The sequence below is a fragment of the Euprymna scolopes genome, chromosome 32 (assembly GCF_053919585.1).
Source record: "Euprymna scolopes isolate OS-2025 chromosome 32, ASM5391958v1, whole genome shotgun sequence".
Taxonomy (NCBI): Eukaryota; Metazoa; Mollusca; class Cephalopoda; order Sepiida; family Sepiolidae; genus Euprymna; species Euprymna scolopes.
The window spans coordinates 15,875,196-15,947,284 of NC_136513.1; positions in this window are offsets into that span (position 1 = coordinate 15,875,196).

Below are 72,089 nucleotides of genomic sequence, written 5' to 3' on the forward strand. Positions count from 1 at the left end.
ATATATATATATATATATATATATATATTTATATATATATATATATATATATATAAATTTTTATATTTATATATATATAGAAGCAAATAGTTAATAAAAGATAGTAAAACACTTTGAAAAAGAGTTAAAACAATATTTAATCTGAAAAGGAAACACTTAATAAGTGGATAGTCCTTATCCGCGGAGTTTCGAAGAAGTAATTTCCTTCACATAAGAGGGTAGGAATTAGCAAAATGCGGGATCAGATTTTGCATACAAAATATTTGATGAAACTGCAAGTAAGTCAAAGATCTTACTTGATAACAAAAAGTGAAGCAGAGGGAATATGGTGAAGAAAAAGGTGATTTCACGTGAATGGATACTCTGATGAAAATTAAGCTACGCAGAATATTCCGCATTTCATTCCCGCTAGGATTCATCAAGCTTATGCGGAAATTTTGTGGTTGTCTCGAGTTTTTATATACGCACATTCTGTTGATTTTTTAGTTAGCAAATCAGCTTTCTATTTTCCACCGCACCCTTAAAAATTTCTGACGTGAAATTGTTAAATTTCAAATCAAATGAGTTTAGTTATTCTCTGTAAGACAAAGAATACATTTTACATATTATAACTTCTTATACTATAGTACTTGGATGTCTACCATCTCTTCAGAGGAGAAAATATTAGCAAAATAATTACAATGGTGTATAATGGGTTTCCCCTCTGGAGAGATATTAGACATCGAAATCCTATAGGATAAGGAGTTATAATTTTTCAAATGTATTCTTTGTCTTGCATAGAATAATTAAAATCTTTTGATTTGAAATGTAACCATTTCACCTCATAAATTGTTTAATCTGATTTATTTGCTTTATCTTGTATATCAAGCAATGTTTTTAGATGGGATAGTCCTTATAGAATAGTGCTGCCAATAATATTGTGTAAGATCTATAATCACAGGTTTCCATACCAGTTGATTGTTAGAAACTGTTATTCTGAAGCATATATGTATATATATATATATATATATATATATATATATATATATATATATATGTCTGTGTGTGTGTGTGTGTTTGTGTATGTATGTATGGATGTATGTATGTATGTATGTATGTATATGTAAATTCACCCTTGTCCGGCCGCCTTTTCGTCCGTTCGGCTGTTCGTCCGTTCGGTTGTCCGCACTTTTCTCGATAACAACGCCTTGTTTTTTTTTTTTTTAATTTTGAACAAACATTAAGCATGCTATGAGTAAAAAACTAACAGAACGTATTATCCGTGAAAACACCGGTTGCCCATCCTGAGGCGTCTTTTGGTTTAAAATGGCTAAAATTGACATGCTTATTAAAAAAAAGTTAACACCTTGGATTTTTATAAAACTTTCAGAAAAGTTGTAACTAATTGTTATACAATTTTGTTTGTCTATACTTCTTGATAACTCTTTGGTGCGCCCCATGTTTTTTTTAAGGGCTAATGAAAACACTCGATGTGGGGGACTATTTTACCACATTTATCCAAAATTGTCTGTGTATATCTATTTATCAAATTTTCATGATGCTGAACTGAAAGTTGAATATGTTTACGCGTTGTGGACGTTTGTGGCTTAATGGGTGGATGATGGACTTAGTCATTTTTTTTTGCATGGTGCAGAACTAAAATTTACATATGTTAAGGCATAAAACTGCACCGTTGTTCATTTTCACTAGGATGTAACATCCACTGGGACTTTGGATGCTAAATGCATGGGGCGGCAAATGATAAACTTTGCCATTTTTCAGGCCTCGTAAACTGTGCAGTCACTGGGTACCATGCATTCTTCACTTGTTTTTATATGATTTATTAGTTCGTATTTCCTTTATAGATATCTTTTTCGCGTATTTGAAATATTAACTCATATGCTTTAAATTAGAATCCATGATTCGCACAAAATATTTACTAATCTTGTCTTTATTATTGTTAATGACACAATTATTAATTCTTTTCTAAATTTCCGATTCTGACATAAGTAGATTTTTGGATTATATTTTTTCAAACATCTCAACATTTAGATATAGTTTTTGCAACAAACATTTTTTAGAGTTGTTATTTTTTGTTTCGGATTAGAGTGAAATCTTATATAATATATCCATATATTTTCGCAAATGTAAAAATGCATTTGCGGAGGTTGATTTTTTTTTAATTCTAGTTTTACTGGTAATTTAATGTCAATGAATATTTATCATTTTATCATTAACTCCAGCATGGGAAAAGTACGTTTTAAATAAAAACAAGCACACCGAAACGATTAAACGAATCGATGTTGGCATCCAAAATAGCACATGTTGTAACTTAGTCATTACAGCTCAACTCTCAGGATCCACACGTGGTACGTAGACGGTCGCGATGGAAATGAGAACGAGAAAAAAAAAAACAACTCGACTCCTTATTTTTAAGTTAAACACCAGACATTTATTTACAGGTACTTCCAACATAACACCTTGACTTTTGCTCAAATTTCTTCTCGTACTCCAATGTGTTAAACATAAGTATGCTTTGTCACACACGTTCTACTCTATTTTGTTTCTTTTCTCCACATTCGACAAACACGACGCGGGTGTTTAATTCTGTCCCGTTTGGAGGCATTATATATTGGTACTCTGGTTTGCCAGATTATTTAAGACGCGTCTTTTCCTGTCACTTTTCGCTCATGTAATATTCTCCCTCAAACCTCAAATAGCCAAGTTTTTCTTTCTTTATAATCTCCTTCTTTCTCCTTCCTCGCTGCGATGCCACCTCCCACACGACTCAGTTATTTGCGTACGTTGGTTCTTGCTGATGTACGCGCGTCTGCGCTCGGGTACAATATTCCGATAGTCAAACCAGATCCGTTTTCCGATTTCCGATTTGGAGTAATGGTTTCAACACTAGTTGGAAAATTCACAAAGATCCATCCGTTGTAAACACAACACTTTATCAAGGAAACATTCCAAAGTTGAGAAAGTAACCGTCAAAGTGTGGAATTGTAATGCGAAACTCGAAACCTATAGAGAAGTTTGGAACTACATGATTAAATAACACCGACGATATGAACCATGTCTGTGAATAACAATAGTAAAATCATGAATTAAATAGATTTCACAAATGAAATAAATATATTTTAGAATTATTTTTCTTCAAGAAGGTAATGTAGTTTTCTTGAAGCAATGTTGAATTTGTATATAAAAAAATATTTTATTCGCATATAGAAACACAGTACCCGTATTATTTTTCAAAGTTGTGCCTATGTTCTGATGTAAAAAACGAGTCAGGCAATTAGGTTTTATTTGATTTTCTTAAAAACAAAATATTCCACTGCTCGTAGAAATAATATAATAATGTTTATTAATGCTAAACAACCAGTAAAACTAACATCCATAGATTCCCCCATCGTACAAGTCTATGTTTATGTTTTAGAAAATATACATTTACAGTTTTGCGGAGGGCGGGGAAACAAATACAACTTTATTGTTTAAATATTTTTAAAAGATGGGAATCGGTAATTATAATGAACTCGAAAATTTAATATGGACCCGGTATTGTATAGGAATCGAGAAATATAATGGAATCGTACTAAAACTAATATATACCTTCTGAAAATTCCCAACTCCATTTTTACTAGCTTGGTGGCAAAATTGTCGAATTTTATATTTTTATTTCGAAGCCGAGGACCTGACCATAATTTCAGAAGTCCTACCCTATATAAATAAATAAAATAGTACATTTATTCGTGTGTGTCTGTCTGTCTCTCTGTGTAAATATTTAACCGATCAACTCTTGAACTGCTTTTCACATAACGTTGAAAGTAACAGAAAATAGTAATTATATACCAAGGATATCTTCTTGCGAGTAAAAACTTTGTTTGGATTGATGAAAAGCGCGCGCAGAAACATATCAGCTAGTTTAAACTATTAATTTCAACTTGCCGACATATTTATTCATTCATTTATTGCAAACTTTTATTCTCATCTTCTAAGTTTTGTTTCCCAACTTTTCGATCAATTATTTCTCGGGCCTTCGTCATGTGATTTACCGCGACGAGATAGGAACACCGAATTTCCTACCTGCATCCTCAGCAATTACTGCTTTCCATAGCTGCTAACGAACGCCAGATATTAGTTGGCCGAAACGTCGAGAAACAACATAAAAAAATATAAGGATAATAGTCCGGAATAAATAAATAGATAAATAATAAAAATTTCCTATCTCAATAACAATTCAATTTTATTAAATAATTTGCCGACATATATGCATTATACAAACTGAAATATTATTTCTTCTGAGGAATACTCATACCCCTTAATAAAGCAGGCAATATTTTTTTGTGTGTGATGGCCTTATAACAAGAGAACCTTTAATTCTTAGCACTTGAAATAACTTTAAATAGAGTATAAAGTTTGGCTTTAAACAAGAGGCAGATCACTCTCTAAACATATCAACTTCAGCAACCAAATTTACTTTTTTTTTTTTTAATTTTGAAAGCACAAGCAATAAATACTCGGCGTTGCCATGGAAAAACATATTGTTTGGAATGAGGATTTACTTACATACAATTTCAGATACACTAAGTTCTTACGATTTCCGTGAAGTAGACCATATTTTTAGATTTTTGGAAGCATAAAACGTTGTCATCTTCATCTACGGAATTTAAACTGAGAAATAAAATCGCATAGCTTAAAGGGAAATAACCTCTATGGTAAATGAAATGTAAATTAAATTAAACATCAATTAAATAAAAATACTATATACATAACTTTGAAATAGAATATTTAACACAATTCTATTACGAATTTCCATAGATAATTAGAGCTTAGTATTTAAACAGATGTTCTTTAATGTTATATGCAAATAAGATAATCACTTAAATCTTGATTGGTTTTTAATAAATAGTGCTATAGACATCGTGTAAATGAAAGTATATGAAGGTTTGCTATTTAGTTAGGAGGCCCTATTATCAAGTCCCGATGGCTACTCGAGGATTAGGGTTTATGAATGTAAGGTTGAATACTAATCATTTTGGGAGTAAATTCGGTGGAATTTGATTATCATGAAGACCATTTTACAGCCACATGTAAACATTAGATTTGAAGTCTACCGTGTTGTATTCAACCGGGAAACATGCCAGGAGAACAGTGTCCAGTAGGTGAGAAGTTCTGGGAAAGAAGATTTGTTCATAGGATCAACGTTTACATTTTGGCACCGATAGAAATATGGAAACTCGTATATAATGGTTGTAGCTAGTAAAGTGTTTCTTTAAAAGTTTTGCAAGAGGGAGGACTATTGATTAGATTTCAGTCGCGGATTTTCCATGAAAAAAGCGATAAACCTGAGAGAGGCTCTCGATGAAAGTCTATGAAACAGTGTACCCTTTGTATATATAAACCATATTTTTGGCATACAAACATAAAAACAGATATGCATACGACTTTAACATAACAGATAAAGCGGATTATCTAATATTATTTTGTTATATATTATTGCTCTTTGAGGAAAAAGTGTGCCAAATTAATATCAATATTAATTCATCGTGTTTATACTATCAAACACCTGAAATAATTTCGAATAGCGCAGGTGTTTTTGTATGAAATGAACCATGACATGGCCAGTGACAATTCATCGTGAACAAAAAGACTAATCCATATTAATTGTTTGAGATGTACTTGTACATGAGATGCCAAAACGAAAGAAAAATGAAGATGTTCAATAAAAACAAGTTTAGGATTCTTGTTCTTCTAATGTGTTTATTGTTCGATTGCATTCAGTGTGGAATGAAATATAATATTCTTTTGAATTTCAAGTAGGTACTTTACGGTCTCTCGGTTTTGCCGGGAAATTTTCAAGTGTTGTGATACACACACGTACGCGAGCATGGCTATTGATTTTTTTTTTTATTTATAGAAAAGTTTTACATCTAAATTCGTACTCTCTCATTTAATTCCGTGAAAGTAAATTACGAAACAAGGATAAATCAATTTAATTAGCATTTCTTATATATATATATATATATATATATATATATATATATATATATATATATATATATATATATATATATACAGTGATGATCATATTTATTGGCACGGTAAAATAAAAGTTAAATTTTGTCTAATAAATTCTAAAAAAGGGATTACATTAAAGAAAATAACAAAGTATATTATGTATTTTTAACTGGCCTTTCCGATGCAGCAATCGGATTTTAGAAAAAAATAAATAACAAAGGAACAACACACATAATTGCAAAAAACCCTTGTTCAAAATTATTGGCACGGCTTTGTTTTTCTTTTAGTATCAGTATAATATCAATCAATTTCCGGTTTACGTGCTTTCTGAACTTTTTTATAGCCATATTATGCTTGTTTAACGCTAATTCAGTGAATAATTTTTTTCAGATAATTTTTAGATAGCGATTTATTTAAACTATTATGTGTATTAGTGAATAAATTATAATTTTCAATCGCCATGGTTAAAACTAAGGAACACAGCGAAGACGTCAGGAAGCTTGTTGTAGCATGCCATACCAATGGGGAGGGCTATGATAAGATTTCAAAGAAGCTAAACCTTCCCAAATCCACTGTTAGAGCCATAATAAACAAGTTCAAATCGCAAGGCCACGTTATGAGTTTAGAGGGTAGAGGGAGAAAAAGGATTCTTTCCCCAAGAGATGAACGGAAAATTGTTCGACAAGTAAAACAAAACCCAAGGATCTCTGTTGGGGAGATTGTTGATGAACAGAGCACCTCTGGAGTGAATGTATCTCGACATACAGTTGGTAGAGTTTTGAAGAGAGCTGGTTTAAAAGCATGTCGTCCGAGAAAGACTCCCTTATTGAAGCCTATGCACCTGAAAGCAAGGCTAGCCTTTGCAAAACGCCATATTGATAAAGATGTTGCATTCTGGAAACGTGTTCTATGGACTGACGAAACGAAAATAGAGTTATTTGGCCATAATAAAGTGTCTTATATTTACAGAAAATCTGGCGAAGCTTTCCTGTCTAAGAACACCATACCCACAGTGAAGCACGGTGGAGGCAGTTTGATGTTTTGGGGATCCTTTGCTGCCTCTGGATCAGGGCGACTTGTTAAGGTCACAGGTAGCATAAAAAAGGAAGTTTATGTTGAAATATTGGATGAAAACCTGAAAGACTCTGCTAAAGAGCTCTCACTTGGTCGTCGTTGGTGGTTCATGCAAGATAATGACCCAAAGCATTCGGCTAAACTGACTAAGAAATGGCTTGAGGACAATCATATTAATGTTTTGGAGTGGCCATCACAAAGCCCAGACCTTAATCCAATTGAAAATTTATGGAGAACATTAAAATTGAGGGTAATGCAAAGGAAGCCTAAGAATCTTATTCAATTGGAGGATTATTGTCAGGAAGAGTGGGCTAAAATTACTACTGAAGAGTGCAACAACTTGGGTGTAAACTATGAAAAGCGACTGAGGAAGGTAATCAAGGCCAAAGGCTATACAATTGATTATTAAATAAATCGTGCCAATAATTTTGAACAAGGGTTTTTTGCAATTATGTTTGTTGTTCCTTTGTTATTTATTTTTTCTAAAATCCGATTGCTGCATCGGAAAGGCCAGTTAAAAATACATAACATACTTTGTTATTTTCTTTAATTTAATCCCTTTTTTAGAATTTATTAGACAAAATTTAACTTTTATTTTACCGTGCCAATAAATATGATCATCACTGTATATATATATATATATATATATATATATATATATATATATATATATATATATATATATATATATATATATATATATATATATATATATATATATATATATATATATATATATATATTCAATTGACATCTTCGCATTTCAACATCGATTTCATTGAAAGAAAAACCGTTGGAAATTCACAATATGGTAGCATAGCATTGTCAAAGAAAGTAAGGGGTTTAAGAGTTTATTTTTGACATTTTTAACAGATAGTTCTCCTCATTAAAACATTGGAAACCGCAACAAGTCTCCATTGTTTTATGGGTGAGTTTTATTCGTTTTGAATAAACACTTACAGGGAAAACAATGGCCGCATATAAATGTTCATGTCTGAAGACCAAAACCCCTGGGAAGTAGTCAAAAACATTTTTTTAAATATATACGTACACATAAATATATATCGAAAGAGTTTTGTGTATACTGTAATGTTTTACGCAGATATTACGATGTATAAATTATGTAAAATATCTGCATTAAAATAATTACATGAAATAGTTAATTAAAGTTGATCATTCCATAAGAAAATTTAAGCAACCAATAGGGAATTAATTAAACTCAATGTTTAAAAGAATATAAAATCAGCTATATCTTTTGTTAGTGAATGCAACTCCACGAGCCATATATAACAAAGTTGTATTTTCCTATTAAATAAATAGAAGAAAATGTTCTCATTATGAATATCACTACACAGAAAACTAAATTTGTTGGGATATATATATATATATATATATATATATATATATATATATATTCTTTTTTTCTCTGTTTGGCTGTGGAATTTATTATATATATATATATATATATATATATATATATATATATATATATATATATATATATATATATATATATATACTAGCTGTACCCTGCCACGCGTTGGTGTGGCTCAATTTGGTGTAATGGGAAATTCTAATAAAAAGAGAAAATGCATGTTTCTTATATTCTTAGTGTAGCAATCCATTCTAAAAAGGAAAATAAAAAAGGCGAAAATGAAAAAAAAAATGGTACTCTTGCAGAATTGGATCCTGATCCTCGGGATTACCGTCAATCATGGCTTGGGCTCGACCAACAATCAGTGGATAAAGCTGAACGTAGAAAAAATGTTTAAACGCTAAATGTTTTTTTTTTTTCTGTATACAAAAATGTGAGTTAGTAATTAGTATTTGAGTCATTGGTGGGGGGAGGGGTTATTATACACAGATTCGAAAAAGTTTACCAGAAACAAAAAAATGAAAGCAAAGGTAAGATAAGTTATGTTTTTACCTAACTGGATAATTGTTTAGTGTTTTTATGTAATGTAAAATATTTAATCGGCTCGAAAAACAGAAATGGTTGCAGACTCTGTTGAATACGTTAAGCTTGGGAAAGTAAGTTGAAAACTAAAAACTATAAAATACAGTGTCAAAACCCAACCGAATATATGTTACCATGATATAGGCTGAGATAATCGGTGGGTTTGTGACAGTAATTTGTATAGTTTTTTAGATTTTACTCACTTTCTCAAACTTAACGTAATCAACAGTGTCAGCCACTATTTGTATCTTTCAAATACACGATAAACACTGTTTTTGAGCCGACTAAACGTTACATTAAATGAAACGGGTTTGTATTACTAAACACAGATACAAAGAAATTGTCAAAAAATAAATATATAACAAATGAATGTTATCAAAGGCGAGAAAAGTAAATGTTGTACCTAACTGGATAAGATTGTAGTTTTTTTTTATGTAATGAATAATGTTTAATCGGTTCAAAAGCATGCAGTGTTTATCGGTATATTTGAGAAATATAAATGGCGGCAGACTGTATCGCACACGTTAAGTTTGGGGAAATTTTGGGAAAATGAGTTTGAACTAAAAAACTATACAAAATACTGTTAGGAAATCACTTAATATATGTTAATGTGACGTAGGCTGATATATAATCAGTGGTTTAAAGAGTCCTTTTTAGTGATTAACTGGTTTGAGGATATTTGTACAACTAAACGGCAAATCAGCCCCAAAAATCCGGTATTATTTTACTTTAAGGCCCGTCTAATGTTCGTATATAACGAAATATTTTATTGTAGATTTCAGTGTACTAAAAACGAATCTGCAAACCGTTTCCATCGCAAAAAGAAAGTTTTCATTATATGAAGAAATTACTTTTTCGAAAAGTGGGTGATCATTTTTCAATGTAAATTTAGCTAAGAATGAGCACCCATTTCTGACCACCTGAGGGAGGGGCATTTTTCTGTGTGTTTCTTTGCTAAATTTTTTTTTTGTTTGATTTCTTTTGCATTGTAAGAACCCCTGGACTCTGGGACTATTTCCCATTTTACAATCTTAGCCTTCGTTTATGCTGCGCGCGAGCATAAACTAAAGCTGTTTAGCCAATAAACATGGGAAAAAATCCCCCCTACTCTCAGGTGGCTTGAAAGGTGTTTATTTTAAGTTAAATTTATATGGAAAAGTGATCGCCAACTTTTCGAAAAAGTAATTTCTTCATATCATAAAAACTATTTTATTTTGCGACGGAAACGGTTTGCAGATTCATTTTTAGCACACCGAATCTTTTAAATAATTGTTTGTTATATACGAACGTGAGATGCACGGCCCTTTATAGAGAATTTTATCAAAAATCTGGGATGAAAATAGTTCTCAATAAAAACAGCAAATGAATTCGATAGAAAAAAATGGATGCTATTTTTATACATTTGTCTGTGTGTTTCTTGCCTAAAAGGTTTTGTTTGATTTCTTTTGCATTTTGAAATTTAAACAGGTAATTTTAAAGGATTTTCCAATGGTAGAAAGAAAGTCCCCCCCCCCCCAAAATAATCGTGGCCACAAAGCCGGTGATCATTTTACGTTAAATTATTATGGAAAAGTGATCCTCAAATTTTTAAACTAACATTTCTCCATATTTTTGAAACTACTCGTTTGCCTTAATTATAAACGTTTTTTTCGTTTTGAGCGGCCCCGAAAACATATACAAGTGGTAATTTGAAAGGGTTTTTTTCGAAATAACATAACATTAGACAAATTTATTTTAGGTAGGCTTTTAAAAATAAAAAAAATTAAGATAAGCAAATGGTGCTAGTGCACTTACCGATCCGCGCATTTTTTAAATCGTATTTCCAAGTTTAATTAAAGTTTTATAGTGTGCTTTTTTTATTCAATTGTAAGGTTAAATTACAGATATATATATATATATATATATATATATATATATATATATATATATATATATATATATATATATATATAATTTGAAAATACGGAATATTTTTTACCCATCTATTAATTAGATAGTTAAATGTTGTAATTCGAAAGTCGTCAACCACGTGAAAGGCTCATTTCTACCGGAAATGAAATATGGCGGACAGTCTCGCAGTTACGAAAAATATATTTTATTTTATTTAATATATTTTTATAATTTGCGATCTTAACGATCTTAATTTATTTTAATAACATGCAAACATTCCTTGCCTTTACACATGTATTTTCTGAAAATTTCAATTAAATTGGTAATGTAGAAATATAGTTTTATGGACTTTGAACGAACCAAGATTTACATCTATATATATATATATATATATATATATATATATATATATATATATATATATATATACGTTTTATTTTTTATTACCGCAGTATAGACGTCGCAGTTAAGAGAGACTAGATAATCAGACCAAAAAGGGAACGTTATTGATACGAATATAAAGTTTACATTTGTTGTTTTTTAAATAGATTCGGGCGTAGTTGAGCCCTGAAAGGTTGTATAGTTTGGGAGAGTGTGGTCCGTAGATGAATTTGGAGGTGGGTTTTGTAAAGAAGAGTAGTATGGGCGAGAGGAGTTGAAGGAGTCAGTGGAAGTACGAGAGAAAATTAAATACTCTAACTAGAGGGTTTAATTAAACGGAATGTTCTATCAATATAGACACATATATGCTATTATATTCTCATGCATATAGTTCCGAAGCCTTTCTCCATAACAAAGCATATAAATTTATAAAATGCATTTATATTCTAGCATCGAGGATAAGATTAAAAACCCCAAATAAAAGAATGGCAACCATCGAAATAGGTTTATATATTATAAAACCGTTGCTTGTGTAACTACTTAAAACATGGCGTTAGAGTAAAATAAATAATTCCCAGTATATCACCTTTATGATATAAATAAATGATTCTGTATATCTATTCACTGGCCGTTAATTGTGTCATGTGGATGTAGAATTTACTTCTAAATAATTAAACAAATGAATAGATGAATAAATAAAAAAAACGGAGCAGAATAAACGAATAAAAATTCAGGTATAAAATAAATAGAGCTGATCAATTACATAGATCGATAGATAGTCACAACCGGAATTGAACAGATCATCCATAAAAAAATTAAGATAGGGAAGAAACAACCATGTTGTTATAATATTGTTACAAATAAAAGGAAAAAAAACGTAAGCCAATACATAACTGATGAATTAAAATGACAGAAACACTTTTTCCGCTGCGACAACTGGACCACACGGCATCGTACTCCAACCCTATACACCGACACAATAAACCCTACTACCTTTATTCACCACACACCGCTCAAACTCCTCTATTGACGATCGTTAGAGGACCCTCCTCCAAAATCCTATACTGAACATATTCCCAAACTTTACCCCTCCTTCATTTCACAGTTTAAACCACAACCGAATATATTTTATAAAATGTAAAGGCACTTTGATTCTCGTTTCGATAACACCATCCTTTTTTGGTCTGATGAGGTGAGCTCTTTTAATTAAGATTCCACTAAAACATGTATACACATATGTTATCAATAATGCGTGAGATCATATATATATATATATATATATATATATATATATATATATATATATATATATATATACTCTGTTCCCATTTGAGATTTTCTTTTTAATGGCAGTATCTTTGCCACGTACTTGTGTTTATGTTTATCAATACATCGTCGGTTTCGCCGTGTCAGATCATATTTAATGGGGTGAGAAAAAAGCTGTGAATTCAGTTCTACATCGAGTGCCCTTTGCTCCCTTCATAGACAAGAACTCTTATAGAAACCTATTTTTCTCTGAACTAATGCTCAACGGATCAGTCCATATAATTTAAATTTTACATAAAGGTTATTCAGATATGCAGCCAGCTTTTTAATGAGTTTTTTTTTGGGGGGGGTCAAAAGTTTGGCTGCCAACAGATCAAAGCTGAAAAAGTGTACGTTTGCAAACTCTATTGAAGTCCTCCGCTCATTTTGGGGCTTAACACTTGAAATTAATATGTAGGTTTCTTGGACAGGAGTCAAACATTTTATTTCCATTTGTGTCCAGAACAATAAATGTTAAGGGGCAAAAATTTGGGTCCAAGTTAAGGAAAACATTATCTCTGCGGTGTCTAACAAATGTTATCTACGGTAGTTAAGGAAGCATATTATATAGAAATGCATTACTGAATATATGCACACTTTTTAATATATACATATGCACGTGAAGTCATGCTCACACACATACACACACGCACACACACACACATATATATATATATATAAGCATTGTAGACTGCGATTACTAGAGGTAACTTTGTATTAAATTTACGTCGAAACTATCCTAACCAATTTAAGTACCTTTCCTTTGTTATGCAAGTTATTAATGCAGAAGGTAAGAAAGGTGATTTTATTTTAGAAGTTAACTTATCACATAACTTATTATAAGGAATGTTGTTTGCAGAAAATTACGAGAATTTGTTCGAATTCCCTGCTGTGTTTTTATATTAGTTTGAAAGTGCACATTGCGAGTCATTATAATTCCTTACTTATTAAATTACTCGTATAGTAATATATATATATATATATATATATATATATATATATATATATATATATATATATATATTGTAATTTATGAAATATATATGGTGATTAAGCTACACAGAATATTCCGCCTTCCATCCACCCTAGGATTCTTCAGGCTTATATATATATACAGGGTGAGCAAAAAAAGAAACAGAGAACATTCAATTGTATATTTACGTGAGTGTGTGTGCGTGTGTGTGTGTGTATGTGTATGTGTGTATGTGTGTCTGAAGTAAAATAAACTGATCACTATTAATTTGGGAAGGGTATGTAAAACGCTAGTGGATCAAATATGCGCAACCTTTTATGGTATTAACATTTCTTGCGAACGGGGTACAGAGGTGATGCTACACTTTTAAAATTCGTATACCTTGAATGTTTTTTTTCAAATTTGTACAATAGTTTTAAGATAGAACATAATTAATTGATGAGGCCTTTGCAAAAGGACCATAAAACAAGGCGCGCACAGCCGGTTTAGGTAGGAAAAATATAGTGTATTATAACATGAAATACAAAGAAAAGTCTGCAGTACTTTTATACTAGAAACTTAGAAAATCTGTAGTTTCACGTCTGCTTTTGAATTTTCCTGCTAGAGTAGACTTCGTCTGGCTTTGACAAATGTATAAACGAATGGTTGTTGGAGAAGGTTGGATCATGCCGAAGATTGATTGACAAAATTAATGACAGAAAATTACGATTTTTGTGACATGTGGCCAGAACATTCGGCCTAAAAAAATTATATAGTTTGATCTTTATCTTCATGAGGACATTTTACTATTTCTGGGACGGAATTCACTATTGGCCATCTCCCTCCCTCTTTCTTTCTCTGTCTGTCTATTTTTCTTGCACCTCTTCCCATTTAGTCCCTTTATGACGCTGAAAATAGCTGAGTATATATATATGTATATATGCATATATATTTTATATATATATATATATATATATATACACGCTTGTATATCATTGTCAATGTTGTTTTATTTCCATTACAGTATTATTTGTGTTTTGTCTGTTTCGATAACTTGGCTGTGGGAAAACATATATTCGACACATAGAGGACACCACAGTTATCTCTGACGTTTTATATTGTCACATTTTTTACAGTAATCGCATAACCATTTGTAGGTTTTATGTCACACTTTCATAGCCACTTTCAGGAATGCACTTGACATTTTGAAGTACTTCCATTACTTCGCTCTATAAATTTAAAATCGAAATAAACCTTTAGACATGTAGATTCTGTAATATTTCCTTCTGTGAGGAATTGATAGGATATCCACCTCGACGTAATATTCGACAGAAGATACAAGCAGCAAAATCACACCTTTCAGTTATGCAGCCTTTAGATACGGAAATCCTTCTATTCTTATAGCTTTTTACACGTGAACTGTTAACCTTTGGAATTCCCTCCGTTGCTTGCTTCTCTCACTATACTAAGATACCTGATCTAAAGCGTAATTTAGTTTTAAGTTGGTTCTATTATAATAACTACATTAGCGGTGTTTGTACGTATTTATATGACACATCGATTCACTACCGGCATATGTGATATACATTTAGTTAAATAGGATATACTTGAAATTTTAACAGTGTTTCCTGCTATATACCTCACCAAGTTGTGAAAGCATTTAAGACTTTATTTTATTCCAACATATTTTAATATGTATATATGTATATTTTACGTGTATATATATATATATATATATATATGGAGAGAGAGAATAAATGGCAAATTTATGTACTTACAAGTGCATTATTTTGACCATCTTACAAGTTCCTCTTTTATTCAGTTGACCTTTACAATTCTTAACAGTAATTTTCCTAGCACAAACTTATTCACTTAATATGTTCTGTAATTACAACGAGATTTGTAAGTAAGGATTAGTTTATATAAAATAGAAAATATGAGTGTATAAAGAATATTTCCACAGGCATATATATATATATATATATATATATATATATATATATATATATATATATATATATATATATATATACATGTGTGCATGTGTATATGCACATGCATATATGTGTGTGTGATTGTGTGTGAATGTGTGCTATACATGGGGAAAGATAGTCATAAAAAACATAAAAACGTTAACCAATGGACCAAAAGTTCCCACTTTGAAATTAACTCTGACCGGACACTACTAACACATACTATTGGAGACAGAATGTCTGAGACCACATCACTCTAAAAAGCATATTTAGTATCAGCAGATGCAAAAATAACATTTCAAAATCCCATTAAAATTATATTTTTACGAAAATATCTGAAGAAAGCGAACCAAAGCTTGAAACGCGTTATAAACATATTTTGAAATAAAAATATGATAAAAGCCTAAAAAAACACAATTGTTGATGGCTACACTCTTATATATATATATATATATATATATATATATATATATATATATATATATATATATATATATATTAATGAAAACAAAGGGCGTAGTGTTAACCTCATGTACGCAATGGTAAACTTCAAACTAATATAAATAGCAGTATTTATAAATAGAAAATTTAATCCCAAAAGAAGTTTAAAAAAGTTCAATACGCAGTAGAGAGTAGAGCTAATTATAAGAGACAGAAAATAAAAACTGCAAGTTGAACTCTGCAATCAAAATATTTTGTCCAACTGAATGCTCAAAAAACTATTTACAAAGTCCTTATTCCGCAGATTTTCTAATAATGCTGTTCTTGTTATTCTTCTCATCAGAGGACATAAAGAAATTTGCAAAGTATATTTGTAGCAATGCTCGAATTTGCGAGTTACGACATTAAGTTAAACCGCACTTTATTGTAGTTATAAATTGTCAAATAAAAAAAGTGATAAAATGTTGGATATGTAAAACATATATATAAAAACAAACCTCATATAATATTTCAGCTTGCATGAAAATCCTCTCAAGTTGATCCGAAATGCACAATAGTTCTTTAGAGAGAATACATCGCGTATTTAATTCAATACATGGGTAATACTATGTATTACGTTATGGAAAAATGTATGGCAATGAAGCGTTTCACTTTCCGTGGATAGTGAACACATATCTCGCCATATACCCTTCACAATTCACTGTGACATATGGACTTAAATAGAAGCATCTTAATCAAATTGATAATCCCCATTATTTGGAGTGAATAAAAGTAAAAATAATAAAACTTGAACTTATCATGTTTAATTGATGAGTGAGCTCATATTTTTTTATTTTATAAATATTTTTTCTGTTCTCAGATGTGCCCGACCTTGCATTTTTTTTACATCAACCTGTGTGGCTATATATAGCTGGTGTACCGGCCAGGTAACACGAACTTCAGGTTACATTCACGATTGATTGTTGTTATATTGTGTCTAATCTTAGAAAATATATGTTTATAAAATACTATAGGGGTTACATACCGTTAGCTTTGTTAAAGCTTCGACTATCATTATCTACAAAAAATGATGGGTAGCTTATATCAGCAGAAATCTTCATTTTGCCCGCAATATGATTAACATATTAGTTATCTGGATATGTGCTCATTCTGTTAAATTAAACCTTATAAATCAATCAATAACCTGGTCTAACCTTTAAAAAGTGATTTAATTCCTGCAAGGTGGATTTAGAGGGATCGACTTCCATTGTTTTTAATAAGAACATTGTACTTTGGAATATGTTTATATTTATGCTACACATCATAGTATGTCTTTTTAAGGACAGAGATTAACATGTTCTAATGTTTTATTGCAGGTGCATGTTGAAGAAATGTATAACAGGGGACTTATTACATGATAATAATGGCATTTATAACAGAGCGATATATTATTGATGATTGTGAAGAGGGCAAAAATACTTGGAGAGGATTATACCAAGTTCATTTAAGATGATGATAATCTTAACACGTTTACCGTTTTAGTTTTAATGACGACACGAAGACAAACAGTTACAAAATATACATGATTTTTTTCTCAGCCAGTCGATTGGTGGTGTCAAAATTTCAAGCATCTTTGATTACACGGTCTACGTTTCTAACCTTCGCCTCTAGTGCATCAGTTTCACTATCTGCCCCTCTTTCTATCTCTATCTCTCCCTCACTATCTTGCTGTGCGCGTGGTTCTCTGATTATCGCCAAGCACCGTCTCAATGTATTGAAATCTTTGTTTATGACGTCAGACTGTGGTTTTTCTACGTGACTAAATTTCACGTGGATTTTGCATATGTCTGTTCAAACACAATTTTGGCAAAGAAAGATTTTCCAATTTCAATTGTTCAGTATCTAAACTATTTATAATTTATAAACTTGCATTACCATTCGTTTAACTGGAATATTTAACATCTAGTTTTTTTTTTCTAAGAGAATGGGCAGTCGCTCTTTTTCGGACATAAATAATATTTAGTTATTTCGCAAAAAATAACAGTTGACTGCATTCCAAGGATTTTTATTTTCAATTATAATTTTAGACCTTGCCTACAGGGTTCGATTCTGGTATTTTTCTAATATCAGTTTCACTTGTCTCGTCTGCCTTCTTACTTACATGAAAAGGGGGCATCCCTCGTCATGTAAAACCCATAGATTTTCTCCCTTTATATATATATATATATATAAATATTGAGAGAGAGATAAATATAGCGAATACTTGTGACAAGAGGACACAAGTAATTTGAGGAGACGTTTAGCAATAATTTTACAAAATAAAGTATGACGCTATTTTATTTTATATCATTTTAAGTGAAAAACATCGCAAATGCAAACCCGATGTTTTCTGCCTGGTAGATTTTTATTATAAATGCAGCCATTTTATTGCCTGATTTTAAAATAACACTCGTTATAAAACATGATTTAAAGTGGATTCTTTCATAATGCCTAAAGTAAAATGGGCTGCTGCCACTGCGCCCAGACATCACTATTCCCATTTCTTCCAACGTAACAGATGTACTGATATTAAAGACCACTTTCAAGACCGCCAGCAACCACTGTAAAAAGAGTAATAAAGTACGCAAGAGAGTTGTATGCTCAGCCCGTTAAGTCCAAAGTGAATGAGCAACGCGTTGGTTCCCATCAGCTTAGGCAAATATCAAAAAGGATCATGAACATAAGTGTGTGCCTTATCCCAAATATCATCAATGGACCTGATGTAGTATCGTCCGCATCAGACAAAGCCAAACTCTTTGTCAAGATCTTTGCAGCTAAATCTACTCTGTACGACTAAGTCGCCAACCCGGCGTATTTCCTCCTGTACCAGAAAACACGCAATGCGACATACAAATATCCGTGCGTGATGTTACCAAGCTAATAAAACACCTTGATTCCAGTAAAGCAACTGGCCACGACGGCATTCCTATTATAGTGTTAAAAAAGTTTTAACCAGATCTAGTTCCCATACTTACTAAACTGTTTAAGCGTTTTCTTAAGTAGATTTGCTTCCCATCACCCTTGGAAAATCTCATTGGTATCCCCTGTATTTAAGAATTCAGATGCTCGCTCATCTCCCTCTTAGTACAAACCTATGAGTCTCCTGTGTATCATGAGTATGATACTTGCATATGTGTTAAATAGAGAAGGAGGCAACCACCTCAGCAAAAATATATCTGTCTTAGAAGCATGCAATATGGTTTCCGTTCTGCTAGATCAACATCGGATATGCTTACGGTTATTTCTCTTGACGGATGCTTCATTTCCAGGACAATTTCTCTTGAAATATCAAAGGCCTTTGATAAGGCACGGTATAAATGTTTACTTCACAAGATCCCCAGCTATTATATAGCTGGAAATCTCTTTTCAATTATTAAATCAATTCTCCTGATAGATTAATAAGAGTAGTGGTTGACGGGCAGATATTAGAAGCTCATAGCTTTAATGCTGAAGTCCCTCAGGGGTCCATTCTGGGTCCAACCCCCTTCTTGATCTATAAGTATGATCTTCCAAATAACATCCTTAGATCCTTCGTAGATTTGCTGACGACACTAATATATATAACAGCACATCAAAGGCCGTAAATGACTTAGTTCTCGCTGATTCTCTCTCCTCTGATCTTGAGCAGGTCGTACAACAGGGAAAAGGGTGCTGGTTACGTTTAATTCATATAAAACCAAGCTTATATCTTTGCATCATCAACGTTCTGATCCCCATCTGGAAATGTGTGGCTATCGTCTTGGGGACGGTCCATAGGCTGACAAGCTTCTGGGCTTCCCCTTTGCTCCTGATCTAAAATGGAATATATACAGCAAATCCGTTGGCAAGGGCGTTGTAAACATTATTGGATTCTCGTATCCATTCAGTAGATATCTACCTACTGGTTTAATTCTCTATCTATATAGAGCCTGGTACGTCCAACGATGGAGTATCCCTGTCACATCTAAGCAGGAGTCGCTAGGAATAACTTATCCTGCCTTGACCGAGTTCAGAATAGACTTCAAGCGAATGATGCCCTTTTCTCTTCCATCAATCTCTTGTTCACATTAGAGACGTTGCGAGCCTTTCATTTTATCGGTATTTTCATGGAAAGTGCTTGTCTGATCTCCAATCTATTGCTCCTTACGCCAAAACCTCACGAGAAACACTCGTTTGGCTGTAAAAACTATCAATAATTTCCTCCACGCTTAATCTGTGTCTAAACCTAAAGGTAGATTCCATAAACAAAGGTCATTTCCTTGAACTGCACAGCTGTGGAACACTCCTCTCTTTGCCTGCTTTCCAGCTTACTACAACGTGGTCGTGTTTAAGTCCAATGTAAACAAGTTCTTAATAAGCCGTTCCCCTAAAGTAATCCAATTTACCAAATTAAGACTTCTAACGATTAATTTTTCACCACTGTACACTGTTTACCCCTTACCCTCGAGTAGCCTCTGGACCTTGATAAGTGATAATTCCTTCGCAGAAAAAAGGTATTTATATGCATCTCTCTCTTTATATATATATATATATATATATCTATATATATATATATATATATATATATATATATATAGTAATTTATAAAATATATATGGCGATTAAGCTACACTGAATATTCTTCGTTTCATCCACTATAGGATTCGTCAGGCTTATGCGCTAATTCTGTGGGTTTTTCTTGCATGTATGTGTGTACACATAAGGTATATTTATATATAGGTATATATATATATATATATATATATATATATATATATTTGGGTATATATATATATGTATATATAGGTATATATATAGTGGTATGTGTATATATATATATATATATATATATATATATATAGTAATTTATACAATATATATGGCGATTGAGCTACACTGAATATTCTGCGTTTCATCCACTATAGGATTCGTCAGGCTTATGCCCGAATTCTGTGGTTTTTTCTTGTTGTTATATATGTTTAGGATTTTTAGTTAGCCAATCAGCTTTCTAGGATCCACCGCGCCCCTTCTTATCAGCCAATGGGCATGCATGCTATCGAACAAAGGATCTGTTTTAGAACTATGTTAGTGGTTAAAGGTGGACGTTTTCCTTTTACATATATATATATATATATATATTTATATATATATATATATAAATATACCTATATGTACACGCATACATGCAAGAAAAAACCACAGAATTAGCGCATAAGCCTGACGAATCCTATAGTGGATGAAACGCAGAATATTCAGTGTAGCTTAATCGCCATATATATTTTATAAATTACTAACTAGCTCTACTTTCGTATTGAGCACTTTTGAAGTAAATACTTAAAGTTTACGCATAAATCTATACTTTCGTATATTAAACTTATGTGAATAAATGATGTAGTTATATATATATATATATATATATATATATATATATATATATATATATATATATATATATATATATGGACCTTCATTCTTTAGTCAAGATAAATCGGCTCGGTAACATTGTATTAATTCTTATTCCACTCGACCCATCTCCTACTAAGCCAAATAAAAAGATTGGGTTGATTTTATTTTTAAACTCAATCCGTTTCTCCTATACATTCACCTCTCCTACTTAATAATCGTCTACATACATTACTCTATTTTTACGGCTCCAATGCATTGCACATACTCAGACATACACACATACACACTCACTAACACACACACACACAAGCATATGTATATATATATATATATATATATATATATATATATATATATATATATATACATTCATACTATAACCCTTTTTTATAAGTGGATCTCTGAATAGCAATGTACATAGTATAGTAACTCTGAAAATAAATACGATGGAGAAAAATGACGAGTTTAATCATGAAACAATTGCAACTGAAAAAGTCTCTGTCAACATTGTACTCTGTGACACGCATATTTATCTGTCATCCAATGATAAGAAATGAACTTGACTGGACTTATTTTTGTTATCTTATTTGATTATCCCCCCAAGTTCTCGTCACATGCTTGGAACAAAATCTCGAACATTTTCATGTAACATCTTTCTATGTCTGCGTCCATATCTAAATCTTTACATGATGGGTTCAGTTCTTTCTTGGATGATAGCTTATTTTCGGGAATTTTATACATAGTTTCAATCTGGTCGCTGGATATGTCCATATTATGGTAACTCATTCTTTTTTTGTAATAGCATTGTTGATAAAATGGTATTATTTGGATACTTCGGAGTCCTGTCATCATCTTGAGTGTTATTTTACAATCGCGATTTATTAAGAATGACATCCTAGTTATGGTAAACAAAAAAGAGCATGCCGCCCTTCTTGATTAATATAAGGAGTTCATGTTAAATTCCGAGCATAATCTCTAGTTTTACGAAAGAAAATTCGAAGTTTCACAGGTGTACGCTGCAGATGAGAACAATAGTCTGAAAAATCCAAATAATACGAATAACCAATCCTTATCTCAAAAATTAAGAGACCTTATCAGGTTGATAGACTTGTTGATATTACACTATTCCCAACTATCATCATTACTTACATTAGGTTGCAAACTTATTCTAGACAATTATCTAATATATAAATCTCACTATATCTATGTGTGTATATGTCTGTTTCCGTTTATCATCTCCAAGACGAATGGTCGGTATACGGTGTGGAGTAGCTCAAAAGATTGCATTTTCGTTGCAGAATCTTATTAGCGGTATTTACCCAGTTAAAATAATTGCTAAGGTGTTCAAAAAAGGTATCACACTTGAAAGGAATGATACCTTGACGAACTTAGCACAATGGCGTCGTTCTGTGCATGCGTATATCGTTTTAAAGAGCGCTCTATTTATTTAGATATTTCACAAAATTGCTTAACCGTTTGCGCCTTGGAAACAGTGTTGCGATTTCGAGCATACTCATTATTCTTTTCTTTTTAGTCGTATGCAAGCGACTCTATAATCACTCTGTCGGTCTATCGGTCGGTCGGTCGGTTGGTCGGTGTGTCGGTCTGTCTGTAACAATTTTGTGCTTGAACTTTTTGGTTAAGATCAAAGGTATGTTGTTAATAGATGCTGTTCTTAGATTTTAAGCTTTTCTTGGCCTTTTGGTCAAGATCAAAGTGTAGTAAGTGTAGTATCTTTTCCAACAGATACTGCAAGCAGAGACCATATGTGGGGGCGACCCCACATATAAGACCTTGGTCAATGTAGGGGCAATCCTTCATACCAATTGTTACTATCCAGCTCCCCTACTCCCCGGTGAGCTTGTCCCTATTTCCCCTTCACTCCTCACATTAAAAATCGGCCTTGGGCCTTATTTGCTCGGTGGGGGAGTAAATAAATACAGATTTTCTTGGCCTCTTGGCCAAGATCAAAATGGAGTATATGTTCTTTCTACATGCTAAACTTATGTTTGTAACTTTGTGATATAAAGGAGGGGTCACTTTACTCTATTAATTTAATGTAAAATTATTATCCACTTTACAACCAGTCAATCTCAAAGCCATTCAAATCATTCCCCAGATCATTCAAGTTGTTGTCGAATGATTCCAGTTATTTTTTAAGCATTCAAGTTATTCTTAAGGTCATTATATTCATCCTAAAGTTCATTAAAGTCATTCCAAGGCATTTATTTTTATTTATTTAAGTCATTTCAGCCCAGTTTTCGGCCATTTTAGTTTATCTTTAAGAATTTCATGTCAATCGTATATTCACGCATTCATTCATTACACGAGAGCACGCGACTAATGGCTATCGGTTTTGTTATTTTACAATCCGATATTCTTGACTTTTAAATGTTAACTTCTGTATATAAATAAAATAGTAGACGTACATGTGCGTAAATATCTAACAGGTGAACTCTTAAACCACTGGTCACAAAGCAATGATATACTCAGCAATTAGTATTCATGCACTAAGACTTGTTTATAGCGAATAATATTTTTGTTTACGTGCATGTATATTGCATACGGCCGTCAGCAAATTTACATGTTAAATGTTATAAAGCATTAGCTGACATTTTCCTTTTTTATGCGCATGCGCTTACATTCGCTTCATTCCTTTAAATTTTTTTAGGCTGGGACGCTCGTTTTTTTTTCTTTTTATTTCAATTCTACCTGATTTAATCAACTTATGAATTTCATGTATTTGCATTAAAAAAAGCAAAAAAAAAAAAAAAAAAAAAAAACACGAAACCATTTACATTGTACTCGCGGTTTGAAATTTGTAAATATGAAAACAAACCTATAAATCTTTTTTTACAATCTCATATTTACTTAATTTCATACATTTTTTAAAACAGAGAAGGGGGATTGACACACGGATTACGGACCGTGCTGAAGTAGTAACGTTATTATTAAGAAAACCATTCTTAATAGGGAGAGGGGAAGGTATTATTTAAACTATTCTGTACTTTTACCTAAAATGTATTAAATAAGAAACTGAATTGTATTATCTCTATTTTTGTTTATTATTAGTTAACATTAAGTATTCGTTTCTCAACCCAATTTTTTTATTAGTCTATTAAAAGCAAATGTTGCCTAATCACTAACTGCACTTTGAAATATTTATTTTTTTGAGTAGTATGGAGTTTAAATGAGGTGCTTCTACAGTGTAGTAGCTATCTTAAAGAATATAAACAATTCATAATGAAAGCATGTACTTCGAACAACTGCTGAGTTATTTTCCGGACGTGATGTTATGTGTTGATGATGGTGGGAGAGGGGGCAAGCATGATTATATTGCTGTGAAAAGTACTCTGAAATCAGCTAGGGATTACCAAACTTTCATTTTCAGGTGAACGTGGTGTGTGGTGAATTAGTTTCTGTTCATTCTCCCAATCATTACCAACAGCTTTTCTGTTTATAGAACGTGGGGCAGTAAATGATTTCGCTGAAATGGTGCATCAGAACAAATACTATACTTTGATCTTAGCCAAAAGGTCAAGTAAGCGTAATATAGTTTTCTAGCAGGCATTATCTTCTCCTAAAAACATAAAATAACCGATACAGTATATATATATATATATATATATATATATATATATATATATATATATATATATATATATATATATATATATATATATATATATATATATATTAAGAGGAGACGAGGGGAATATGGAGTAAGTCCAAGATGTGGCTGAACCAGTTTTTGATATCAAATTATTTATTTCATATATATTTATAAAGGAAGAGGCGATATGGAGTCAGGCCCGGAAACGGCTGAAGCAGAATACGATATCAAACTTACTTTATTTCACATATATTTTAACAGTTGGGAGCGGGTTGTGGCGTCAGTGTGGGAAATTCCTGAAATAGTTTACGATTTCAAAATTATTTAATTTCATATATATTTATAAGAGACAGGGGAGGACATGAAGTCAGTCCCAGAAATTAATTTGCCAGTTCATGATCTCCAGTTTGTTTTATTTCATACCTATGTTTAAGAGAAGGAGGTCATATAGAGTCAGTCCAGGAAATGGCTGAAGAAGTCTAGGATCTACAATTTTCTTTAATTTTTACCTATTTTTAAAAGAGATGGGATAGCATGAAATCAGTCCCGGGGTTGTAGAATTTTACGATCTCATATTTATTTTACTTCATATATATCTTTTAAGACAGGAGGAGGAAATTGACATACGGGGTACGGATTATGCTGACATAATAACATTATTTAGAAAGGCATTCTTAATACGAGGAGGGTATCTTTTTAACTATCCTAACAATTTAATAAATATACAAACTGACATCTGTATTACGGACGTTGCTGAAATAAAACTTTATAATTTAGTAAACTGTCCTAATTATAGGGAGAGGAGAGTATTTTTTGTAAACTATTCCATACTTTCACCGACGAATTTATTAAATAAGAAACTGACATAGGAATGTGAACTCTTCTGATATATTAACGTTTTGTTTAGAAAGCAATTCTTAATATGGTGAGAGTATTTTTTAAAGTAATCTGTACTTTTACCTAGCAATTTTATAAATTAAAAAAAAACTGACGTAAAGAATACGGACCGTACTGAAATAGTAACGCTAATGTTCATAAAGTCATTCCTAATATAGGTAGAGGAAATTATGTTTAAAAACTATTGTGTACTTTCAGCTAACAATTAATTAAATAAGAAACTGACATACGGAATACGGACCGTGCTCAAATAATATTTACACATTAATTTGGAAAATCTGCTGAGTCCTATTCTAGAAATTATATAATTTCGCATAGAATTATAGTGTCGGTTGTGCTTGTAGTAGGAAAAGAAAAACAGTAACGACGAATTTTACGTTACCTAATTACTAAGCAAGAAAAGGTATTTATGTATTTATTTGGAAATCTTAATTATTCATCTCCTAACACCGAATCGTTTTTTTTTAATACTTATGGTCTTGGTGGGAAGAGAAATTATTTCATATATTTTTGCAATACCTATCGAGAGTACGTTAAATCGTTCTTATATATGTGTATACACACATATATATATATATATATATATATATATATATATATATATATATATATATATATATATATACACATATACACCCCCCATATATATATATATATATATATATATATATATATATATATATATATATATATATATATATATTACCCGTCACTGGGTAAGAATATTATTTAATATATGTGTTGTATATTATTATTATTTAATATTCGTGCTGTTAATTACATGTCAAAGGGAAGATAACCTTTTTTTTCAAGGCTAATTTGTATAATTCACGTACTAGATTAGATAAACTACTCTTTTGCTCGAGATTGCAAATGATAAAAATTCTTCTATCCTTAGAATAGAATATATTTTCAAAGTCAACTTCATTTTTCTCATTGTTGTATAGGGTCCTGAGCAACGCCGTGTGGGCTTGCTATTTATGTAATAAATACACAAAAAAACTATCATTACAAAACAAAAACAAAAAAAAAACAGGGGTGCGTTTTTTGATGAGAATGGTTCATTAAAAATATATGATATATCGGCTTTGTTATATTCTAAAATCACGTACATAGATGAAGTATCGGCATTTTGTATTGGGTTTATTCCTAAACTATTTAACCGATCAATATGATAATTAATGTTGTGTATATGTTCATATATTTCTATGGATTGGATTAACTCATTTGCTAATTAACCGATCATTATGCAGTTTAATAATGTGTACATGATTTTATATTTCTATTATTGGATTTACTCCTAAACTAATTAACCGATCATTATGAATTTTAATTATGTGGATGTTTTTTTTTATTTCTATGTATTGGACTCCATCTTAAGCAAATCAGCGACCATTATGAATTTTAATCGTGTTTATATGATTCTATATTTCTATGTATTTGCTTAATTCCTGAAGTAATCAACCGATCATTATGATGTTTGATTATGTATATATGTTTATACATCCCGATGTATTGGATGCCCCGGTAAGCAAAGTAACGATCATTATGGATTTTAATTATGTGTATATCATTATATAGTTCTAGTTATTGGGTTCCTTCTAAACTCACTGACCGATCATTATGCATTTTAATTATGCGTATTTGTTTATATATTTGTATAGATGTGATTAACTTTTAAACTAATTAACCAATCATTATGTATTTCAATAATGTGTACATGTTTAAATATTTGCATGTATTGGATTCACTACTAAAGTAATTAACAGATGATTATGTAGTTTAATTTGCGTATATGTTTATATATTTGTATGTATTGGATTTACTACTATTACTACTATTACTAATTAACCGATCGTTATAAATTTTAATTATGTGTATGATCAGTATGAATTTTATGTATTATATATGTTTGTATATTTGTATAGATGTTTTATTCCCCAAATCGCATACAATGATGCCTTACTTAATGTATTTATGTGTCCAAGAAATTGTATAACAATTTTAAGGTACTTATGCAGTGTAGTACTGTAACACCAAAGAGGGGTCACATCAGATCAGTAGGGTCGATGTGACATGTTTTGTGTTAAATGTAATATTTAATCCCGGGCGAACGCCGGTTACAGAAAAAAAAATGTTTTTTTTAGTTAATATTTTTATGTGTCAAAATCTTGTTGTTGAAATACCATACGGTCGGGGTATAAAAATAGAAATCGCATGCTAAACTTCAAAGCGAAAGATTACTTAAAACATTTTTTAACCAAAATACGCTTGCGTTTCAACTAAACGAGCAAACACAAAATATTCCAAAACAGAGATTTGAAATGTCGGTCGGCTTGAAATGTGGTGTTTGACAGGTGAAATTTCGGATCGTTTTTGATCTGAGAAACACACACACACACACACGAAACAGATCGGGCCTGATAAAAGAATTAATGACGTCAGCCCAAGGTTCGACATAAATTGTTTTTCAATATGTATTATCTGAGAAACTTCAGAATGATAATATATTTTGGGCGTAAATAGAATATTTGGAGGAAATACTCAATCTGCCGATACACAAAGGACTTCAAAAGCAAGCCAGTGTTTATTTCCAATTATGACTTATCTAAACATGTATTTTGGCAAATTGTTTTGGGCGCTAAGGGGAATTCTTACATGTAAAGTATATATATATATATATATATATATATATATATATATATATATATATATATATTTTAAATCACACAGATGTTTTTACAAAACAAATAATTACAAGAGGAAAGAAGATCAAGCGGATATTTTTAAATAGATGAAATCTGGTGAGCTATTACAAGCTAAAAATAATATTTCCTCTGATTATCAGTTGATAATATGGAAAAAAAAACATTACGAAAGGCGGGGTCAGGCAAGTTGGAGAGGAGTCAATTTGATTTAGGAAATTGGGAGCGGAAAAATAATACCTGCCACAGGCCAAATTGACCAATGAGAAGGTATCAGGTGGATTGTTATCAATCAATTTGATTGGTCGAAGACGAACGTCGTCATTATTCAAGGGTTTTACTATATAAGATCTGTAAAACTCGATTTAATCAGATAGAAGGAGATAGAAGAAGAGAGAAGACAGAGAGAGATCTTTGGAGAGACAGAGATAAAGGTCTCGGCAGAGGAATCCAGCATCCCAACTTCTCTCTCCTCCTCGCTGGTCGCCAGAGAGCTCAATTTGCAACTTAATAGAATTCAGAGGACCTAGGAAAAGACCAGCCAGAACACCTTAACGATAATTACAACGGTCCGCGACTCCGACCGAGTATTTCAAAAACAAGAAGCTCATTAACAAATCTAATTGCTTGCTTCCATTTAATCTTCAATTGTACATACGTCTGTAGATAATCATTTATGAATTTCCTAAATACATTATATATCAACCAACCTCTGGAGTTTATTTGCTGATGTGCTGTTGTCCCATGTAACTTTATTTCTTTTACTTGCCACTTGTGACCCCGTTCCCGTCAACGAACACCCAGTCAACACGACGACCAACTAGACGATCAAGAAGAACAGGCCTTGAGGACCGTGCAACCTAGAAGAGTCCTCCAACGCCTTGACAAGGACTCACTTGGTGACGTGACGTACCAACGGTTGGCAAACCTGGTTGCCCAGTCGACATAATTAATTACCCGGTGACTAGGATAGTCATAATTGGTCATCGACCCAGGGTTAAGATCATAACTGTACCGACCAGGTTGAAGATTATAACTGGGTTTCGATCAGAGGTTTAAGGCCGTGTAAGGTCACGTGTCAGGTCACAGTACATATAAAACAAACAAAGAAAATCTTACCTGTGGCATACAAAACATTTAATGAAACCGAAAATCACGTGTAATATTCGAGTAGCATGACTTTAAATTAGATATAAGGTGTTTCTTCATTATAACACCGAGATGAAATAAACAAACACATTTTACTGTAGACACTCAGAAAAATAAGCACATCAGAAAATTACTTAAAAGTACTGAGTTTTTTCAATTCTAAAAAAGAAAAAAAGTGTAATTGTACAGTATTCTACCTAGGAAATAATGAACTTGTACAGTGGCGTACCTGTTGCAATATTTTGTGTTGTAATGTGGTATGCTCGCGGGAGATTCAATTGATATCCGATGCTGCTAGGAACTGAGGAATCAAATTAATTACCGTTCTTCCAACAACCAATCAGAAACCAGAATTGCTCCATTAAAATAAAAACTTTTCTGTAGCAACTTCGTATATGTTTTTATCGTGTCAACACGGGAGAATATTTTGCTCTGTGGCTCCCAACTCAAGAACTGTCTACTGAGAGCCAGTCACCTCCAGGACTTGTGTAGAACAACTAACCCTCGGAAACAGTTCTGTCATCTGAGAATAACTCACCCCAGGACTTGTGTAGAACAATTAACCATCGGAAACTGAAGTGTCTACCGAGAACCACTCATCTTCAGGACTTGTATAGAACATCTAAACATCGGAAAATGTACTGAAACTACACATTGCTAACAGCTCGATATGAAAGACTAAGACATTCTTATATTTGACGTACATAAGCTATCAAAATTGAAAAGCATGTAATATATCCGAGAAGTATGACATTTATATAAAAAATCCAGTGTTTCTTCACTATAGCACTCTGATGTAAAATCAAAGTCTTACCTATTAGATACAGATAATTTATCACAGCGGAAATTCATGAAAATTATTTTTAATAAAATATTACCCCCCCAGGCAACAGATTTTTTCCCACATACGTGCTGTAAATTGCCTGTCCTAGGGAAGACACACTTATTCCATACCTATGTTGTGTAATACCCGTCCTAGGGTACGAAAATATACATTTGTTATAGATGGCAAATGATACATAGACATAAAAAACTTCCTCTATCCCATGAATAACAGGTACGTTCATTTTTTTCTCGTTGTCTTATACGATCCCGAACAACGCCGGGTGGTCTTAAATATAAAATTTCAAAGTATCTGGGTTGTCTTTCATGTTTTGCTAGTGTATTTTAGGTTTCATTTTCATCTAAAGCGAACCGATATTCACCCATTGAGGATCCTTTTATACAGTAAGCCATGAAACTAAATTACATTTTTAAATACAAAAAATATACATTTTTTACGACGGCAATATCTTCTTCGTAAATACCGTAGATTAAATGGTTTGAACACAGCATAGGACTAACAAATAAAGTAAATTTAGTAGAATTTGATAATTTAAGAGGGCGGCCAAGCAATAACTTGTTTAAACTGCGTTTAAGACGATCATATTGTAGTCAGCTAGAAAGCAGTCATGTAGTAAAGATGCAATACAAGGAAAGAAACTTTGCTCATGTACTTGCCTTTAGATATAGGTACAGCCATTTTTTTACAAAGGCATCACATCTTATCACTGCCCAGATACCACGAGGACAGGGGTTCAAGAGTGTACACTTGTCAATTGGACAATATAGTAATAGATAGTAATAAAAATGCGGTAAATTTGTTTACTTAAGTGAAACGGATAATCAACAACTTGTTTACAGTAGACTTGAAGATAACTATATTGTAGTCAGCAGGAAAGCAGGAAAACGGAAGACAGTTCCACAGGCGTTAAGTTCTAAGAAAAAAAGCTTTGTTCCTGGAATGTATGTTTAGATTTAGACACAGATAAAGAATGGGGGAATTATTGATAGTGTTTCAAGCTAGACGAGTGTTTCTAGTGAAGGGTTTGCGAGGAGACCATAGATCGAAGCTCAGTCGAGCACTTGTCATGAAAATAACGATAAAACAAAGACTAACACGCACCATCTTTTCTGTGAGGAAGAGGTTGCAGGGACAAGGAAAGGGAATACCCTACGAGGCTACGAAGTCTATTTTAAACTATACCAAGGAAGGATAAGTCCTTTCTAGCAGCTCCTGCCCAGATGTGTCAACAGTATTCCATCCTTTGACGAACCTGGCTCTTATGCAGGTAGATAATTGCATAAGCAGTGAGATATCTACTGGATCGATTGAAGGATCCCACCATTTTTCCAGCGAAGGGAGATTGTGTAAGCGCGTGTTTCAAGCCCCAAATGGTCATCCGCTGAACATTCAGCAAAATGCGCTTTTTGTGTGTGTTTATTTAACTTCTCAGATGAATTAGATATATTAGACTGTGTAAAATAGGGACTTGGGTCAAAATAGCACTGTTCCATATTAATGTGTATTTTTTCGGTTATCGATTTTCTAAAATGATAGGGGGCAATGCGGTGTTAGAGAGAGGGCCGGGCGATCAAAAAACAATAAATCAATCCCAGGAAAGGTAACCGATAATAGTGTTACGAAGCTGTATACAGGCACACAAAAGAAACACAATGAGAAATCCCGAGCGATCAAAGAACAATAAGTCAATCCCAGAAAATGGGATCTTTTATAGTGGTACGAAGCTGTATCAAGCCAAACAAAACAAACACAATGGAAAATGTCAGGATTTAAAACGTCCTATATCACTGACGTCAATTACCATGGAAACCTAACCGATATTAAATGGATTAGACTAAAACCACCACAGAAGTGCAATAGCCAAATGCTAGCGGAAAGAGGGTTAGCAAGTCAAACAACAGGAATTATGACCCAGAGAGTTGTAAACAAGCTGGCGAGAAAAAGGTCAACAACTAAAAAGAGAAGAGAGGAAGCAAGCCGGAGACGAACAAACTCACAAGTTGACACAAAGCTCTGCGACGATATTCGCCCTAACCTTCACCGATATTATCTCTCTTACTTTTGAAGTGTTAAGTGTAAATGAACTAACCTTTATTATAAACAATAAGCACCTCGCATTCATTTTAATACGAAATAACTGTCCATTATAACACCTAGGACGATCATAAGCCATTCATAATACGGAACAGCTGTACAAACCCTATCTAAGAACATTTTCATGCACATAAGGTACATTATCCGAGTGTTCAAAGGTGTATTTTGAGCAAAAAAAGGGGATGTATTTCCCAAATGTCAGTACCCTGTATTTCAAATTTCGAGTCCGTAGACCGGGTGTTTGCAGATGTGTGTTGACCAAAGAAAAGTGGTAGTAGGAGTGCAGGCTTGAACCCGTACCGCAAAAGAGGAAAATAACGTGAAAAAAAAACGTGACTTCTATGCTGTTACGATCACCGCTAAACCTGAAGTGACGGGGGTTAAAATTCAGGTTAGACAATCGAGAAGAGAGATGACTTTAGAAAATATTGGTGAAAAAAGCGACCCCTTCCTGTTGAAAAGTGACCAGTTGTGGGTGAAGAAATTATTGTTTTTAGCCAATTTTTGGTATTTGTAGTCTGAAGGGTGGAGCTTCCAAACGATACTGATCTTGTGAAAATCTGTCGCCTCTGTTGAAAGTTTTAGGATGACATGCAAACATAGTACATACATTTATATATTGCTAGCTCTAATTTTCGACCCAAACAGATTAAAAAGCTTGCTCTATCTCTGAATGCCATTTATGTAAAATTTCAAATGTTTAGACCAGAAATTTTCTGACTAATTTGGTAAAGACCGCAAACGTCAATTTTTTTTTTAAATTGACCCCTATTTTGACCCTTTAACATATATTGTTTTAGGCTCAAATCAAATTATTAAGTTAGATCCATGTCCAAGCAACCTGTACCTAACATTTCAAGTGTTTAGACCAACAATTATGGGAGAAGGTTGGTAGAGTTTCCAAAGGTCAAATCGTGGAACTTTTACCCCTTAAAAGACATATTTCTTGCCGAAAACGGGTTAGCCAGATTTTGCCACGTCTCACTATCCTGTATCTCAAATTTCGAGTTTGTAGACTGAAGATTGACAGAGTTATTCCGTACGGAAATGTACACAGATAGACACACACGCACACACACACACATACCCTTTCACTTTTATATATATACTTGCATTTTAACACGGCGTTGCCCGGCGTTTGGCGGTGTGTGCATAGCAAAAATGCGACCTGGTAGTAGGAAGAAAGGCTCGAACCCATACCTCAAAAGATGAAAGGACGGGAAACAAACGATATGTCTTTGCCGTTACGACCACCGCCCAAACTGGAAATGATGTAGGTGTTAATTAAGACTAAACAATCCAAAGAAGACGATAACATTCGAAAATATCGGCGAAAAAAACGGACCCCACTGTAGAAAGGTGTCCAGTTGAAGGTGAAGATATTAATTATTTAAGCCAATTTCTCGGTATTTGACGTCTAAAAGGTCGAAGATGAAAACGATAATGATCTTGCAAACATCCGTTGCCTTTGTCGAAAGTTTTAGGCAGACATGCAAACATACATACATGCATACATATATTGATATATTGGTAACAACAATTTTCGACTCTAACCGTAAAAAATGTTTCCCTATCCCTTGTTAACCTTTATATAAAATTTCAAATCTTTAGACCAGAAATTTTCTGAGTAATTTGGTAGATAGTCAGGGAGCAGTTGTCATCTACTTCAAGAATTTTGCCAAAATTGAAATTTCACTTGGATATGATCAAGAACGTCACAACGAATAACTTTCAACTTGTCTTCCAACTATTAGCATCATATTTCATCACGAGAGGGCGCTTTTCCAAAATGGCTACGAAAAATCATGAGAATATAGTAGAAACTTTATTTTTTGCCAAAATATCAGGACACTGGGTTGTATTTCAATGATTTTCTTAACATATAGTGAATGCCCCTATATTTTAAAACCAAAATCACTGGATACAGGGTAGACAAAGGACGCTTTTGCCTAAGATGGCCTCCAAAATAATGCACATCCCATAGGAATTAAGGGGAGCGTTTGGTTCAAAACTGAAATTGCCTTGTGGGCATTCATACTCCTATCAGTACTATATGGTAGGCTGGGTTATCAATGTTGCACAAAAAAAAATTGATACCCCCCAATTTGGGGACGTGAGGGGGCAAAAAAACAATTTTCAGCCCGATTTGGCATAATGTTCTAAATCTTATAACTAGAGAAACACTGGGCCAATTGAGATGAAAAAAATATATGGGTACACTATAGAGACTGCTCTAGATAGTAATTTGCGGCAGAGAGATAATTTACATTTTCAAGTATTCTTAATGAAAAAAAAATATATTATATATTAGGTATAGTTATATTGTACATTTCTATATCATTCCATGTCATCTTCACTAATGTCATCTATTTCTTCATTGTAGCCCTCTGAATTTTAACAGCCATCACCAAATCCACAAGCATCAGAGCACATTAGTGAATTCTTATGGCATCCACATCTGTTTGTCATACAGGAACTGCGGCAGGAACATTGACACAGCTCTAACAATGCTTCTGGTGCTGGCACATTAATATTTAGTACAGGTACCAAATAACCATCCTGCCTCTCCCATGAAAAATTAGTTGCTGGTGGGATGCTAGGGCATGGTTTGGTGGATAGATTCCACACCAAAGCCATGTAGAATGCCCTTTGTGTGTGCGGTATGAGAGTTCCTAATGTAGGAGGCAACTGTCTTCCTTCCTTGGCATTTTGTGCAAAGAGTGCCCATCTCAGTTCTTTTATACTCTCTGATGTCACTTTTCCAGAAGGTTTATACAAAAGGCATATGTAGCGTTCCATCTGGTTGACAACCCACTCTGGAACATCAGTACTCTTTCCAAATGCTGCAAAGGCATCAAGCAGGGGGGTATCACATGCCATAAATGCCTTGAAGTGACTTGTGACTCTTTTCCCAGCAAATGCACCAGTGTTGTCAGTCCCTATGAAGGCATACCATCCCACTAATGCTTTTGCTTTCTTAATGCCGAGCTTATTATAGCTTTCAAATATTGAAATCCTCTCTGTATTATTCCTAACAAAGCACGTCATTGGCGGGATTAATGGATAGTTTCCAGTAAGTAACACAAAGACATCTGTATCTACTGAAAATATATCCACTTTAGCATTTTCATCTTTGTGATTGACGTCCACAGCATTAAGCAGTACCAACTGGTCACCTTCCTCTAAGCAGTGACTTCCTTCTGACATTTGTGGCATGGACACAACATTGGCAAGGTGGCAATTAGCTTCTATGATTGTGTCGTTCATAACAAGAACCTTCTTTGACTTTCCTTGGTAGTGTGCTAGTACTTTCTGTGATAGATATTTGGTGAGCTCAGCCTTTGTCTGGATATGTGATAGAAGCATCCTTATATTCTTTATGTCTGTACTCTCATTAACAGGATAATGGATAGCTGCTGTTTTCTTGGTCCTCTTGTCTCTTGTAGTTTGAGAGATCCTGGTCGATATTGGTCAAAGACAACACGTATTTCATAATATTGTGCCCTCATATCTTCCACCATTTCAACAAATTTGTTTGCAAAATTTAAAGCAGTAAATTTCTCACATGTTTTTGTTACCATGTTGACAACACACATTGCATCAATTATTAAAATTGCAATATTGTCAATTGCAAACAAGGGTCTCACACCCTGCTTTAGAAAAGGGGGGTATGTGCATGCCCTGAACACTGTCATTTACATTATCCATTACAGCCAAAGCCATTCTTGTTGTTATTCTCTCCACCTCATCATACGAAACAGCCGCCTTCATGTCTCTGAGCATTTTCACTTCTGAACGTGACCTGTTTGCTTGATATGATGTAAGGGCCAGACCAACTGTAAATGGTGTATGCTTATCCTTCTGGAACCCACCACCATCTTCAGATTCGTAGTTTACTTGTCGATTGGATCTATATGAAGACACAATGTGCTGAGTTAAATTTCTTGACATTTTCTCTGCTTCTTCTTCTCGTTTTATATGTAGACTAGTATGTAGGCCATATGTTATCCACCTTACTAACTGTAATAATTTTTTTGGTGTTTCAAAGTCCTCAAATGAGCCTAGATATTTCCAATCTTTGATGCTATCTATTTCTTGTCTAATTATCTTTGATGCTTTACTTAGGATTTCCATCTCTTCATCTACATCTGACACTTCATACTCACGAGAAACAATTTTGTCTTTAATTTTCTTGGAGACAACTACTTCAGGTTTAGGACCACGCTTGACAAAATCAATTCCAGGAATCTTCTCAAGGAGACGCTTTTTCAAAAGCTGCTTGTAGTTGCTAGTTAGAACTGGCACTTCATGTTCCTTAAGGAGTTTAATGTAGGCATCATTGATTACATTCATATCAATGCCTGGAAAAGTATCACTGCTAGTTAATCTTAGTTGGACAATGTTGACAATTTCAATAATAGATATAGCACCTCCAATGTCATCATTTTCTGTTTGTTGGTTGTTGGCAGTCTTTGATGTTTCAAGGTATCTGGTTTCTTTTCTTAAACATGTCAAGTGGTATTTTAAATCTTGTGCAAATGCATCCATTGCATCCATAAGGAGTGCTAGTCTTGCACGGACATCTTCACTTGGACTACAGTTCTTGATTTCTAAGAATTTTTCCCCATGGACTCGCTGCACACTTCATGAATTTGTTCTCTGCCTTGATCTTGACAGAAGACACATAACTCTGAATCAAATGTTTTCCTTGATTTTGGTGATACAAAACTTGTACTTGGCCTTCCTCGCTTTTTGCTCATTGACTCTTTTAATTCTTCTTCATGACTCCTTTCAGCTTTTGCAAGATTGCTTGTGTTACAGAATGATTTGTAACACTTTCTATGGTAATGTTAATCTGTTCCTCTAACTATTTTCAATGTATTTATTCTATCACAAATGTGTCTGTTCTTGCCAATTCTACCCCATCTTTCACTACACAATCTGATATTGGAGAGGGATGTTTCAGTTGCAGTAGAAAACAGATCGTGCAGCTTCTCGTCGCATATGATGCATTCCTCCATATTGCCGTTGTTCTGGTTACTATTGCTCCAAACACAAATCTAAGACCAGCTGCAGCCCTGCAAAGGAAAAATACAACATTTAGAACATTGCAATATAATAAACTTTAGATAATCAATAGAAATAAAGACATTTAGGGTTATTTTTGGGATTTTAGGTATTTTTGTCAGTAAATTAGGCAGCCAATTTGAAAATCGCTCTCACGCGCTTAAAACGGCTCTGAAATTTGGAAGACAAGTTGAAAGAGATTATCTATGATGATCTCCAACACATACAAGTGAAAAATCAATTTTGGCAAAATTTCTGAAGTAGCTATTAATTAATGACAAATGCCCCCTGACTATAGCCCAAAATAGGATCCCAAATTAATGGCCACCTTACAATGACGTATACAAGCAATAGTGTACATTCTCCAAGTGAGGTTTCTTATAGTAACAACAGTAAGCTCGGTACTTCACCAGGCAAGACGGATTCTCATCCTGGAATCTAGTAAACCCAAGGAAGTAAAATAAATATATAATATAACGTAGGTTACTGGTCCGGTGAAATTATACGAAATGCTTTTAACTGCTTCCCGATGATATGATATGTTCCTAACTGTTTTATAAACTCGATATTTGAGAAGTGCATTGAAGAATATGATATAATCGAATATTTATGTATCTCATATAAATATCAAATGTAAGTTACTGGAAAATAGGTCGCTTGATTTCTGAGAACTTCGAGTGCGGTAAATAGCTAGTTGTACCAACAAAGTTTATAAAGCTACAATATCTATAACTAGTGTGTATAAATTATGACTGAAAAAAATGGATTATATTTATTGATGTCAAGTGAACTTAATGTTTATTTATTACTAGCGGATGCGCCGCGTCGACACACAACGCCCAGTCAAACACAAAATCGAGCACACTCAACTTCGTCTTACCATCAACGCTAACCCAGTGAACTCGGAGTGAGGAGAATTCCCATATGCAGAAAACAAAATCACCGAAAAAACATAAATACCCTAAGAGTAAGTATAATGAGTAAACGTTGGATAAAATGACGTTAAGATTATTACGAACGTGCCAGAATTCGAACCTTGAATCTTCTGATCCTAAGTCAGACGCGATATTCATTGTGCCACAAGCCCTGTCCGTATGCCGAAGGATGTTACCGACAAAAAAAAAAAACGGAACGACCAACCACACCCTTATTTCGGGATTTTTGCGTGAATCAGCGTTGTTCGTTACGAACCATATACAGATAAGGACAATCGAGGGGCTCACATCTTCAGGGAAAAAATAATTTTTCAATTCGGTGCATCCGTTCGAAAGTTTTATCCGTATATATATATATATATATATATATATATATATATATATATATATATATACGTAAATAAATAAACATTTAAAATTTTATTAACAGTAAGATATAGATTAAGTACCATAGTTTATGTGAAGGAAAAAGAGAACCTGACATATAAAATAGAGGCATATCTGGAGATGAGATATCATGAATAGATTTTAGAACTGTTTGTTGATGTGGGCAAGAATGGGAAATTGCATAATTGAACAGAAAAGAAGGTAACACTTATTTTATACATCAATGAACAGAAAATTATACGCTGTAATGTTAATAACTCGTGTTTCGACAAAAACATAGCAATACGTTTGGATACATTTATAAATTAAGGCCTGTGCATTTCAAGAGAGGGGTGAAAAAATTGTCGCGCAAATGTACGAAGTCTACTACAATTGAATTAAATTAGGAATTCGATCTATCGTAGATGATCACTATGTAGATGACGCAGATCAAAATGTATGTAAATCCGCACCTGTTTATGTTCGCGCCTCTTCATACTTTTACTGATTCTAGGATTTCAACGTCATCATTGCCGATAAACTGCATCAAATTTATAATATTTAAGTAATTACTTTAAATTGAAACGTTGCTTTATATTCGCTTGGTAATCTATTTACTTCTAGCACAAAATAAAGTAATAATGCAATAACTACTTTATACAATAAAATATAATATCGTTACGTTTGTTTTTACTTTTTGGACGCCATATTGATTTTGGAACCCATGCATGAGAAATAACTTCCTAATAATTGCCGCGATATCATATGATGAAAAACGAAATCATTTAGAAAAAAATCTCAATATTAATCAGGCGATAAATTAACAGTGAATTGAGTTCTCTCACACCGCAAAAACTGAAACTTGGGTTGGAATGTGGAACAAAAAAGAAGTTAGTATTCCAGTCGAGAAGTTCTCTGACACTGCAAAAACTCTCTCTGCAGCCCCGTCAGCATTCTCAGTAGGGTCCGTCAGGCAATTGCCAATAGAATAACCCCTTATTCAAAGAGAGAAGGAAAACCCTTGAAAAGTAGGCACTCCAAAACTGCACACAAAAAGTGTTACCCCGCAATCAACATAGACCAGGTCATCACAGGAAAAGTATAATCTCTGTTGATGTTTCGTACCAATAATAACACGGAGGTATTCTGTAGTGTTAGAAAATATGGCGGAATTACAGGCAGGAATCGGAATCTGCGACACTGGTTGAGTGAAGATACTAATGTCCGAAAAGAAAAACGTATACTATAAATGCTTGCCTGAAATCAAACTTCAGACAAAGTCATGTGATATCATGTCGAGAAAACCTTTCTCCACTTCTTAATCACCGTATAATATTGAACGGATACGTAACTGTTTCAAATGACCATAAACATTAACAATTTAAACTTTTTGATTGTTAGAACAATTATTATTTAGTAGAAGCAGAACAACACTTTGCACGTTATAACAAAAAGACAGGCATAGATTACTTTAGATGTTACATGAATTGTAACCCCCCCCCAATCATTTTGCCCATGTCCTTCTTTCTTTTTAATATTTTTCTATTTACAGACTCAACCACATCTTGTATATAAAACACGGTATTACCAGTTTTAACAAGATTACTGACAATATTTTTTATATATTTATGCTACGATATTTTCTATTTACATCTTTCTATTACTGACTGCTTGCTTTAATTATTTATAGATTTAAGAGATATTAATTTTAAATTTGAATTTAAACGAACGATTGATTGTAATAATTTCGTCAGTCTATTTTGCATAACTTATATTACAGCTGTTAATTTTGAGAACATTCCTACCAATTATGCTAAAAAAAGGCCATCGATAAGTTCGTCGAGGAATCAAACAAGGCAGAGAAGGCGTATGGTGCGACAATCAACAATTACTGTGCCTTATGACACAGCAAAACAGCCAGGGAATTTTAGGGGCATATTTGTTGAAAATGTTTTTTGGGTCATTCGGCTGTCAGTGGTTCTACCTTCATTGCAGATTCGGATACAATTGGTGATGATTCCAATTTGGATGGGCCTTCGACAAGTAGTTTCTCAAATCGAAACATTAGACGGTGCACTGCACGCAAATCTCCCCATTTACTCAAGTGAACAGAGTTACATTCAAGTTGTTTCTAATGCTTCAGTGGACGAAGTCCTACGGGAAAGTTATTTGGAAAGACATGTTTCAAGTTCAGCAGAAGAGCAACGAAAGAATCGTCTTATAAGAAATGCATTAGGTCAGTCTGCTGCACACGCTTCCGAAACTGAAGAACTACCAGACACGTTTAATGAGAAATGCTTCAGCCATGCCCACTGCACGCACTTCCGAAAATGTAGAGAAACGGAACAGACAGATGGAGGGACAGATACAATATAGAGCCAATTTGAAAGGACATTCAATCATAACAAATCCACGCTGGTCTTTAAAAACATTCAACTATATCCCCTCTTCTACGTATACTGAACACCTTGACATAAAAATAGGCTCTATGTATTAGAAATGCTTCCATTGTCAAGTGAGCCAGCGGGAATATGACGTTCTAATAGCAAGGTGAAACACCCACTTCTTGGAGAACCACAACAACCGCTACTACGCTTGCTCACAGGTTCAAATCCTGAATGAAGAACCTTTCTGTGATAAATAAGGCACTACAATTGCGCATTTCAGATGACATCTTTAGGATCCTGTCACCAATATGACGGGGGCGTATGCCAACATTCAAAGAACAGGGGCATGTTTAACATCTGATTGGATCTCTTCAGCTAACTGAAAATGAAAAAAAATGGTATCAAAGTTCCAATATATTTCATTTCTACATTTTCGACCAAATTCCCATGCCAATTTTGAATATCAATTCTCGAAATTTGAGATACAAGGTAATCGGATGTGAGGAAAAATTTCTTTAGTGGCTTTGACGCAGTAAAATAACTGCTTAAGGGGCCAGACAAGAACCCGGGCAACGCTATGTCAATATGCTAGTAATTTATTATTTTTAATACGCACAAGGCAGAAGTATCACTTAAAATATATTTGTTTACTATCTTATGAATTTCTGCCACGTGCTTAAAGGTAGATCGTCTATGTATTTTCTATTATATTTGCATAATTTCATGAGATCCTATATCTTGTCAATTACAAATTTGCCAGTTTTAAATTAAATCATTTATACATTTTATGCATTTATGCTATTTTATTTCTCTATGAAACACTGCTTATTATTTTACTTTTACTTGCCTAGTCGAGTTTAAGCAGGATGGAAAATATTTATTTCTATGCAAACTACATTGTACAGTTTAGTAAAAAAATGTGAAGATATTTTTTGAAATCTGTTGGAGCTGTTTCGCATGAAAAAAAAATATTTGTATCTTGGAGTGTAACTATGTGGCTTAATATGTTCTGCTGTTATATTTTAAATACAATGGACAAGAAGGATGTTTATACCCAAAGAGTGAAATATAATTGAAACAATATTTTACTAAAACTATATATATAAATATAAATATTAGTCATCCACATACAGTACTGTTTCGATGTATCCCAACTCATCAGTACTGAAAAGCATACACTTTTCCTCAGCCGTGGATCGAACCTACAACCATCGCGTTGACAGCTCTAGCCATCAGATCACGGATCAGTGCGGTAAATTTTTCTCCTTGAGTATGTATTAAATACATACCCGCACGTCGCAGGGAGTGGTCAATCCATCATTTGTTTACACACAAAGAAATAGTGGGATTCGCTTAATATATATATATATATATATATATATATATATATATATATATATATATATATATATATATGTGTGTGTGTGTGTTTGTGTGTAGGATTTAACAACACTGCTTATATATATATATATATATATATATATATATATATATATATATATATATATATATATATATATATATATATGATTTTACAAACCTGCCTACAATATTCTTGGAAAGCGTAAGTTTCTTTGAAATCGCTATAATTGTGTGCTTTACTTGTGTAGCTTAACTAGGGCTTGTCTTACAGAGTAATCAAGTTTATGCCGTTCTGCCATGATGCAGGCTGATGCAACGTTTACAAATGTCTAAGTAAGACTTATTCTTCAGAGGAAATCAAAAAATTTAATATAGCATACTGTTTACATTGTTTTTCTCATATTTGCCCCTTACTATTGGGTGTTTCTATTTTAAAATAAATAATTGTTATAATTCTTTCTCCTATCCTTTGCAAATGATTCAAATTTCAGTATGTTGATGTGGATGAAACGACTACCATTTGTCAAAATTTCAGCTTTTCACAGTTGTTATTACTAACAACTATTGGTTGTAAAATGTTGTCCCTGATTTATGGGTGCTAATGTATATATATATATATATATATATATATGTGTGTGTGTGTGTGTGTGTGTGTGTGTGTGTGTGTGTGTGTGTGTGATCAGTTGAAATGTTTATTATCATTGCGTACAAATCATCAGATGTTTGTACAGTCAGGGCAGCAAGTGGCTGGGAGAGAAGTCGCTTTGTTATCAGTTCGACAACTAGAGTTTCCGGCATTTAAGCCATCTATATTTGTAGTAAAATGTTTTGTAGTTTTGTATTTCGGGGCTAGTAAATCTGGGAAACATGGTGGCCATTTGACATTGCCATAGCGTGAGATAATGATCTCGCCAAAATATTTCCTGATTTTGGGAAAAACATATCAAAACATACATACGTATTTCAATGCTAAACTTATCTATAAGTAATTTGGATGTCCAAAGTTTATAAAATCACTTTAGCAGAAATCTCTCTAGAGCTATTTCGACCATGATGTTATATATATATATATATATATATATATATATATATATATATATATATATATATATATATATATATATATATATATATATATATATGTATACATAAGCAGTAGTTTGTTGCTACGCAATCATGAACATGTTTCGGTCTACTAGTATTTACTTACTAGAGACCTCATCAGGTAACAACCCTTATTTTCGAAAACGGAATTCTAAATGAAGAGCAAAAATCTATCCTCAGCAAAAAAAGTTGTTTTTTTTAATCAGGAGTGTGAAGAACAGGTTTTTTTTATTGCTTTTTCACCCCAAACAAGGCAAATTGCCACTTTGGTGTAGGGGGCTACTATCAGGGGCAACAACTACTGGGGTACTATGTAGGGATTTAGGCAGCAAGGTGTCGGTTCACGTTACACTTGGACTTCTGCACGTCAGTACTGTTGGGGAAGCAGGGACCTGGAATGGAATTCCAGAGTCTAGCGGTTCTGGGGAAGAAACAATTGGAGTAGAAAGATCTTTTACATCAAGGATCTCTACAGTGTGGGGTGGAGTTTAGCAGCCTGTCGGGTTTGTCGAGGGTGCTCACGTCGTGGGGGCACAAGTGATTGCAGTTCGTCAGAGCATTCGCCATTAAAATACTTGTAGAAAAGGCAGAGGGATGCAACATTTCGTCGATGGAGCAGAGGCTGAAGCTTAGATGCCAGTTCTGGGCCTATCATGTTTGCGACTCTCTTTTGAACCTTGTCAAGGAGTTAGAGACTAGTAGCAGATGCACCAGCCCAGATGTGGCAGCAATACTCCATATATGGGCGAATGGTGGCCTTATAGAGGTACAGGATACTTTCGGGTGTTAGTAGTTTTCTAGCACGGTAGAGAGAGCCCACCTTTCTTGCAGCGGCCTTGACAATGCCTTCAATGTAATTGTTCCAGTTCATGTTTCCTGTGAACGTTAGGCCAAGGAGTTTGAAACATGGACTCTCAGATAAAGAGTCGTTGGCCATTGCTATGGGTGTTAGAGAAGGTTTCTTGTAATTATTGAATGAAACTAGTTTAGTCTTGGCAGCATTGAACGCGACCAACCACTTTTGTCCCCATTCCACTACAGATTGAAGGTCTTCCTCTAGTGTTTCTGCCATTTCCTTAGAAATGTGTTCATTCGTCTTCCTGTTGTGCCTGCCATAGAGTGTAGTGTCATCAGCATATATACCCATCTCAGAGGCAATTTTGTCGGGGAGGTCATTTATGAATATCAGGAACAATAGAGTTCCAAGGATAGAACCCTGGGGCACCCTCGCATTTATATCATATTGTTTAGATGTACGACCGTCGAGGACAACCTGGATTTTTCTCTTATCTAAGAAGGATTTAATTATGTTAAGTATTCTACCAGTGATACCGTATGATCTGATTTTCCTGAGGAGATCCTCATGCCATACCCTGTCAAAAGCCTTGGATATATCTAGAGCTACCGCTCTGCCCTCCCCCGCTTTGTCCAGTGAATGGTATATACGTTCAGAGATCACAGTTAGGATGTCTGCTGTGGAACGGGCTTGTCTAAATCCATATTGTTTGTCAGTCAGTAGTTTAGCATCTGTAAGATGATGGACTAGAGCATGGTTAATTATGGTCTCAAATATTTTGGCAAAAAGTGGTAGGAGGCTAATGGGGCGATAATTTGATGGGTCTATCCTTTCGCCAGAATTCTTAAATACTGGTACAACAGAAGCAGTTTTCCAACAGCCCGGAAAGCAAGCTTCATTAAGGCATTTGTTGTAGAGTTTGGAGAGAACTGGAGCTACTTCGGCTGAGCACTTTTTTAATAGCACAGCTGGGATAAGATCGGGTCCACATGCTTTTGAGGTGTCAAGGTTTTTTATGATAGCATGCACCTGAGCAGGGGTGGTTTTCAGATCGTCTAGTGTGGCGTCTGTCCGCATAGGAAAGTCAGGTAGGGGGTGGTTGGAAGGGTCCAGTGTGGAGTTTGATGCAAACCGACTGGCAAGCATGTTAGCCTTGTCGGTTGCTGAGGAGACAACCTCGTGATTGTTGGTTAGTGGGGGAATTGTTGATTGCCCATTATTTACTAAACTGTTGTAGATTTTCCAGAAGTCTCGAGTTCCTAGTTTTTGTGCTTCGATGCGTTTTTTAGTGGTTTCCGTAAATTCTCTCTTAGCTGTCGCTATTTCTTTCTTAACGTTATTTCCAGCTCCTATATACTTCAGTCTGTTTGAACTGGATTTATGTCGGTTAAACCTACGGTATGCATGCTGCTTTTGAGCACTGGCAGTTGCACAAGTCGACCTAAACCTTTGGGGAGAGTGGGGCTTACTATAAAATTTATGCATGGGACCATGCGCTTCGATTGCAGTTTTGAACCAGTCAGTGGTCTCGTTTGCACATTGTTCAGCAGGGAGAGAGAAAATATTTCTCCATGGAGCATCTCTAATTAGTTTCCTGATGGCTTCCCAGTCAGCCTTTTTATAATATCTCGTTGTTTTGAGCACTGGCTCTTCAGTTTTGGCTCTAGAGTTTAGGGCGATTTACACCATTATCACTTCGAGATCAGCGTTCCCGAGTGGGCTGTGGGCCTTCGTTATGCAGTCATCGGGAACTGCGGTCAAAAACAGATCTAGAAGTGATGCGTGTTGTTCTTCCTGATCAGGGAAACGGGATGGAAACGTAACAATTTGTGATAGAGAGTGAGATATATTGAAGCTATGGGTTGTGCTACCCGCTGCATCTGTGTAAGTAGAGAATCCAAGCCAGTTTTTGTGTTGGACATTAAAGTCACCAAATACATGTATTTGTGCGCTAGTGTCGAGGGACAGTGTTGTGGCTATGCTGTCAGATACTTTATTTATTATGGAGCAGTCCTGAGTTGAGGGAGAGCGGTAGAGAAAATAAAAGTAGCTAATGTTGTGTTGCATGTTTAGTCTAAAGCACATAAAGGCTTGATCATCTGTTTCCAGGTTTGTTTCTCTAGTCAAGGGAAGGGTATTACGAATGTAAACTCCAAGTCCGTGCATATGTCTGTCAGAGTCCTTACGGCAGAGTGGGAGATATCCAGGCATGTTAAAGTGGGTAGAGGGAATGGAAGGGTGTAGGTTAGTTTCACTTAGTGCTAAGATATCCGGGGTGTTTGTTAAGAGAAATGCTTCAACATCAGCTAAGTTAGTTCTAAGCCCACGGATAGTTGTGAATGAGAGTCTCAAGGCAGGAGGCAAGTTGAATTTCTTTGTCCCTAATCCTGGTTTAAGCTTATTTTTAGATTGTACTGTCGTCATATTTTTTTTAAAGAATTTCGGTAAGAGAGAGCTAAACAAGAGGTTATGCAGAGCTTCAGAATGCATCACAAGTAGACCATCAGCTGACCTTTCTCCGTGCGAATTTATTAATTTATTTATTCTCGGATCTGTTTATTTACTTATTTATCGGTGCATTTATTCACTTTCGTGTTTAGAGTTTGTGGATCGAGGGGGTTAGGTTCTAAATCAAGGGCTAGACAGATGTTATATTTTACAAGCGAGAGGCCCGTTCATCCATGTATAAGATTTCACGGGTCAGTGTGTCATAATATTCTCTATTTTTTTAAAGTTTATTTCAATTTAATATGCTTATATGTGAGGAGAGGTTAGGAATTTACCCGGATCTGTTGAATGTTGTCTGGGCTTCTAGTGAACGGTTGAAGGGAGGGAGGGGGTTAGAGGCAAAAAAAAAAGAGAAAGGAAGTAAAAAAAGAATTTTATGACACACTGACGTGTGAAAGTCTAAGACATGGACGAACGAACCTCTCACTTGTTAAAGATACCATATATATAGCCCTAGATTTAATACCTAATCCCCTCAACCCATAAACTGTAAACCTTAACAACAACACGAAAATGAATAAAGTCACCGATAAATAAGTAAATAAACATATCCGAGAATAAATAAACTAATAAATTCGCACCCAATTCAACCATGTTCTTCATACTCATGATAAAAAGCCTTCTTTTGCTGAGGATAGATTTTTGCTCTTCATTTAGAATTCCGTTTTCGAAAATAAGGGTTGTTGCCTGATGAGGTCTCTAGTTAGTAAATACTAGTAGACCGAAACATGCCCATGATTGTGTAGCAACACACTTCTGCTTATGTAAAGACAAATGTAACCTGCTCTACTTCTGTATCGGACACTCCTGTAAGTACCTTGTTATATTTCACTGGTTAGCCTACCTTTGGAAAATAGCAACCTTAAATTAAATGTATATATATATATATATATATATATATATATATATATATATATATATATAGAGAGAGAGAGAGAGAGAGAGAGATAGAGAGAGAGAGAGAGTGCCAAAAGACGATATAAATAGTCAATTTAATTTAATAAAAGAGTATATGGTAATTAAAAGACGACCGCGGGGAGAAAATAAAAGAAAAGAAAGGAAAACCGAAGTGAAGAATATTCCCTAATATATTTAAACATTTAAAATATATTGTTTATTTACAATTACTATAGATATGGGGTAATGGTGCAAAATTAACTTAACATATTGTTATAAGTATTATTAATTGCAAGTAATGTGTTTTCCTGCGTTTGCTATATACTTGTGCATAGAGTAATTTGTCTTACATCCAAAATATTTATATTAATTTCCAATTTTAATGTCAGTGTGATGCTGGTTATGTGGAAGGGAATTTTTCTGCATTTGCAAACTCGTATCAACCAGCATGTGTTATCTGTTCTAACACACGGTAGGGTATGATCTGTTAGTCTTATTTCCTCTTCAACATTAGAGTCTGCTATGGGTAAGCATTTGGTTGAGAATACTTGTTGTGCCAATAAATATTAAATATAGAGGTTTACGTTATTTCATATATCTTATCCCAAAACTCATTTAAAAATTTTGGAATCTGTCCGTATCGCGATTCGACAACCTTCTTTGTTCCGACAGAAAATATCGATAACAACGTTAAATTCCCATTGGAAAAGAATCCCCCCGTCCTGCTATGCAATTTTAATCCTTTTATAATCGCTTATCAAATTATATGTTAATCATATTTTGGCGTTTTATATATATATATATATATATATATATATATATATATATATATATATATATATATATGTGTGTGTGTGTGTGTGTGTGTGTGTGTGTGTATGTGTGGTGTGTGCGTGTTTGTTTGTGTGTGTGTGTATGAATCCCGCATTCTTTTTATTTTCGCCATTAATATTTTTTATTGCCACTGTTTCTCCTGACAAGATTGATAGCCTAAGCAGCTGCACGGAGATGTCTGCTTATATTCAAATATATATATATATATATATATATATATATATATATATATATATATATATATATATATATATATATATATATGTGTGTGTGTGTGTGTGTGTGTTAACATATTATATCTGATTATTTTGTTAACAGTTTTTTTCTCTTATGAGAAAAATTCGCATTCTTTGAACATCAGAGGATAAAGGATTACAAAAAACACACCAGTTTTCGAGCATTCTGCCAAATAATAAAAATTAAATGCAAACTTCTATATTACAGCTTATTCTTACTATAATTTATAGTCAGCTCTATTATCGTCTATGAATGCCTTTATCTTTGTCATTTTGGATTACTATATAAATAGAAATATTCATATTTGTCTTTGAATTTGCTAAAGCCTAGATTAGTAACCTCCTCCTGAAACGTTTTATAGTTGCATAATATTTTTGTAAAAATTTATAATAAGCAAAAAACTGTTTCGATGTATATTTATGTATATGTATATATTTTTGTTTAACAATTTTTTCCTACCAAACCCCACTAGCGTTTTGGATCTACAGACAGGAAACGTCATATATAAAGTATCTGAATCAATACAAGACTCTATATTTGGATTTTATTCGGGAAACATCGATGCAACATGTTAAAATTAAAAAAAAACAATTGTCAGGTGAAATGCGAACGCCGGCATTACTAATGCATAATGTTGTAGCTATTGACTCAGGTTTTAATTTTTAGCTTCGAATCACAAATGTCTTCATAAGCCAGTCATTGACAAGGAAGACAAAAAAAATCGCGAGCTGAATGTTTTTGTTTGGATTCTCATTGGCGGCGCACGGGTGTTTTTTATTTAATTTTTAAGATCATTACTACGTATTGCGTCCAATCTATCTATATCTATCTATCCATAGATCTATTAAAGTGAAAGTGTCTGTCTGTAAGTGTCTGTGTCTGTATACATTACCCTACACATCAACTCTGCAATTTGCAGTCTACAGACTCGAAATTTTATATACAGGGTACTGTGATTTGGGGAATCCTTTGTAATCCTTTTCCGTTAAGGGGTCAACGTTCAAGGATTTGGCTTTTGAAACTCTACCAAATTCATCCGCTAATTTTGAGTGTAAACACTTGAAATTTTGGATATAGGTTTCTTGCACAGGGATCTAACTAAAAAACTTGAGTTGAGCTCGAAACAATAAATGTAAAGGGGACAGAATAGGTTTGAAAAGTTAAAAAAATTTGATCGCTTTGAACTCTTAGTCAGGGGGCATTTGTCATTAATTAATAGCTACTTCAGAAATTTTGCCAAAATTGATTTTTCACTTGTATGTGTTGGAGGTCATCATAGATAATCTCTTTCAACTTGTCTTCCAAATTTCAGAGCCGTTTTAAGCGCGTGAGAGCGATTTTCAAATTGGCTGCCTAATTTACTGACAAAAATACCTAAAATCCCAAAAATAACCCTAAATGTCTTTATTTCTATTGATTATCTAAAGTTTATTATATTGCAATGTTCTAAATGTTGTATTTTTCCTTTGCAGGGCTGCAGCTGGTCTTAGATTTGTGTTTGGAGCAATAGTAACCAGAACAACGGCAATATGGAGGAATGCATCATATGCGACGAGAAGCTGCACGATCTGTTTTCTACTGCAACTGAAACATCCCTCTCCAATATCAGATTGTGTAGTGAAAGATGGGGTAGAATTGGCAAGAACAGACACATTTGTGATAGAATAAATACATTGAAAATAGTTAGAGGAACAGATTAACATTACCATAGAAAGTGTTACAAATCATTCTGTAACACAAGCAATCTTGCAAAAGCTGAAAGGAGTCATGAAGAAGAATTAAAAGAGTCAATGAGCAAAAAGCGAGGAAGGCCAAGTACAAGTTTTGTATCACCAAAATCAAGGAAAACATTTGATTCAGAGTTATGTGTCTTCTGTCAAGATCAAGGCAGAGAACAAATTCATGAAGTGTGCAGCGAGTCCATGGGGAAAAATTCTTAGAAATCAAGAACTGTAGTCCAAGTGAAGATGTCCGTGCAAGACTAGCACTCCTTATGGATGCAATGGATGCATTTGCACAAGATTTAAAATACCACTTGACATGTTTAAGAAAAGAAACCAGATACCTTGAAACATCAAAGACTGCCAACAACCAACAAACAGAAAATGATGACATTGGAGGTGCTATATCTATTATTGAAATTGTCAACATTGTCCAACTAAGATTAACTAGCAGTGATACTTTTCCAGGCATTGATATGAATGTAATCAATGATGCCTACATTAAACTCCTTAAGGAACATGAAGTGCCAGTTCTAACTAGCAACTACAAGCAGCTTTTGAAAAAGCGTCTCCTTGAGAAGATTCCTGGAATTGATTTTGTCAAGCGTGGTCCTAAACCTGAAGTAGTTGTCTCCAAGAAAATTAAAGACAAAATTGTTTCTCGTGAGTATGAAGTGGCAGATGTAGATGAAGAGATGGAAATCCTAAGTAAAGCATCAAAGATAATTAGACAAGAAATAGATAGCATCAAAGATTGGAAATATCTAGGCTCATTTGAGGACTTTGAAACACCAAAAAAATTATTACAGTTAGTAAGGTGGATAACATATGGCCTACATACTAGTCTACATATAAAATGAGAAGAAGAAGCAGAGAAAATGTCAAGAAATTTAACTCAGCACATTGTGTCTTCATATAGATCCAATCGACAAGTAAACTACGAATCTGAAGATGGTGGTGGGTTCCAGAAGGATAAGCATACACCATTTACAGTTGGTCTGGCCCTTACATCATATCAAGCAAACAGGTCACGTTCAGAAGTGAAAATGCTCAGAGACATGAAGGCGGCTGTTTCGTATGATGAGGTGGAGAGAATAACAACAAGAATGGCTTTGGCTGTAATGGATAATGTAAATGACAGTGTTCAGGGCATGCACATACCCCCCCCCTTTTCTAAAGCAGGGTGTGAGACCCTTGTTTGCAATTGACAATATTGCAATTTTAATAATTGATGCAATGTGTGTTGTCAACATGGTAACAAAAACATGTGAGAAATTTACTGCTTTAAATTTTGCAAACAAATTTGTTGAAATGGTGGAAGATATGAGGGCACAATATTATGAAATACGTGTTGTCTTTGACCAATATCGACCAGGATCTCTCAAACTACAAGAGACAAGAGGACCAAGAAAACAGCAGCTATCCATTATCCTGTTAATGAGAGTACAGACATAAAGAATATAAGGATGCTTCTATCACATATCCAGACAAAGGCTGAGCTCACCAAATATCTATCACAGAAATTACTAGCACACTACCAAGGAAAGTCAAAGAAGGTTCTTGTTATGAACGACACAATCATAGAAGCTAATTGCCACCTTGCCAATGTTGTGTCCATGCCACAAATGTCAGAAGGAAGTCACTGCTTAGAGGAAGGTGACCAGTTGGTACTGCTTAATGCTGTGGACGTCAATCACAAAGATGAAAATGCTAAAGTGGATATATTTTCAGTAGATACAGATGTCTTTGTGTTACTTACTGGAAACTATCCATTAATCCCGCCAATGACGTGCTTTGTTAGGAATAATACAGAGAGGATTTCAATATTTGAAAGCTATAATAAGCTCGGCATTAAGAAAGCAAAAGCATTAGTGGGATGGTATGCCTTCATAGGGACTGACAACACTGGTGCATTTGCTGGGAAAAGAGTCACAAGTCACTTCAAGGCATTTATGGCATGTGATACCCCCCTGCTTGATGCCTTTGCAGCATTTGGAAAGAGTACTGATGTTCCAGAGTGGGTTGTCAACCAGATGGAACGCTACATATGCCTTTTGTATAAACCTTCTGGAAAAGTGACATCAGAGAGTATAAAAGAACTGAGATGGGCACTCTTTGCACAAAATGCCAAGGAAGGAAGACAGTTGCCTCCTACATTAGGAACTCTCATACCGCACACACAAAGGGCATTCTACGTGGCTTTGGTGTGGAATCTATCCACCAAACCATGCCCTAGCATCCCACCAGCAACTAATTTTTCATGGGAGAGGCAGGATGGTTATTTGGTACCTGTACTAAATATTAATGTGCCAGCACCAGAAGCATTGTTAGAGCTGTGTCAATGTTCCTGCCGCAGTTCCTGTATGACAAACAGATGTGGATGCCATAAGAATTCACTAATGTGCTCTGATGCTTGTGGATGTGGTGATGGCTGTGAAAATTCAGAAGACTACAATGAAGAAATAGATGACATTAGTGAAGATGACATGGAATGATATAGAAATGTACAATATAACTATACCTAATATATAATATATTTTTTTTTCATTAAGAATACTTGAAAATGTAAATTATCTCTCTGCCGCAAATTACTATCTAGAGCAGTCTCTATAGTGTACCCATATATTTTTTTCATCTCAATTGGCCCAGTGTTTCTCTAGTTATAAGATTTAGAACATTATGCCAAATCGGGCTGAAAATTGTTTTTTTGCCCCCTCACGTCCCCAAATTGGGGGGTATCAATTTTTTTTTGTGCAACATTGATAACCCAGCCTACCATATAGTACTGATAGGAGTATGAATGCCCACAAGGCAATTTCAGTTTTGAACCAAACGCTCCCCTTAATTCCTATGGGATGTGCATTATTTTGGAGGCCATCTTAGGCAAAAGCGCCCTTTGTCTACCCTGTATCCAGTGATTTTGGTTTTAAAATATAGGGGCATTCACTATATGTTAAGAAAATCATTGAAATACAACCCAGTGTCCTGATATTTTGGCAAAAAATAAAATTTCTACTATATTCTCATGATTTTTCGTAGCCATTTTGGAAAAGCGCCCTCTCGTGATGAAATATGATGCTAATAGTTGGAAGACAAGTTGAAAGTTATTCGTTGTGATGTTCTTGATCATATCCAAGTGAAATTTCAATTTTGGCAAAATTCTTGAAGTAGATGACAACTGCTCCCTGAGGAATCTTATATTATTTTGAATATTGGATCAATGATTACCTGTACGTAAAATATCTTCATATCATGTTGTCCCGTCAAACTCTTGTACCAAAAACGTTTATATACATAGAGACGGTATGTAGTATGCATTTAATTTCTATACCAGTGGGGCTTCCAATTCTCACCAATATGCATTTAAGTTATCTTAAACAGACATCCAATTTCGCTCCAGTAAGTGACCTTTAATCGGCATTTTTACAGTAGTATGAATGTATGTGACTTATGAAAATAATATTTCGGAGTTATATGAGTGGCAATACTATTAAGCCTTAGATTGAGAATGACAACTAATCTGGTTTCCTGTTCTTATGACAATAGAAATCTTAAATATCAAACGGAAATTGCTTCTTTTAACACGTAGAAAAATGACATATACAAACCTATTTTTTCCAATAACATGCATCACTGATTCGTAAAATATTACTAAAAAGCTAATCTGGACATAGAATTTTATTAAAAGCTATATATGCCATTAAAATCGGGGAACAATTTCAGTTCACATTATATATTAGAAAATTTCCACTGACACAGTTTACCATTGAATAAAAATTCGGGAGTATATATATATATATATATATATATATATATATATATATATATATATATATATTTGTTTTACAAGGTGATCACCACTTATCAAGGTCCGGAAGCCACTCAGGAATAAGGGTTATTGCATGTACAGTACGTTAGTGTAGGGATTTAATAAAAATGTATACTTAAGGGAGCGTTTAATCAGGATTTTTTTAATTTGGACTTGAATACATCCAGGTTGTAGTCAGGTGGGAAGCAGGCAGACGGAACAGTGTTCCACAGGCGTGCAGTTCTAAGAAAGCAGCTTTGTTCATGGAATCTACGTTTTGATTTAAGCACAGATAAAGAGTGGGAAAAGGTTTGGACAGTGGTTTCAGCTAGACAAGTGTTTTTGGTAAAAGATTTGTAAGGTGGGACTAGAGATTGGAGCTCAGACGAGGACCTTCAATGGAAATTACGATAAAACAGAGTTAGGTTCGGAACGTCTGTTCTGTGGGAGAGAGGTTGCAGGGAAGAGAACAGGGCATCCCCCACTAAGCCATAAAGTCTATTTTGTACTCTGTCAAGGCAAGATAGGCTGTTTTTATCAGCTCCTGTCCAGATAATGCAGCAGTATTCCATCCTTGGACGTACTTGACTTTTATATAGATAGAGAATTGCATCAGTAGTGAGATATCTTCTGGACGGTAGAAGGATCCCACCATCTTTCCAGCGACCTTGGCAACATACTTGATGTACGTGTTCCATTTCCGATCAGGAGTAAAGGTCAAGCCCAGAAGCTTGTCAAAACATGGGGATTTTCCTTGAGGAGAGCCATCCATTTCAATTGATACCAGATTGGGATCAGAGCGTTGATGATGTAAAGATATATATATTCAAGATACGTACTTTAAACTTGAATACTCTTTTTTCAAATTAGATAATTTTCCACAAAATTAAAGACGTGACACATTTTTAAAGTATGATTCTCTCAAAAATTTGATTTTGTAAATAAGGTCATTTAGTTAATCGACCCCATTTATCTTAAGTTTGACGTATATTTTCTCGGTGTGGTATTGTGCATATTTTACTTGGAATAAGTGCGTAATGATTCCGCATATTTATTTAAAAAATAAACATTAATTTATATAAAAATTAAAAATAACTCTGTTTCATCAATATACGTCTTCATACGGCGTGGAATCACAGTGTTTCTTTTTTTCCTTTTCCCATCTCATGCTTCAATGTGTCAATAGAAAATGAAACTACCTGCCTTATGTAAACACACTGTTCTTGATTGAAACGTTTAATAAAAACTCACCATTTTAGGTCTTGCGGAATTTGATTTTCTAGTGAAAGATCTGCTCTTTGGCACAAACCCCTGGCAAAAGCGGACGTGACGTATATCGTGGACAGTAACATGGTTCAGTTGCTCAGCATATCGCGGAACTTGAGTCAATGGTGACGATTCGTGAAGAATGCCATTGCTCGTTAGTAATGACCACGTTGTCAAAGGAAGAACAATAGAGAGAGAGAGAGAGAGAGAGATAAAGAGAGAGATAGAGAGAGAGAGAAAACATTTTATGACAAAAGTAAAAGCAAAAAAGAAAAATAAATCTAGTCCAAGCCGGCCGCAGACGTAAATCTTCGTAACTGAGATTTTTTTAAAATTTGAAATAATAAAATGTTGATTTAGAAAAACAAACAACATGTATTGCTGTTTTAACCTTACATTAAATTCACACAACACTTACACCGAATTTATTCCACACGAATGACGCGCAGTTTTTTTTAATGTACTATTCAATAAATAAACGCCGTTTAATACCACACGAACTTTGATTATTTAGTGACACCATGCTATGAGAAAAAAAAAAAAACGATGTAATGCCTAATGAAGACATATATCGCCGTAATAAGGTTGTTGTATTTTTAAATTAAATACTTGTTTTATAAAATAATATTCTGTGTTACATATATGGTTCCTAATTAATATTTATCATTTAATTCCGACAGTTTAATATCCATATAATTGTCTATTTCTTTCATTGAAATGAACAAATAAGATATTATATTACTTGCATTGTCCGACTATTGCGTTCATCGTTGGTGTTATTTGTGTAACGTTTCGGTCGCTTTGGTCTTTGACCGTCTTAAGTCATGTTGGTTGTTGTTTAGAAAGGAAAAGAAAACAGTTACTGGCTCCGTAGATATTTTCGTATTCTTTGAGTTGTGTTATATATTATGGGCATGGATTCGTATGTGTGAAAAGATTGGTTTATTAATGTTACCTCCCTTTGTAAAGCAAGTTATCACACATATACACCCATAGTCACAATACAGATACTAACTCAAAAGACACGAAGAGTTCTACAGAGCCAATAACTTTTCTTTTTCAATCAACAAACAACATGTTAAAGGAGGATCAAAGGAAAATCCGACTGAATGGTTTCAAGATGAGAACAATATTCCGGCCGATACAAGTAATATAAACAATCAGCCTTCATCTAAAAAAATGCAGAACTTTAAATAAGACATAAATTGACGGTTAGTAATAAATCTTGAAGTAACATATACATCCTATTATCTGGTTTGAATTATAATAACGTTAAATCTATGATAAAGATTAGCCTTCTGTGATAATTTGTAGATTTGTAACCCCAGACTTTGGCAACAAGGCTCTATATATCGACAGGGATGGGTAAAGGGTACTCTTCTTTGCAACAGCTTTGGCAATGCCGCTAATGTAATTTTCCTATTCAGGTTGCTTGTGAATGTTAAACTAATGAGTTTGAACAGGGAGTGTTAAAGTATAGTGTTATAGGTTATTTTGTGATTATCATAGGAAAGAAGATTAATCTTAGTATCATTAAATATTACCATTCATTTACGTTTCTATTCAACTACGGATTCGAGGTCGTTTTTCCAATCAAGTATAAAATCAAGTGAATGCACTAACGTTGTACATAACAAAGGTGAATATTATGGATCGCCATCTTATATGACATATGATAAATGGATAAGTCAATTATCTTGTTCCTCTGAATCAATAAGTTCATATCAGCGGGAGACTTTATCGAGTAGATGGTTACATTGATATGAATATCCGTCCTTCCATCTACATCAATCGTCGTCAGACAAAGATTTATTATTATTACTATTAATGCATACATTAGCACGTGCATCCTGACAGAAGACAATGTTCGTTCAAAAGGAATACATTAGAGCAGAGTTGTGTGTTGTCGGTTTGTTATCCATTCACAAATGTTGCTACTTAAAATGCTTTAAATAGTAATGCAAAATATTAAATGCATAAATATAAAGACGGTTCAGAGGTTTCCTTTGTGCCTTAGTCTGTAAAGGTAATTTATATGTTGGATAACCGAAGTCAAGCAACGTTACACCTGGTCAGTACTTAATGGGTTGTCATTTTGGACTTTCAGGTGCTCTATGTGCACCCTGATTATCTCGGCATTGTTCCAAGTCGTCCTGAACTTTTCCTTGTCACAGCACTCACGCAGGTCCTATTCAGGAGAGCTGCCTTTACAGGAGAGTATCAGAGACTGTTCGGTGACATCGATAGGTGTGTATGTCTCTTTAACTTGTAGACGTATTTTTTAAGGTTTGAACGCGTTGTAATTAAAAATATTAAAAGGCTGTTCAGAGACAGATGAAAATGTAGAGTAAAAAAAAATATGTATTTCTTTAAATTTTACATTTCCAACGCACATAAGAGTTTGCATCAGGAAAATACAGACAATATTTTGTACGGGGCAAGATGTTATAAAGCCGTACGCAGTCCTCTATTGTTATTATAGACAGTTTACTTCCCAAGCTTTTTTTTTTACCCACATTTAAATTTGGCGTTAACTCCTGAACATTCAGTATTGATATTTACCATTTATATAAATATTAATTTTAACTGCATTTATCGTGGTTACCATTAACAGTGTGGTTTTTCCTTGCTAATGAAGTCAGAGATATCATCGTGGCCGGGTTCGAATCTCCAGACCAGCGGCAATATTGACTTTCTACAAAATTACAAAACTAATTTATATGTTTGGGATATTCTTAGGTGTGTTTTGTGCATGTATTCACCCGATAAGTATTAAGAATAAAATAAAAAAAATCTGATCGTGAAAATTATGTTTTTATCTATGAGAAAGAAAAACTACTTTGTCTTTCTTATTCATAGATTAAAACAATTTTTCAAGGGAAATATTTTACGTTGCAGCGGAAAGGGAGATAATAAAATTACAACAAATAATTTCTTTTTAGAAAAATGAAACAGGTTTCTTGACATCTGGATTTCTAGCTCAGTAGTAGAGCATTCGACTACGGATCGACTGATCCCGTATTCCAAGCTGGGGTTCCCTCACCATTTAATTTAATTTGTTTTCTATTTAATGAAGTCAATTTAAGATAAAAGAGAAGCACCATTTAAAATCGCCGAAATCCTTTCTTTTTCGCAAATTTAAAAAAAAAACATCGATCAGAAGTGAGCTTCCAGGGCATTCATCGTCAACTCATAATATTAGTTGAGGTTATATTTAAAACAGACACAAATTACGTTCAGTACATTATATTAACATTATTATTTACCTTATTATTTATTATTTTGTTATTTATTTATGTTTACTTATTTATTTTATTTTTATTTTTTTAGCGAATTCTTCCACCGGACAAATTATTGTAATATGTAATAATCAATAGAGGATTCATTCTATAATAATCGATACGCAATCAGCATTAATTAAAATATCATGTTTAATCATATCGTATATGACAATAGAAAATTACGAACATGTATAACTAAAATATTTCAGCATTATGAATTGATTATATAATGTTACATTGGATTTAAAACAAAAAAATTCTTAATGCTGCGATATGTTTAGTTATGAATTTATTATATTTTTTACTGGAATATCTTGATGTTTTTCCAGATTTAAGCTTAACCATATTACTTTTCATGCTCGCATTTTTCTATCATAATCCATGATTTTTCACGCCTTCTAGTAAATTAACTTGTTCTTTGCTTAATTTCAATCTTATTTTTACCCCCATAAACATAACGTACTCATATGTAAAATCATGTACGGCATTCGTCTGCTTTCATACTCTCTGTTTTACTTGTCACTTCTCTTTTCGCGACTGCGGTGAATTAGTAGCAACACTAGTCGCAGAAGTCATAAAAAAACATCGTTCACCCCCTTACGAATTTTTACAATTTTGAACAACAGTAAATTCATCATAAATTTAGTTTTTTTGAGTCTATAATAAAACACGCTCTAGTCCATCACCTTACAGATGTTAAAATTCTGATCGATCAACAATTAATCCGTCAAAAGAAATAATTCAATATGGTGTAATAGAAAAATATAAAGGTAACTGCAGCTTTTCTTCCAATTTTCATATTTTCACCATGTCAAATCACATTTTAATCACATGAACGGATGGATTGTTGTTATTTCTTTTCATGAATTAAACGCATAATAAATTCAATAATTGATCTTATAATTAAGTGATTGATTCTGCGCTACGTAGTAGATACTGTCGAGAATTGTATAAATCAACTGATTTAAAGGAATAAACTATAAGATTGTCAACATCATGAATTTTGAAATATAATGTTTTGTCATTTATTCTATATATTGAATGTAATCACGTTGAGTTTCTTATATAAAAATTGATATATAATAAGAAACTAAAAGGTGACGGAATATGTTAAAGGTTCATCTAAAGAGTCGAATTATGAAAAACAGACGATGTGTATACACGTGGCAGATCAAGATCCAACATAGTGGGGAATATCTTTAGCTGTATAAGTATGGACTGAAAAATGTTATTGTCATAGATCTACAGTTGGCGTGGAACTACACGACATACGTAAATATTTTCAAGTCCTTGCACTGAAAGTGACGTCATATCTGTAGTTCTAGTAAGCAAGATCTATTGATAATAAAAGTTTTTTTTTAAATTGGTGTATGCATATAATTGTACGTATAAAACATGAGTTACAGACAGATAAATATATGTGCCATATAATTCCAGAAGTAGAAGGACAATGTCTTCTGTTACAGTATAATAAGATTTAGTAATAAATGAATTTTAGGTACAAACCTTGCTACACACTTAAGTGTAATCTCAAAATTATCTACTTTTTCCACCTAAAAAAAAAAGCGATCTCCTCCCGCAAAAAAAAATAATTACACAATACATTTAACATTTGAAAATATAAAATGACGGCTGCTATTATTTTAGTTTGTAAAACATTTTCCGATCAGATATTCTACACGCAATATCATGAATTTTTACTAATTTCCACATTACATGTAAATGTAACATAGTGCGTATGAGCGTATGAAAAGTATCAGCAGTGGCAGCGAAGAATGGTTAGCATCGGAAAAGATTAACAGCAGCAGCAAACCAACCCGTATATTAAATTAGGAAGTGTGCGCGAGAAGACGAAGGAAAAAAGGCAGAAACATGCAACGCGTGCTAATGAGAGAAAGAAAGTCGACGCCAAAGGAAATAGATGTGTAAACGGTAGGCGAATCATGGCTTGCTGCGACCGATGTTGGGCCAGAGAAGAAATAAGTACACCGGGCGAGATGGACGATGGCGAGAGACTTTTAAGTTGTGTTGAAACAATACTTTTGTTGACAAACAAACAAATGCCGACTCGGATATTGTATTTATTTGTTGTATTTCTCTGCCCATTTGAGACAAACGGCCACGTTACTGAAGTACGCAATGTATTTGAAATATCATTATATTTTCAAGCACTAGATATCTACGAGTATAGGGTGAAATAACAAATTCTTGAAACAATAATCACACTAGCTAGACTAAATTGCTTATATGAAGTAAAAGAGGGGATTGCATGCTGACATCTGTTTGTATTTACGGATATTTTAATAAGCAGTTATTTGCGAACAAATGTGTTTGATTCAGGAAAAATTAGAGATTCAAGAGCGTTTAATAATGAGTGATATCAACTGCGCAGGTGGTGTTGCGATGCGAAGAAATTCTCCAGTTAAGCCTGAATATGTGGCATATTCCCGTGGAAATAGCCACGGGGCATGCACTGCTGCGTGTAGTGTGAGTAAACAGAGTTCATTCATAAAAACCACTACTTTGCTTCAACTAGGGAAATTAGGATCAGTCCATATCGCTTTAAAGCAATATTAAACTGTAAATATAATCTATTTGGTGATTACATCACCATGAAAAGGTGCACATCTTAAAAGTAATTCAATGTAATAATTTGAGGCCATGTTTACTGGAGATATGTGAAAAAATAATTAAAAGATATGTGTTTTTTTTTGTTGATTTCAGTAAGAATATAGCGAATTTCCTATTTTAAAAATATACTCCCTAAAAAAAGTCCAGAATAAATTACGTATAACGCAATGATAATCCAGAAGACCCAAGGTTAATAGCATCTTAAAAAGTCACTTTAATGTAAATAGTTAAAAAGAACATAATTCCTGACCAGTTTCATGTTACGAAGAAGAAAATACTTTCATAAATGTATACGTGTATATATATATATATATATATATATATATATATATATATATATATATATATATGTATATATATTATAGAAAAATGCGAGCATGAAAAGTAATTACGCTTAAACATGGAAGAGTAAACGACTAATTCTGAAAACTGGGAAAGAAAAGAACAAGATATGCCAGTAAACAATAAAATAACTTTATAACTTAAAATATGGCAGCATTAAGAATTTATAATATAATGTTATAAATTGGATTTTTAAAAAAATCTTAATATTGCAATATTTTGTAAACATTTTAAATCAGAAAGTGTTATATTTTTTACCAGAATATATTGTTCTTTAACATCTAGTCCTTTACTTTTCTTTGTTTAAGTTTAACCAGGTTACATTTCATGCTCGTATTTTTCTTTAATCCATGAGTTATCCAGGATTAGAATAAATTGACTTGTTTTTTATTTAATTTTAATCTTATTTTTGTCCCCTATAAAAACAATTGTAAAAGCATGTAAGGCACTCACCTGCTTTCAATAAAATACCCCAAATATCTCCCTTTCATGCTTTAAATCTCTATGTATCACAAGTTACTTCTCTTTTCGCGACAGTAGTCACTGAAGCGACGACGTTGGTAATGAAACCAGGCATAAAAAGTGTCGCTCACCTCCTGACATTTTTTTTACGATTTTGAATTCCAGAAAATTAATCATAACTTTTGTTTTACTGAACAAAAATTGATTTTCTTTTTCACAATATATCTAAGAAGGGCATCTATAAAGTGTAACAATTGTTTGAAATTTGGTCGAAGGATAGGTGAGCGGTGAAGCTTTAAAGCAATTCTAGAGCGCAAATACGAGTATTAATAATGTGGTCGTAATTTCACTTCGAACTTTAGTGCAGACTTTTTTCGCACTCTCTTTACCATCTAAAATTTCTAGAAACTATATATATTAAGACTCTGAGAGCTTCTCTTTGCATACAAAAACAGAATCTCTTAGGGTTTTATCTAGTTTCTATTTAATAATTAATTTCCCCCGTTATTCCCCCCTTATTCTCCCCCTTACTTTTTCATCTCCGATTCATTGTTGCCCCCTTTTCTTTTTAAAACGTAATTAATCTCGAGTTTAACTCTGTTGATCGAGGTTCGAAATCGGTCAGCTCACGCATTCATTTTATTCTTTAATTTCACAATCTAAAATAAAGGATGTTTTCGAACAGGTTTAAATTTGGTCATTATATAGAAATAATACAATCTTTTAACCCGAAAAAAGTATATATATATATATATATATATATATATATATATATATATATATATATATATATATATATGCGTGTGTGCGCTCGCGCGTGTGCCTGTGGGTATGTGTGTCTGCCTGATTGCGTATACGTATAATTTACAGAAGTTTTTATCAAATCAGGGGACCGGATGACGTATTGACTAAAAAATGGAGAAACGAATAAATGTCTTGACGGGTTAAAAAAAAAAAAACAATTACAAATACAAATAGTACAAGTGGACTTATTTTTGAGCTAACCGGAATAGTGGAAGTCTATAATATTTCAAGTATCTATTTAAAAAAAAAAAGAAAGAAATTATATTGTAAACCGAAATAGAAAATATTTTTAACGCGGTCTGAGCATGGGATAAATTAGGCTGCTGAAAATTTTCAAGCCTTATTAATTCGATGTTTGTTGTGTTATTTGTATATCGAAAAGGAGAAGGTTTATCTGTTTATTATCATCACTACTATTATTATGGTCGTTTCGAATCTTACTTTTCATTCATTTAATAATTTATATATTGATTAGATTTTAGGTTTTAATAGTTTATTAGTTTAATTTTAGTAAATGAAAAATAAATTGTTACACTCCGATAGACGTCTTATACTCCTCCGTATTTTTACCATTAATGCTTTAAGCGAACTAGGTGTATATATATATATATATATATATATATATATATATATATATATATATATATCCTTATATATGTATATATATATATCCTTATATATGTATATATATATCCTTATATATGTATATATATATATATCCTTATATATGTATATATATATCCTTATATATGTATATATATATATATATATCCTTATATATATATATATATATCCTTATATATGTATATATATATCCTTACATATTTATATATATATATATATCCTTATATATCTATATATATATATATTTATATATATATATATATCCTCACACACATATATATATATATGTATATATATATATATATATATATATAGGTAGATAGATAGATATATAGATAGATAGATAGATAGAGAGAGAGATAGACAGATAGACATGAAAAAATTGATAGGTAGATTGATAGATAAATATATATATATATATATATATATATATATATATTGAATTAAATTAAAATGCAGTAATAAATCAAAGTATATCCCAAAATGAGAAATATAGAGAAAAATAAAATTATTAGGACTAAGCATCCAAAATAAAATTTTAATAACTATAAACTCGAGCTAACTAAAAATTATTGTAATAAAAATAATTATAAGAAATGGGATTAACTGTAACAAATGGAAGTAAATAATGCTTAAAAATAGAAAAGTGAACAATTTTATAAACAAAATAAATTAAGAATATATCACTTTAAACTAAATTTAACGTGAAATAACGCCATATATATAATACATATACTCATATATATACATATTTATATATATATATAATATATATATATACATAAATATCCATATATGTATATATGTTTTTGCATATATATATATATATGTGTGTGCATGTGTGTGTGCGAAATTATATATATATATATATATATATATATATATATATATATATATATATATATATATATATAATTGTGAGGCTATTATTGTTTGTTATACACTTAGTGCATAGCATAATATTTTCATTTCAATGTGTAAATTTTGTCTTTTCCATGTATAAAAAGGGTGTGTCGTCTGTAGTATCAGACCTGACGGAATGGTTAATTATAGGTATAGACAATTTCATACCCTCGAAAAAGTTCCAGCAAAAAACCTCACAGCCAACCATGATTTTCTCCAGAAATCACTTTTTCCACTGCTTCCAACGTAATAGATGTATGGTAACTAAAGCCGCTTTCAGGCATGCCAGCAACCATTGTAATAAAGTAATAAATAACGTGTTGTATGCTCAGTCCGTCAAGTCCAAAGTAGCTGAGCAGCTGCTTGGTACCCACTAGTTTTGGCGAATTGCAAACAGAATCCTGAACAGAAGCGTGTGCTCTATCCCAACTATCAACAATGGATCTGAGTTAATCTCGTTAGCATCAGACAAAGTCTAACTCTTTGCTAAGAACTTTGCAGCCAATTCCACCCTTTGCGACCAAGGCTCCTGTATCAGAAAACACACTATGTGATATACAAATATCTGTAGGTGATGTTGCCAAGCTAATAAAAACCGTGATTCCAATAAAGCAACCGGCCCTGACGGTATTCCAATTACAGTACTCAAAAAACTTCAATCAGAACTAGCGCCTATACTTACAAAACTGTTTAAACGTTGCCTAAAGGAGAATTGCTTCCCATCATCCTGGAAAATCTCATCAGTATGCCCTGTATTTAAGAATTCAGGTGATCGTACATCCCCCTCTCAGTACAGGCTAATAGGGCTCCTGTGCGTCATGTGTAAGTTGCTGGAATCTGTGTTAAATAGAGAAGTAATCAACAATCTCAGCAAAAATAACCTTCTTAGTGACACAAAATATGGTTTCCGTTCTGTTAGATCTACAGCAGATGTGTTTACAGTTATATCTCATAGGATGAGCGAATCTCTTGACAGAGGCAACCTTTCTAGGGCAATTGCTCTTGACATATCAAAGGCCTTTGATAGAGTATGGCATAAAGGTTTACTTCACAAGATCTCCAGCTATGGTATAGCTGGGAATGTATTCTCAATTATTAAATCATTTCTCAATTATTAAATCATTTCTCTCATATAGGTTCATTTTGATGGGCAAAAATCAGAAGCTCACAGTATTAATGCTGGAGTTCCTCAGGGGTCCATCCTGGGCCCAACTCTTTTCCTAATCTACATTAATGATCTCCCAAATCACATCCTTACATCATTCGTAGACATTTTTGCTGACGACACTTCCATCCATCGTAGCACATCTAAGACAGTAAACGATCAAGTTCTCTCCGATTCTCTCTCCTCTGATCTTGATCACGTTGTACAATGGGGAAAGGAGTAGCTGGTTACTTTTAATGCATCTTAAGCCAAGCTTCTATATTTACAGCATCAACGTTCTGATCCCCATCTGGTATCAATTAAAACGAATGGCTCTCGTCTTGGTGAGGCCTCAAGTTTTGACAGGCTTCTGGGCTTGACCTTTACTCCTGATCTTAAATGGAATACGTACATCAAATTTGTTGCCAAGGCCGCTGGAAAAATGGTCGGATCCTTCTATCGATCCAGTAGATATCTCACTGCTGATGCAAGTCTCTATCTATATGAGCCAGATACGTCCAAGGACGGAATACTGTTGCTACATATGGGCAGGAGCTGCTAGAAAAGACTTGTCCTGCCTTGATAGGGTTCAAAATAGACTATGTGGCCTGGTGGGAGATGTCCTTTTCTCTTCGCTGCAACCTCTATCTCACAGAAGAGATGTTGCGAGTTTGTCTCTGCTTTATCGTTATTTTCATGGACTGAGCTTCAATCTATGGTCCACCCTCGCCAAACTTTCACAAGAAACACTAGACTAGCTGAAAGCATTATCAATAATTTTCCCCACTCTTTATTTGTGCCTAAACCTAAACATAGATGTCATGATGAAAGCTTCTTTCTTAGAACTGCACGCCTGTGGAATTGTCTTTTGTTTTTCTACTTTCCAGCTGTCTATAATATGGTTGTCTTCAAGTCCAACGTGAACAAGTTTCTGATGAGCCGTTCCACTTAAGTTAACACATTCACCAAACTTCCATTACCATCGATTACTATATTGTCCTTTTGACTACTGTACACTCTTTAACCCTTATCCTTGAGTGGCCTATCGGCCTTGATAAGTGGTGACGCCTATGTAATATATATATATATATATATATATATATATATATATATATATATATATATATATATATGAATTCAATAACGAGTCCTGAGCGGTTTTGTACGCCACACTCGTTATGAAGACAACTACAAGAACCTGAAACGCGTTCTGGACATTAAAACTTATATAAATAATTGGGAATTCGAAAACAATCAACATGGAAGTGTTGAATAATAATAATAATAATAATAATAATAATAATAATAATAATAATATTTTTTAAGTTTTGAACAAAGATGACGGCGTAGTTCAGATCAGTAAACAATATGGCGGCCAAGAATCAGATGCGGTCCGTGGCGTAGTTAACGGCGAACTGATTGAATCCAAAACTCGAAAATTTTTATAATAATTTTTAAACGTTTTCATTGGTTGTATAGCACAGCTGTTAGTTATAAAAATGATTGGCGAAACCAGTCGTCTCATACCCCCACCACTGCATCTGTTGTGATGGGATGTGTCTCCTAACGGCTTCGGCTAAAATTGCATAGCAGGACGGGGGGATTCTTTTCCAATGGGAATTTAACGTTGTTATCGATATTTTCTGTCGGAACAAAGAAGGTTGTCGAATCGCGATACGGACAGATTCCAAAATTTTTAAATGAGTTTTGGGATAAGATATATGAAATAACGTAAACCTCTATATTTAATATTTATTGGCACAACAAGTATTCTCAACCAAATGCTTACCCATAGCAGACTCTAATGTTGAAGAGGAAATAAGACTAACAGATCATACCCTACCGTGTGTTAGAACAGATAACACATGCTGGTTGATACGAGTTTGCAAATGCAGAAAAATTCCCTTCCACATAACCAGCATCACACTGACATTAAAATTGGAAATTAATATAAATATTTTGGATGTAAGACAAATTACCCTATGCACAAGTATATAGCAAACGCAGGAAAACACATTACTTGCAATTAATAATACTTATAACAATATGTTAAGTTAATTTTGCACCATTACCCCATATCTATAGTAATTGTAAATAAACAATATATTTTAAATGTTTAAATATATTAGGGAATATTCTTCACTTCGGTTTTCCTTTCTTTTCTTTTATTTTCTCCCCGCGGTCGTCTTTTAATTACCATATACTCTTTTATTAAATTAAATTGACTATTTATATCGTCTTTTGGCACTCTCTCTCTCTCTCTATCTCTCTCTCTCTCTCTCTCTATATATATATATATATATATATATATATATATATATATATATATGTATATATATATATATATATATATATATATATATACATTTAATTTAAGGTTGCTATTTTCCAAAGGTAGGCTAACCAGTGAAATATAACAAGGTACTTACAGGAGTGTCCGATACAGAAGTAGAGCAGGTTACATTTGTCTTTACATAAGCAGAAGTGTGTTGCTACACAATCATGGGCATGTTTCGGTCTACTAGTATTTACTAACTAGAGACCTCATCAGGCAACAACCCTTATTTTCGAAAACGGAATTCTAAATGAAGAGCAAAAATCTATCCTCAGCAAAAGAAGGCTTTTTATCATGAGTATGAAGAACATGGTTGAATTGGGTGCGAATTTATTAGTTTATTTATTCTCGGATATGTTTATTTACTTATTTATCGGTGACTTTATTCATTTTCGTGTTGTTGTTAAGGTTTACAGTTTATGGGTTGAGGGGATTAGGTATTAAATCTAGGGCTATATATATGGTATCTTTAACAAGTGAGAGGTTCGTTCGTCCATGTCTTAGACTTTCACACGTCAGTGTGTCATAAAATTCTTTTTTTACTTCCTTTCTCTTTTTTTTTTGCCTCTAACCCCCTCCCTCCCTTCAACCGTTCACTAGAAGCCCAGACAACATTCAACAGATCCGGGTAAATTCCTAACCTCTCCTCACATATAAGCATATTAAATTGAAATAAACTTTAAAAAAATAGAGAATATTATGACACACTGACCCGTGAAATCTTATACATGGATGAACGGGCCTCTCGCTTGTAAAATATAACATCTGTCTAGCCCTTGATTTAGAACCTAACCCCCTCGATCCACAAACTCTAAACACGAAAGTGAATAAATGCACCGATAAATAAGTAAATAAACAGATCCGAGAATAAATAAATTAATAAATTCGCACGGAGAAAGGTCAGCTGATGGTCTACTTGTGATGCATTCTGAAGCTCTGCATAACCTCTTGTTTAGCTCTCTCTTACCGAAATTCTTTAAAAAAAATATGACGACAGTACAATCTAAAAATAAGCTTAAACCAGGATTAGGGACAAAGAAATTCAACTTGCCTCCTGCCTTGAGACTCTCATTCACAACTATCCGTGGGCTTAGAACTAACTTAGCTGATGTTGAAGCATTTCTCTTAACAAACACCCCGGATATCTTAGCACTAAGTGAAACTAACCTACACCCTTCCATTCCCTCTACCCACTTTAACATGCCTGGATATCTCCCACTCTGCCGTAAGGACTCTGACAGACATATGCACGGACTTGGAGTTTACATTCGTAATACCCTTCCCTTGACTAGAGAAACAAACCTGGAAACAGATGATCAAGCCTTTATGTGCTTTAGACTAAACATGCAACACAACATTAGCTACTTTTATTTTCTCTACCGCTCTCCCTCAACTCAGGACTGCTCCATAATAAATAAAGTATCTGACAGCATAGCCACAACACTGTCCCTCGACACTAGCGCACAAATACATGTATTTGGTGACTTTAATGTCCAACACAAAAACTGGCTTGGATTCTCTACTTACACAGATGCAGCGGGTAGCACAACCCATAGCTTCAATATATCTCACTCTCTATCACAAATTGTTACGTTTCCATCCCGTTTCCCTGATCAGGAAGAACAACACGCATCACTTCTAGATCTGTTTTTGACCGCAGTTCCCGATGACTGCATAACGAAGGCCCACAGCCCACTCGGGAACGCTGATCTCGAAGTGATAATGGTGTAAATCGCCCTAAACTCTAGAGCCAAAACTGAAGAGCCAGTGCTCAAAACAACGAGATATTATAAAAAGGCTGACTGGGAAGCCATCAGGAAACTAATTAGAGATGCTCCATGGAGAAATATTTTCTCTCTCCCTGCTGAACAATGTGCAAACGAGACCACTGACTGGTTCAAAACTGCAATCGAAGCGCATGGTCCCATGCATAAATTTTATAGTAAGCCCCACTCTCCCCAAAGGTTTAGGTCGACTTGTGCAACTGCCAGTGCTCAAAAGCAGCATGCATACCGTAGGTTTAACCGACATAAATCCAGTTCAAACAGACTGAAGTATATAGGAGCTGGAAATAACGTTAAGAAAGAAATAGCGACAGCTAAGAGAGAATTTACGGAAACCACTAAAAAACGCATCGAAGCACAAAAACTAGGAACTCGAGACTTCTGGAAAATCTACAACAGTTTAGTAAATAATGGGCAATCAACAATTCCCCCACTAACCAACAATCACGAGGTTGTCTCCTCAGCAACCGACAAGGCTAACATGCTTGCCAGTCGGTTTGCATCAAACTCCACACTGGACCCTTCCAACCACCCCCTACCTGACTTTCCTATGCGGACAGACGCCACACTAGACGATCTGAAAACCACCCCTGCTCAGGTGCATGCTATCATAAAAAACCTTGACACCTCAAAAGCATGTGGACCCGATCTTATCCCAGCTGTGCTATTAAAAAAGTGCTCAGCCGAAGTAGCTCCAGTTCTCTCCAAACTCTACAACAAATGCCTTAATGAAGCTTGCTTTCCGGGCTGTTGGAAAACTGCTTCTGTTGTACCAGTATTTAAGAATTCTGGCGAAAGGATAGACCCATCAAATTATCGCCCCATTAGCCTCCTACCACTTTTTGCCAAAATATTTGAGACCATAATTAACCATGCTCTAGTCCATCATCTTACAGATGCTAAACTACTGACTGACAAACAATATGGATTTAGACAAGCCCGTTCCACAGCAGACATCCTAACTGTGATCTCTGAACGTATATACCATTCACTGGACAAAGCGGGGGAGGGCAGAGCGGTAGCTCTAGATATATCCAAGGCTTTTGACAGGGTATGGCATGAGGATCTCCTCAGGAAAATCAGATCATACGGTATCACTGGTAGAATACTTAACATAATTAAATCCTTCTTAGATAAGAGAAAAATCCAGGTTGTCCTCGACGGTCGTACATCTAAACAATATGATATAAATGCGAGGGTGCCCCAGGGTTCTATCCTTGGAACTCTATTGTTCCTGATATTCATAAATGACCTCCCCGACAAAATTGCCTCTGAGATGGGTATATATGCTGATGACACTACACTCTATGGCAGGCACAACAGGAAGACGAATGAACACATTTCTAAGGAAATGGCAGAAACACTAGAGGAAGACCTTCAATCTGTAGTGGAATGGGGACAAAAGTGGTTGGTCGCGTTCAATGCTGCCAAGACTAAACTAGTTTCATTCAATAATTACAAGAAACCTTCTCTAACACCCATAGCAATGGCCAACGACTCTTTATCTGAGAGTCCATGTTTCAAACTCCTTGGCCTAACGTTCACAGGAAACATGAACTGGAACAATTACATTGAAGGCATTGTCAAGGCCGCTGCAAGAAAGGTGGGCTCTCTCTACCGTGCTAGAAAACTACTAACACCCGAAAGTATCCTGTACCTCTATAAGGCCACCATTCGCCCATATATGGAGTATTGCTGCCACATCTGGGCTGGTGCATCTGCTACTAGTCTCTAACTCCTTGACAAGGTTCAAAAGAGAGTCGCAAACATGATAGGCCCAGAACTGGCATCTAAGCTTCAGCCTCTGCTCCATCGACGAAATGTTGCATCCCTCTGC